We start from the raw sequence: 72,089 nt of genomic DNA, 5'->3' as shown, positions 1-72,089 counted from the left end.
CCGCCCCCACCCGGGGGCGCCCGCCCGCCCGCACTCACCGCGCCGCGACGGCGGCGGCGGCGGCGGCGGCGGCCTGGGCCTCAGTGACCAGCGCACGCCGGCCCGGGGCGGGCTCGGCGGTGGGGCTTGGCGAGAGGCGAGCGCCGCAGAGGAGTGCTCCGATGCGGGGGCTGAGCCTCGAAGTCCCCAGTCGCCGCCGCCGCCTCCCCGGCCCGCGCTTCCAGTCGCCCTGCTTCGCCTGGCCCGCCTCTCCGCAGCCCGCGCTACCAGCCGACGCTGCGCAGCCAACGAGCCACCGACCTCACTTCCGCCTGGTGCGCGCCGCTGCGAGGGCGCGCTGGCACGTGACTCGAAGACTCCGCTCAGACTAGGGTAGTGGCGTGCGCGCTCCCGCCGGCGTCTGAGAGGCCCCCGGATGGAGTTTCTGGAGCCGGTTGGCGTGCGACCCAAGGCTGGTCTGTCTACCCTAGGGCACCGCGTGCGGGTGGGAGAGTAACCCGCGGCGGCGGCGGCGCCCACGCGGACGTCCGTGTCCACTTTTCGGAATAGGTACTCAGATGGAGTTTTTCCTCACCCTGTTTTTGCCCTTCTAATGCAGCGTGGAAGGCACATATTGGAATATAGAGTTTTACTAAGATTTTTTTATGAGAAATATGTCTTCGATTTTGTATTAAAACAGCTACCTTACTGCAGGAACCTTTGTGTAAATGAAGACGCAAAGGTGCGGTGGGGGTGTGTGACCCGGTCCTGGCTGTGATGCTCGATGGTGACAACTGAGGGCAAAGCTCAGCACCCCCCCCCCCCCCCCAGCCAGGGCTAGTGTAGTGGCGGGCAGTCGAAGTGTTATCCCACCAAGTGGCACAGGGGTCCGGACTGGAATATCGCTGGGACACTCGCATGCCCCAGAGCACCAGGTAGAGGCTGCCAGCACCGACACTGCGCTCACTCTGCCAATCACTATTTCCAAAGCTCCGCATTCATTAGGTCATGTAATATCCGTAATAAATCATTTTGCAAACGAGGGAATTAAGACGCAAGCTGATAAGCATTCAAGAACACGCTATTAGGAAACCCACTCAGCATTCAAACCCCAGCATCTGGCTTCAGAGTGTTTTGTTTTGTTTTGTTTTAATTTATTTGACAAAGATCACAAGTAGGCAGAGAGGCCGGGTGGGGGGAAGGGAGGAGAGCAGGTTCCCCGCTGAACAGAGAGCCTGATGGAGGGCTCCATCCCACAACCCTGGGACCATGAGCTGAGCTGAAGGCAGAAGCTTAACCCACTGAGGCACCCAGGCGCCCCCAGAGTGCATGTTCTTAAAGGGAAGTCCTCGGATTTGGTTTTCCCAGAACAACCTTGTGTGACATTAGTAGGACCCACAGATTCCCTGCTTGAGCTGAGTCAGTCTGCCTTGAAAAGAGGTGGAGGAATCCTGTGATGCAGGCTGGGATGGGTCCTTCAGAAGGGCCTGGAGAAAGCAAGGCCTATACTCAGCAGAAAGAGCCCAGGCAGTTTACCTATGGAGAGACATTCAGTACATACAGCTTCTAAAGACTCTTTACCTGGCACATCTGCAAGAATTCAGTGTATGTTAAAGAGGTTGCAAAGGACAAGATTTCTGGCAAGGTGTAAATGCGGACTTTTTTTCTTTTTCTTTTTCTTTTTCTTTTTTTTTTTTTCAAGATTTATTTATTGGCGGGTGGGGGGGTGGGGGGGGGTGGGGGGGGGGAGTAGGGGCAGAGGGAGAGGAAGAAACATCCTCAAGTAGAGTCCCTGCTGAACTGAGCTGGATCCCAGAAAGCCTAGGTCATGGCCTTAGCCCAAATCAAGAGTTGGCTGCTTAACTGACTGAGCCACCCAGGTGCTTCTGAACATTTTATTTTTTAGTAATCTCTACACCCAACTTGGGGCTGAACTTACAAGTCCAAGATTAAGAGTAGCATGCTTCACTAACTGAGCCCGTCAGGAGCCCTAAATCTTGACAGTTTTAAATAAAATGATGTTACTCTTTAAAAATACCCATTAAGGGGTGCCTGGGTGGCTCAGTGGGTTAAAACCTCTGCCTTTAGCTCAGGTCATAATCCCAGGGTCCTGGGATCGAGCCCCACATCGGGCTCTCTACTCAGTGGGGAGCCTGCTTCCTCATCTCTCTCTGCCTGCCTCTCTGCTTACTTGTGATCTCTGTCTGTCAAATAAATAAATAAAATCTTAAAATAAAATAAAATACCCAGAATATAAACACTATAGCTCTTCAATCCCCACCTTTTTCCATTTTAAAAATACATGAGTAAATTATGTAACAAAAAATTTAATTGTTCCATTTTCTCCTTGACTGTTTCTATTTCACTGCCCCCACAGAATTTTACCCTAATATACTTGTGTGTTGAGTGTCTTTTTTTTTTTAAATCACTTTTATCTGTCAGGATAGCTAGGAAATGTTCTAGTAATAACAAACCCAAAATCTTGGTCTCTTGACACTACAAAATTTTATTTCCCACATATCCATCAGGTCAAAAACAGATGGAATTGTCTGAAAAACTACACAAACAAAATAATTCAGCAAACTGGAAAAATGTACATATATATATACATATATATGAAAAATATATATATATAGCTATCATGCATCTAGTTAACAACCAGTTGGAAAATACAATGAAATTATGCAAAAGATCAATATTATACAAGAAATATATAAATATAACAATGTAATAACTAGAAATAAACTTTTATAAGAATTTAACAAGATCTATGTGAATAAAATTTTAAATAATCCCTGAATGGCACAAAACACTTAAACATCATGTTCTTGGATGAGTAGATTTAACATCAAAAAGATGTCAATGCTTCCTAAATTAATTTATAAATTTAAATAAAATTCCTATGAAACACCAACAATTTATTTTTAACTATATGAACTGATTCTCATTTACATATGGGAAAATATCAGAAAGAATCGAAAGAATTGGCCAGGAAAACTTTGAAAACAAAGAGTTATAGGGTGGTGGCTGGCTACTAGATAAGAAAACATATTTGAAAGCCTCAGTGGGGTGCTTGGGTGGCTCAGTTGGTTAAGCATCTGCCACCATTCAGCTGAGGTCCTGATCCCTGGACTCTGAAATAGAGCCCTGAGTCCTCTCTGCTCAGTGGGGAGTCTGCTTCTCCTTCTCCCTCTACCCTTTGATCCCTGCTCTTGCTCTGGCTCTCTCTCTCTCTCAAATAAATAAAATCTTAAAAAAAAAAAAAAAAGCCTCAATAAGGAGCACTTGGGTGGCTCAGTCAGTTAAACATCTGCTTTTGGCTCAGGTTGTGATCCCAGGGTCCTGGGATTGAGCCCTGCATCAGGCTCCCCACTCAGCGGGGAGTCTGCATCTTCCCCTTCCCTTCCCTCTACCCTGCTCATATGCTCTCTCTCTCTCAAATAAATAAATAAATACTTAAAAAAAAAAAGCCTCAATAAATAAAGCAGTGTGTCTCTGATACATGAATAGACAGACCAATGAAAACAGAAAATTCAGAAATACACCCAAATAATTTTGGGAAATCACCAAGGAAAAGATGGATAATTCAATAAATGGCATTAGGACAAAAATATAGCCATCTGAAAAAATATAAAGTTGGTTCCATACCTTACATCATACCAGAGTGAAATCCAAATGAAAAAAAGATACGAATGTATAACAGTGGAATCATAAAAGGACAAGAAGAAAACATGGGGAAAATCCTTTTTAATTTTGGGGTAAAGAAGGTCTTTTTAAAAAATATTTATTTATTTATTTAAGAGAAAGCAAGAACTAGCAAGTTTGAGCAGGGGAGAGGGGCAGAGGGAGAAGCCGACTCCCTGCTGAGCAGAGAGCTTGATGTGGGTTCAATTCCAGGACACCAGGATCATGATCTGAATGGAAGGCAGACACTTAACCAACTAAGTCACCCAGGTGACCTAAAGAAGGCCTTTCTAACTCCTGCTAAAATCCAGAAGCCATGACAATGAAAAACGTTAGTTTGGCAAAAATCACCATGAACATATGCAAAAGACAGATATTAACAAGGAATAAATAGTTCCAACACATGTGATAGACAAAAGGCTAATAGAATAAAGGAATTTTAGAAGTTAGTATAAAGTACTACAAGCCAATAAAGAACAATGAGGAAAGGGGCCCCTGGGTGTCTCAGTCAGTTAAGCGGCTGCCTTCAGCTCAGCTCATGATCCCAGCATCCTCGGATGGAGCCCTGCCTCAGTCTCCTTGCTCAGCCAAGAGCCTGCTTCTCCCTCTCCCTCTGCCACTCCCTTGCTTGTGTGCTCTTTCTCTCTGTCAAATTAATTAAGAAAATCTTCGGGAAAAAAAAAAAAAACAGGAGAGTTCACAGAAAAAAAAGTAAATGGCTCTTAATCATATAAAAAATTCAATCTTACTCATTAAGAGAAAAATGCAAGTTAAAACTCTTTGATATAGCATTTCCCTCCTATTTGATTGGCAAACATCAAAGAAATTGATAATACACTCTGCTGATGTAGTGTGGAGAAGCAGGCACATTGCTGTACTGGAGAAGGGACTATTTGATGATGCATCATGACAAGTATACACAAAACATTTGACCCAACAATTCCACCTCTGGGAATGTGTCTAGAGAGATGTTCTCTGGCATTTATATGAAGTAGGTGCAAGCTTACTTATTGCAACATTTGTGAGTAGCAAAATATTGGAAACAACACTGGTTGGGCTGGCAGAAAGAAAGGGCTACTTAAGATGCCGAAAGTCCCCGCCACAAAACCTGAGCTCAGACAGGAGAACAAAGACCCAAGCAGGAATCTGAAAACCCTCCCGCCCCAGGATCCTGTGGACCAATGGGACCCTGACAAACGGGCCAGCAGGAGAAATATCCAAATAAGGGAAACTTGCCAAAAGACCCCTGAACTCCCCTGGAGGCCCCTTAAAACCCCCCTTCTCCCTGCCTTGGGCACGACTTCTGCCACTTTGCTTTCCAGGGTCCTGGAACCTTGCCCGAGGGTGCCCACCTCCTCCTGGTGCAACTTTCCTGGCTCCCCTTCTCCTGAGCCCTGAAACTTCACTGGAGAGTGTTTTTAATAAATCTTGCCTTGCACCCACTTTGCCTGGTGTTGTGTTTATCTCGCCGGAAAAATTTTCCAACCCTAGTGTCCATCAATAGGGGACTGTTTACTGACCGGATTCGTACAGTAAATTATTCTCTAACTGGATAAACAAATAAGCAACCTTTCTGTATACTGAAATGGGAATACCATCAAGGGCAACTGGTAAGTGAACAAAGGATAGAACTGTTCTTATAGGCTAAATTGTGTTCCCCCACCTTTAATTCATATGTGGAAGCCCTAACTCCCAGTACCTCAGAATCTGTATTTGCAGATAGGGCCTTTAAAGGAATACTTAGGTTAAAATGAGGTCAGTGGGGTGGGCCCTAATCCAATCTGATTTATGTCTTTATAAGAAGAAGAGGGGATTAGGACACAAACAACACAGATTACTGGAAAGCCATGTGAGGACACAATGAGAAGGTGATCATCCACAAGCCATGGAGAAAGACATCTGCAGGAGAATCTCACCCTGCTGGCATCATGATCTTGGACTTCCAGCCTCCAAAACTGGGAGAACATAAATTTTTGTTGTCCAAGCTGTTTTGTCTGAGGTATTTGTTATGGCAGTGCTAGTCGACCAATACAACTGTATTAAAGTACATTGTATAAAAAGGGTAAATGAAAAGATATATTAGTATTTGCTTGTGTATAAATACAGATATAATTTCTGGGGTGCCTGGGTGGTACAGTTGGTTAAGCATCAGACTCTTGGTTTTGGTTCAGGGCATGATCTCAGTGTCCTGGGATTGAGTCCCCATCAGGCTCCAAGTGTGGTGTAAGACTCTCTCTCCCTCTCTCTCTGCCCTTCCTGCTTGTGCGCTCTCTCAAAAATAAGTAAATAAAATCTTGAAAAAAGTACATAATTAACTTCTAAAATCTAAGAAACTAATAGTTCTGATTACCTGTAATGAGGCCAGGGACAGAGTGGGTCCTGAACAAATGTAGGAGGGGTGAGAAGAATAATTTTCAAGGTTTCTTTTTCTTTTGAAATACATGAATGTATTACATATTCTAAAATTAAATTATAAAAAATAAAAATCCAATATATATAGGGATTTATTATCCCTATATATATTAGGAATGTAAATGGTATAATATTTTGGGAAAGGGTCTGGTTGTTTCTTTTTTATTTTTTTAAAGATTTTATTTATTTATTTGAGAGAGAGACAGTGAGAGAGAGCATGAGCGAGGAGAAGGTCAGAGAGCGAAGCAGACTCCCCATGGAGCTGGGAGCCCGATGTGGGACTCAATCCCGGGACTCCGGGACCATGACCTGAGCCAAAGGCAGCCGTCCAACCAACTGAGCCACCCAGGCGTCCCATGTTTCTTAAAAAATTAAACACACACCTATCCTGTCATCTAATAAATTGCTGGTATCTGCCAAAGAGAGATGAAAACATACATCCATGCAAAAGAATTGTACACAAATGTTTATAGCAGTTTTATTGATAATAGCCAAAACTTGAAAAAGAGTGCAGACATCTATCTTCAGAATAGCTGAACAAGTTCAGTAGGGTGCCTGGGGTCTGTTTACAATGACCTGCACTGGCTCCTGAAAACCAAAGGATACATTTTCAGGAATTTGGAGAGACATTTGGTAAGCACAGTCATTATTAACAGTTATAGAGATTTAATATTAAAAACAAAAGAAATAAATATTCAAAAACGTATCCTTTCCTAATTCTTGTATTTTATTTTTGCCTTTGCCCTGAGGCTCTTTGCCACTATTAGACCAGCCTGGTGGAAATGTTTTATAACACTAGGGGTGGGGGTAGGGCGAGAGGGAGAAGCAGACTCCTTGCTGAGCAGGGAGCCCAACACAGGGCTCATCCCAGGACCCTGGGACCATGACCTGAGCTGAAGGCAGACACTTAAACCACTGAGCAACCCAAGCACCCCTAATTTCTATTTCTTATACACCTGATATATATCCTTGTAAACTACGTTTGGCTGGCATTTCTGTATACTATGGGATTTTTGCATCAAAGAATCACTGACTTAAAGAGTATGAACTAAAACTTCTTGATAGTGTCAAATTTAACTCTGGAGGGGTTACAGACCAATCTACATTTGCACAAATACTGTATACCACTGACTGCCTCATCAACTCCTTATATTGAGCATTTCATTGAAAATCTTTTAAAATGTGATCACTAAAAAAAGATTTCATTTAATTTGCATTTGTTAGATTACAGGTAAAGTTCATCTAAAAATGTTTGTTGCAGGGCGCCTGAGTGGCTCAGTTGGTTAAACAACCAACTCTTGATTTCTACTCAGGTCATGATCTCAGGGTCATGAAATCAAGCTCAATGTCTGCATCTGTGTCAGGCTCTGCCCCAGAGAGACATGGAACCTGCTTAAGATTCTCTCTCCTGGGGTGCCTGGGTGGCTCAGTGGGTTAAAGCCTCTGCCTTTGGCTCAGGTCACAGTCCCAGGGTCCTGGGATCGAGCCCCACTCGGGCTCTCCGCTCAGCGGGGAGCCTGCTTCCTCCTCTCTCTCTGCCTACTTGTCATCTTTTTCAAATGAATAAATAAATAAATAAAATCTTAAAAAAAAAAAAAAAGATTCTCCCTCCCTCTGCCCCTCCCTAGCATTCTCATTTTCTCTCTCTAAAAAAAAAAAAAAAAAAAAAAAATGCTTGTTACATTTGCTCTTTCCTTATGTGAATGATTTACTCATATATTTTTTTGCCTGTTTTTATACTGGAGTCTTAGCGTTTTTCTTGTCAATCTATTCGAATTCCTTTTATATGAAAATTGAAGGGTTATTAGGAAAACAGCACTGTTTTCTGTTCACTATCTAGCTGGAGGCAAAGTTATTCTTAATAACAAAACAAAATTTTTGGTTTGGTTGTGGTTTAGCACATAGGATTGAACATAGATAGGGATCTACTTCCCTTCCCTTCCAGACCCTATTTAGGTAAAAGAAAAAGTATTTTTGTTATTACTTATTTTTTTTAAGTAGGCTCCATGTCCAGCATAGAGTCCAGCCAGTGTGGGACCCCAACTCATGATCAAAACCTGAGCTGAGATCAAGAGTCAGATGTTCAACGGACTGAGCCACCCAGACACCACCCCCCAAACACCCAAGTTTTTTTAAAAGAATGAATCCTGAATAGTCCTGGAAAACAAGGTAAGGGGATTATTAGTTAACAAGACATTTAGAGACAGTTGAGCATGACAGAAAGGAGTTGGGGTTGGAGCCTTCTGACTCAAGATGGCAGACCAAGAACACATTTTGACTTTCTATTCTCTCCTTAGACTTCTATGAAACAATAGGTGTTTAAAAATAATAAGAGACGCAGCGATGACTAAGTAGTAGAAGTTGTGGCGGGTGGGGGAGCAGAGGGACTCACTTTTATGTGGACAATTAAAGAGGCAGAGAAGGTGTGAGGTGAAGGAGGGGAAGGGTGTTTAGAAATAGGCCTGTAGGGGCGCCTGGGTGGCTCAGTGGATTAAGCCGCTGCCTTCGGCTCAGGTCATGATCTCAGGGTCCTGGGATCGGGTCCCGCATCGAGCTCTTTGCTCAGCAGGGAGCTTGCTTCTCTCTCTCTCTCTCTGGCTGCCTCTCTGTCTACTTGTGATTTCTCTCTGTCAAATAAATAAATCTTAAAAAAAAAAAAAAGAAAAGAAATAGGCCTGTAAACAAGGACAGTGACAGCAAGGCTGAATGTGCCACATCTGTGCCCCATCTCTCTTCTTCATTCTTGTGTTCATGGACAGTTTCATATTTATAGTGGGTGAAAACACAACTGTTCTCCTCAAAAGAAATGGGCTCAACTATATGAAGAAAGTTAACACTTTTCAGTAGGTGTTGAGGGAAAAATAAAGTCAAATTTAAACATGCAAAAAATCTTTATTTTGTACCCAATAAAGTTTCAGAATTTCCTTCTAGGAAGAGCTAAGGTGCAGCAAGCAGAGTAGAAGAGCTTCCTAGTCCTGGACTAGATTTGGTTTTGACTTAGGATTCTTATTCCAGATCATAGGGTATGGCATGGAGAGGCATGACATAGTATTTCATATCCTATTAATTTTTTTAAAGTTTATTTATTTTAAATGATTTTTATTTTTTATTATGTTATGTTAGTCACCATACAGTTTTAAATGATTTTAAAAAGATTTATTTATTTATTTGAGAGAGTGAGAGCATGAGCAGGGGGGAGTGGGGAGGGGCAGAAGTGGGGGGAAAGAGAGAAGTACGAGGGAGAAGCAGACTCTCTGCCGACTCTGGGATCACAGCCTGAGCTGGATACAGAAGCTTAACCAACCAGCCTGAGCTGGAGGCAGAAGCTTAACCACCCAGGCACCCCTATTTATTTATTTTAGTAATTTCTACACTCAGTATGGGGCTTGAACCCACAGCCATGAGATCACAAGTCACATGCTCTACTGATTGAGCCAGCCAGGTACCCGATGTCTTATTTAGATTTTCTTTTTCAAGAATACTGGTGGAATTTTGATCGGAATGGCATTAAAAGTATAGATTGCTCTAGGCAGTAGAGACATTTTAACAATGTTTATTCTTCCGATCCAAGAGCATGGAATGGTCTTCCATCTTTTTGTGTCTTCTTCGATTTCCTTCATGAGTGCTCTGTAGTTCCTCAAGTACAGATCCTTTACATCTTTGGTTAGGTTTATTCCCAGGTATCTTATGGTTCTTGGTGCTATAGTAAATGGAATAGATTCTCTAATTTTCCTTTCTGTATTTTCATTGTTAGTGTAAAAGAAATCCACTGATTTCTGTACATTGACTTTGTATCCTGCCACGTTGCTGAATTGCTGTATGAGTTCTAGTAGTTTGGGGGTGGAGTCTTTTGGGTTTTCCATATAAAGAATCATGTCATCTGCAACGAGAGAGAGTTTGACTTCTTCATTGCCAATTTGGATACCTTTTATTTCTCTTTGTTGTCTGATTGCTGTTGCTAGGACTTCTAATACTATGTTGAACAAGAGTGGTGAAAGTGGGCATCCTTGTCTTGTTCCTGATCTCAACGGGAAGGCTGCAAGCTTTCTGCATCAATTGAGAAGACCATGTGGTTCTTCTCTCTTCTCATACCACAAAAACCTTACACTTCCTTTTTTCAGTTTCAGTACTTATAATTGGGGAAAAAGGGGAGCAAGGCTAATTAGCATAAAATTTTATTTGATTGAGTTGAGGACCACAAATTCTATGGAGCCATGGAGCCAGGGACTGATGAATGCAGAGTGCCAGTGTAGCTCTTTGAAACCCCATTTCAGTACTAGACCAGAGGCTACATACTCAGTATTGGCAGATAATGGGGCTGGAAATTAGATGTTCTTAGCTGCAGTTGGCCTTCTTCTTCCTGTACTTTTATTATCAGCAGACTTGGACAGCAAGCCAATTTACTGGTGACTGCTCCTTGTGAGAGTGTCCTGAAACCTTTCTCTGATCCACTGGTGATTTGTGAGCATGTCAGAACACTCCAAAGAAGAATTTCATTTACCTCTATTTAAGGAATCCGAGGAGTCCAGGATGATTAGGATCTGAGTGTTGCTGTTCTTCATATCACCAGGACTGGCACACTATGATTTTTCAATTGATATTTATTGAATTGTGTTTTTAACTATGCACAAGGTATGGTGCTGGTGAGTTCTTATGTGCTTTGCCACATAAGGTGAAATAGTGTATTAATAGCCTAAGAGAACTGTTTTTTTTTTTTTAATATAATTTTTTATTTTTTATAAACATATATTTTTATCCCCAGGGGTACAGGTCTGTGAATCACCAGGTTTACACACTTCACAGCACTCACCAAAACACATACCCTCCCCAATGTCCATAATACCACCCCCTTCTCCCAAACCCCCTCCCCCCAGCAACCCTCAGTTTGTTTTGTGAGATTAAGAGTCACTTATGGTTTGTCGCCTAAGAGAACTGTTTTGACCTGAATTCACATTAAAGAGATTGGAGAATTTAAAAAAAAAGAAAAGAAAAGAAAGCCAATATTGCTAAACCAGAAAACTTACTAGGAGATATTTCCTGCTCCACGTCCTGGATCACCTACATAAGCCAAACTAGATTCAAGTATTACTTTTTTCTGGGGCACCTGGGTGACTCAACTAGTTAAGTGGCCAACTCTTGATCTCAGCTCAGGTCTTGATCTCAAAGTTGTGAGTTTAAGCCTTGTGTTGTGCTACATGGTGGGCATGACGCCTACTTAAAAAAATTATATATACACACACACACATACATATATATATTTACACACATGTATTACTTTTTTCTTCTTGTCTAAATTATTTTATTTTATGTATTTTTTAAGAAAAAATTATTTATTTATTTTTTTATTTTACAGAGAGAGAGAGAGATAGATCACAAGTAGGCAGAGAGGGAGGCAGAGAGAGAGGGGGAAGCAGGCTCCCTGTGAGCAAAGAGCCCAATGCGGGGCTCAATCCCAGGACCCTGAGATCATGAGTGGGAGGCAGGGGCTTAACCCACTGAGCCATCCAGGTGCCCTTATCTAAATGATTTTTAAATTAAGTGTTAAGTGATTAATTGAGGAAAATATGGAAAATACAGCAAAGAATGAGGAAGAAATAAGTCATCCATAGACCCATCACTTAAAGACAATGTGTGTATTTTGAACACTCCAAATCCAAACCTTGCAAGATACCAAACTAACACAGAAGATAGGGTTAGCTTTATTGCTTTACTGAGAGAGGTTCAGGAACTTCAGTGATGTCACTCAGTTTGCTCAAGCTCATCCTCATCAAGTGGGAACCAGGAAAAATTCTAGATGATTCCAAACTCTGTTGTTGACTAAGTCATGCTATTTTGCAAAAGATTAGATTGGAAGGCATCACAGTATTCCCCATCCTGAATTTCTCCTCAGAGAGGAGCTGGGTTAAGACAGGAGCTCTTGCCATCAGAGTTTGGAGTTTTAAAGACCATTAACTGTAGGCCTTCCCAAAGGGGTGTGTGTGTGTGTGCGCGTGCGCGCGCACGTGTGTTTAAAGAGCGAGAGAGAGAAAGTTTACAGGTAGATGTTAAAAATGAGAAAGCAGTCCCAAAATGGAGTCACTTTTGCTAAATTCTACACTAGCAAAAAAAGATTTAATACCTAATCTAATTGTAGTTTCAACCTCCCAGGAATAACATGGAATTGTCTGGTAAGCATAAATGAGATAATCCTCTTGATAGACCCATTTTGATCTCTTTGAGGAAGGTAACCTTGCTTGAAACAATGCATTCTTTGCTGACAATTTTCTTTTCCTATCCTTCTTCCACCTTTAAAAACCTTTCCTTTTCTATAGCTCATTGGAGCTCCTTTCTATTTGCTAGATGTGATGCTGCCCGATTCATGAATCGTTAAATAAAATCAATTTGATCTTTAAATTTACTCAATTGAATGTTTGCTATTTATCACAGAAAAACAAATCTTAAGTGTATAGCTCAATAAATGTTTACAAAATTCACCTTTGAGGAGGAGGGTGGTGGGAAGTTCCCTCAGGCTACTTCCCAGGAAGGGTCCCTACCTTGAGCCCAGAGGCACCACAGGGGCTTAAAGCCATCTTAAAAGTTTAGCAGTAAAGATCACTAACATTTCTCTATTTCCCACCATTATCTTTATTTTAAAAATAAACTTTTTATTTTATTTTGGAATAATTTTATTTTATTTTATTTTATTTTTTTTATTATTTTTAAGCTAGTCACAAATCCCAGATAAGGTCAATGAACAACAACAACAAAAAAACCCCAAACCCAAACCAAAACAAAAACCCCCAAAAACAAACCCAAAAACCCCCCAAAACCACAAAACGAAAATAAAAAAAACAAACCCCAAACAACAACAAAATAAAAAACAAGGACATGTTGAAAAACTCATTATATCTATGCAAAAACCCAACCACTTGTTCTTTTGAAGCATAATAGCATATACATTTTCTAAGTGTTTAACTTTGTATTAGTCCTTATAATAAGTATTTTGATGTAATGTCTGAATAGATTGACTCATGTACTGCTTTCTACTTGATTTCTATGATATTTATTGACACTTGATGTTTACTTACATACATTTCTAAATATTTACATCTTTCAAGTAACTTACCTGTATGTACTCTCTGGTTTTATTTTATTTTTTAAAAGATATGTATTTATTCAAGACAGGGAGCAGGAGAGAAAGAAGCAGGCTTCTCGATGAGTAGGGAGCCCAGTGCAGGGCTCCATCCCAGGACCCTGGATCAGGACTTGAGTGGAAGGCAGATGTTTAACTGACTGAGCCACCCAGATGCTCCTGGAATAATTTTAAATTTGCAGAAAAGTTAGTATACTCTTCACTCAGTTTCAGATAAAGTTCACATCTTACATAATCACGCAATTATCAAAACTAAAAATTACAAGTAATTGTTATTATTCAAAATCAAGCATTTGGAATTTACCAGTTTTTTCCAGGATTCCACCCTGGATCCCCCATTGCATCTGACAGTTTCTCAGTCTTTCCTTGTTTTTCATGACCTTTAAAGTTTTTGAGGAGTACTGGTGAGGTAGTTTGTTGAACATGCATGAATTAGGAGTTGTCTGATGTTTTTGTCATGGTTAGATTGGGACTGTAGTTTTTTTGGGAGGAAGGCCAAAGGAAAAGTGACCTTTTCATCACACCATGTCAAAGGTAAATATTATCGACATGACTTACCATGGCTGATGTCAATTTTTATCACATGGTTGAGTAGTGTTTCTCAGGTTTCTCCACTGTAAAGTTATTTTCTTCCCTCTCTTTGAGAGGAAGCAATTATGCAGATTCAGAGATGTGTGGGTGGAGGTTTATACTCCCTCTGGAGTTATTATTATTATTATTAGAATTCTTCTATTAAAAATAAACTTCTCTGGGACGCCTGGGTGGCTCAGTTGGTTAAGCGGCTGCCTTCGGCTCAGGTCATGATCCCAGCGGCCTGGGATCGAGTCCCATATCGGGCTCCTTGCTCGGCAGGGAGTCTGCTTGTCCCTCTGCCTCTGCCTGCCTCTCTGTCTGCCTGTGCTTGCTCGCTCTCTCTCCCTCTATCACTGGCAAATAAATAAATAAATAATCTTTAAAAAACAAACAAACAAACAAAAAACTTCTCTCTTCATTAATTTAACCATTTACTTTCAAAAGAATGGACTCCGGGGGCGCCTGAGTGGCTCAGTGGGTTAAAGCCTCTGCCTTCGGCTCAGGTCATGATCCCAGGTCCTGGGATCAAGCCCCACATTGGGCTCTCTGCTCAGCCGGAGGCCTGCTTCCTCCTCTCTCTCTGCCTGCCTCTCTGCCTATTTGTGATCTGTGTCTGTCAAATAAACAAATAAAATCTAAAAAAAAAAAAAAAAAAAAAAAAAAGGACTCTGTTATATTTGTTTTATACTCTGTTATAACCTAATACTACATAATTTATTTTGGTTCTCAAGTTGTTCCAGATTTGACCATGGGGAGCTTTTTCAGGTTTATTCCTGTGTCCTTTGACATGCCTCCATGATTTTATTTTTTGAGCATTTCTTACTTCTACATCAAGCTCCACTCAGGTTGTGCTTTCGCTGCTATAGTTCTAGAGCCACTCATTTCTCTAAGCAGACCTGGCTACTTTTATTGGAGGATGGCAATTGGACAAAGACCAGGGTGCAAACAACTTTTTCAGTTGAAAATTAAACCTCCACTTAAGCAAAGTTGAGGATGCCTCAGGTCCCTCCCCTCCCTCCTAGGACTACCCATGCTCCGCCACTGCCTCCGCGACTATTCCGGGCGCGCGGCCGGACGCATGCGCGCGGGGAGGTGTGACGTTGCACAGCGGCCCGGACGTAGGCGTGAGGCAGTCGGACCCCAGGAACCCCAGTGGCGTCCTTGCGGTCCTGCTCCGCGGCGGCTGGAGAGTTCGCAGGTAAATGTGTTCATCCGGTCCAGGCGACTCCAGGGCCCCTTCTTTTCCCCACCGTCCAGAGTTGGTTCCTTTGGAGCCTTTCCCTAGAGTCGCCCAGCCTGTCACCACTCGGAGACGATCCCTTTTCTACCCGCGGTCCCGCCCGTCTTCGGCGTCGGTCCCTTAGAGCCTTGGTGAGAAAGTCGTCCCTCTCCGCGCGTCCTCCCCTTCCCGGGTGTAGGTCCCTGCAGAACTTCTCATACAGCCGCCCAGCCCCGCATCCCTCGGAGAGAACCCCACCTTACACCCAGCGGCCCGCCCCTCCCCGGCGTAGATCCCAGTCTCCTCTAGCGGCGTTCCCTCGGCGCGCGTCTGAGGCGACCCCCCAGACTCCCCGGACCCACCTTCAAAGCTTCACTTCCTGGTGTTGGCCCCACCAGAGTCTCCTCTGGAGCGGTGCCGCTCCGCGTGCCCTCTTCTTCCCCCGTGTCGACTCCTCCAGAACCTTCGTTAGAGCCGCCCATCCCGTCCCCCTCGGAGCGGACCCCCTCGGCTTCGGCCAGGCTAGAGCTGCGCAGCTCCAAGCCGCTCGGGAGGCACTGTTCTCGGCCCTTGGTGCCGTCGTGCCCTCCCCTGTAGAGCCGCCCAGACCCGCACCCCTCCAAGAGCACCCCCTCCTCCCGGTGAGCGTCGCTCCTCTTCCGAGCCCCTGTGGCGCCTCCTCCAGCGCCACCGACTCGGCGCCCCTCTGAGGAGATCCCCGACCCACGCCCCTTCTCCCCTCTCTGGTGTCGGCCTCTCCAGAGCTTCCCCTTGAGCTGCCTAGTCCTGCCCGAGCTCTCCTGCTGCTGTCCCCGTTCCCTCAGGTGCTCCCCGCGGGCCCGCCACCTTTCCGCCGGCACGGGTCTCCCAGAGCCTAGTTTCTGCCTTGCCCGCACCGAGATTGCACTCTCCTTAGGAACAGAGCAGCATTGAAGCTGAGGACTCGCGGGTGCGACTGCCCCCCACTTCCTTTCACTTATTTCTGGCTTTGTAGTGGTTGGTGGTTAGTCTTAGGACTTTGGTTGCACATTACCTTTTTTCACGTTTGATCTTTTCACTCAGCTAGATCGGGAACTCCGGAGCGCAGGGTTTTTATTTTGTGTGGGCAGAGAGTTTTTTGTTTTTATCTCAAATGTAAAGTATTTACATAGAAGAGGCTTCGTAAAAATGAAGGAATAGTAAGTTCCTGTTTTTCAGGCCGTGTGGAGGGTATGCGGTATAATGGCCATACTGTCAAGAAATCTAGAGGAACGCGGTTAATTCCCAACGCCATTGACTCCTGGCCCCCGAGAATCTTTTTTTTTTTTTTTAAACCTCTTCTGACTAGGACAGGGTGGAGTCACTGACAGAGGCTGGAGTATTTATAACGAAAGGGGGGAAGTTCTGGGTCTCTTGGTCTTTGCGGAAGCTATAGCCAGTGCAGGAAATGAGTTGTCTGAAGTCACAAGGGGAATTAGGGCCGTAGCTGACGAGGACTGTCAGCTGCTTATTGTGGCCGTCATTATTTGTCGAACAGATCAATGACCAAAATATATGTGATTGTCTTAAGGGCCAGCCTATACGTGGCAATGAGAATGCCTGGGGTTTATTTTTCGCATTAGTGATTTTTATACTTGACTCCCCTGCCCCTCCCCAACATACTGATCTCTGAGGGCAGGAATTCAAAATGCTTCAGGATGGTCCTGGCAGACAACTTAGTGTTCAGTATATGCTTACTAAAGGAAGCTGCAGGAAAGAACTCAGAACCTGACAGAGGTTCTTCACTAGCATATTTTTAATTGTGTTGGCATATTCTGTAGGTAAAATTCCTAATAATCTCAAGGACTGAATTTATGAAACTTGTACATCATTCTATAGAATGAAGAACAGATAACACTCTGTGTGATAGTCATATTACTTCTCTGGAAGATAGACTGTTCTTTTCCGATTGCCTCTAGAAACTTTTCTGAGCTTCCCAGCTTGCCACTCTACATAAATATTTGGGTTCTTTCTCCTTAACTCTGCCTTTTTTTTTCTTTCCAGATGTCTAAAGAAATTAAAAATTATTAATGTCTGTAACTATGAAAAACTTCAGAGAATAAAATAAACATATTACAAAATGAGGGTTAGTTGTGTTTCATTGGTTGTATGTTTGCTTCTGAATTTGATGGTGAGGATAGAAAGTTGAACTTTCTTGCCTGTCCAGCGTGTCTCTCCTTTGATGAGTGCTATATTAGGCTTGTTACTGAGAAGTGGTTGCTACATGGTAATGGTCAGTGCTATATATGAACTAAATGATGATGTATCATCCAGTTTTTGTTCCCTGTATTTAGAGGCACTTGGGAATTCTTGTTGCATTTATAATATCGTTCTTTTTTTTTTTTAAGATTTTATTTAAACATTTATACATTGTGAGAGTGCATGCGTGTGTGTGTGTGTGTGTGCACACACACACACACACACACAGTGAGGAAGGCAGAGGAAGATTACCTTCACGCAGACTTTGTGCTAAGTGCAGAGCCTAAGGCAGGGCTCAGTCTCACACCCCATGAAATCATGACCTTAGCCAAAACCAAGTTATCCAGGCACCCCTAAAGATTTTATTTTTAAGTAATCTCTACACTCAATGTGGGGCACAAACTCACAACCCTGAGATCAAGAGTGGCATGTTCTACTGATGAAGCCAGCCAGGTGCCCCTGCATTATCATTTTTGAAGAACAGAGTTTTCCTTCTTTTGATAAGGTAGTCACTTTTACAGTTAAAGTACAGAGAGGACTAGCTAGAGGAACAAGTGTATTGTGAGTGAGTCAGTTGTAGACAGCCTTGAATTGCACTTCTTAGAACAAGATAGTATTGTAATTATAGCTGTTCTCTCTTTTGGAGTGCCTCATATGGGGCTCTTTGGGCATATTATCTCAGTTAACTGTCACACTAACCTCATGAGATAACTAGTAATGTCCTGTCATATAGGTAAGAAAGTGAGGCTTGGGAGGTTTGCTTTTGTGCTCATAGTCCTAGCAGTTAGTAAGAGGTAGAGCTCAGAACTGCCAGATTCCAAAGGGAATATTCTTCCTACCTGTTAAAATTGATGTCTTTTGGATTCAGTGTTTTGTTTTGTTTTTAAAGGTTTTATTTTAGAGAGTGCGTGTGCACTCATGAAGTGGGGTGTAGAGGGATAGGGAGAAGGAATCTGAAGCAGACTCCATGCTGAATGCACATCTGCACATGGGTCTTGATCTCATGATCCTGAGATCAGGACTTCAGCTGGAACCAAGAGGTGGGATGCTTAACCAACTGAGCCACCCAGGTACCCTTGGATTCAGTGTTTTTAAAAACATTTTAAAATGATTTGAGTTCACATTTAAACTAATTTGAATTGCTGAATATGATTTATATTTAAAAACTTCCATGTGAATAATGTGGGTATTTTGCAGGTAGTTAGTTTGCTGGTGTTTTATTGTCTAGAGACCAACCTCAGGACTTTTATCTGATGAGTTTTAGTTTATGCAATAGATCTTGCTCCAGGATAGAAATAGTGGAATGCTGAAATAAGTTGTGAAGTAATGTGGAATTCAGCAAGGTAAGGCAAAGAAATATTCCTGTTCCTTAAGGGATGGATTTGGTTATGTGTTCTGCAAGGTTTTTTGTTTTTTGCTTTTATTTCTAGTGTACATGTATTCAAATTTTAACCTTCAAGGGCATCTTTATTAAGTCTTCTAAGCCATTTGAGAAGCAGTGTAATGTGCTACTATCTTCTGGAATGTTCTGGACAAATTTTAGTCATGTGGCTAGTGAGGAAGTAAAGTGATAATAATGATAATTGCTGTGTGAGCAGCTCCCATTTCTTGAGTTTTAGTAATGTCAGGCACTATGCCAAACACATGTTCTTTCACCCAGTTTTCCAAATGTCAAGTAGTTGTTGGTATTCTCATTGTATAGATCAAGAAACTAAGGCTTGAAAAAGTTAGGTAACTTGCCCAAGGTTATTTATTTACTTATTTCCCAACCCCCAAGTTTATTTATAAATGAGTGAGTCAGGATTTGAACACGGGTCATCTGCTTTTGTCCCTGCTGTTGGTGTTTTTGTCTTTGTGATTTAGGCCCTGTTTTCCCCTTAACTCACTTTAGTTGCATTTCAGGAGGGAGATTTAGTTGTTTGTGCTCCTTGTAATCCATCATTAGTGTTGAAAATAGCAAAGCAGTCACCTGCATGTGTGATCTTGACATTACTGGTATTTCTTTTGTCTTGGATCCTCATTTTAATATTACTGTTGTGTCTTCTGTGAAAATAATTCTCTTGTGAATTCCAGTGTTTAGTAACAAGAAATATGGACTTTACATATCTATGTAATATTTCTGTTTAACGCAGAGGGAAAATGAGACTATAGATGTTTAAAGTCTGCCCCCCCACCCTCTCCCACCAGCACTGTTTCCAGGTACTCTCAAGGCAGGACAGGCTAGCAGGATCTGGGGTCAGGAATTGGGCTAGGCTGATGAGTAAGGTACTTCTTTTAGGCATATGAGTGCTCTGTAGGGCTGAGGGCAAGTAGGCTGAGTGATAGATAATGTCCCTTCTCCCTCTGCTCTGTGGTCAGGATTCAGGAGCCTGGCAGGGTGCAGACTCTAGATAGAAAGATGCAGCTGTGGTCCAGCTTAGGTGACATGGGCCATTTAAGGTGTAGTTGATGGCAGCTGCTTATTTAAGTACTTGTAGCCTTTGGTGTATCTTATTTATAAGCCCTTGGTGTATCTTATATGGAGGATCTGTATTGTGTTACATGTTGCTTATGGGTTGGGAGCCAGAGGCAAGGGTTCTCTTGTTTTAGAGGCTGAGACTAAGGCTGATGAGGCAATATGCTTCATGTGGTGGTCATGATACCAAAGTGATGCCTGACAGAAGAGGCTAGTAGGCACAGTCAAAGGACACACATCTCTTTAATGGGGATAAAGAACTTGTTCTCCTGCATTCAGATGAGTGCCCACCTTGCAGTCTCGCTAGATGGCAAAATGCCCTGGCTTCAGTCCCCCAAGAAGATGTGCTGCAGTAGATGGTATTGCCTAATTAGAGTGAAGATCTCACAAGGGGTTTTAGGAGGCTTTTATTATCATGGGGCTTTAATCTTTTCTTGGTGTCTTTTGACTTTTCTGGAGACTGACTTGTAAGTGCCTGCTCAGCAAGTGCAAGTAACCAAACTCAAGTGTATTCCTGAGGGTGTGAGTCCAAGGTTCGTTTCCTGAACATCCTTCTTTCCAGTAGCCTGTTTTAGGCTGTTTCAAAGCCTGTTCCTCTGATATTCCCTACTGCATAAATTTTGTACAGTTGAGTCCTTAACTCAGAAGTCCAGACTTCCTGTTAAAAAAGAAATTGTAGTGTTCTAGTAAACATGACAAAGATCTCTATTACCGTAATAACCATTTGAATTATCTAGTGAGGAGAAGGTATACAAATCAAAGTATTTAAACAAATTTTAACCCCCCCCCACCCCATCCCTTGTTGAAGGAAATCCGAACTCACATTGGAAATTGTGTTTTCTCTGACACATTTCATAGCAGTGTATTTGATTTTTACTCATCTATACTAAGGATGCCTTTCATTCTCAGTTGGTTCTAATGAATTATAATTATTGTTCTCAATTTGGCATTATCAGAAGCCCTTCCTTCAGCTGGTTTGCTTCTTTATACTTTCTAAAGGCATTCCTGAAAGTATCTTTGTTTTTTGGTAGTAGGCACATCTTGAGGTTTCCTGTCCCTAAGTTGTAACCAGCTCATTTTCAGGGAGCATTGATTCCTTTTAGAGGAGACCAGTATCAGAGATAAAAATCTGGATGCAGGGGTACATGTGAGATTGTCCCACAGAATGACTAAAGATAGGATGATACCAGAGAAAAAGCTACTTGAGTCCACAGAAGAATTACCCCTTTTCAAGAAGTCATGAGTTTCTGGCGCCTGGGGGGATTAATAGGTTAAGTTAAGTGTCCAACTTTTGATCTCAGCTCAGGTCCAATATCCAGGTCATGCATTCAAGCCCTGTGTTGTGCTCCAAGACACCACATGGAATTTACTTAAAAAGAACAAAAATCCCCCAAACCCACATGATTTTCTATTGCTAATTCCAGTTTGTTTCTTTCAGCCTTGTAATACTCTAATTTTCTCTTACTCTAATGGTTTTGAATTATTTTTTATAGGCACATTAAAGATAATGATGTCCTCTTGATGTAGAAGCTTTTTTTCTTTTTAAGATTTTATTTATTTATTTGACAGAGATCACAAGTAGGCAGAGAGGCAGGCAGAGAGAGAGAGAGAGAGAGAGAGAGGAGGAAGCAGGCTCCCCGCTGAGCAGAGAGCCCGATGTGGGGATCAATCCCAGGACCCTGGGATCATGACCCGAGCCAAAGGCAGAGGCTTTAACCCACTGAGCCATCCAGGTGCCCTTTATTTATTTATTTTTTTTAACTTTTTAAAATTTAAATTCAATCCAGTTAGCATATAGCGTATTATTGGTTTCAGGGGTAGAATTTAGTGATTCATCAGTTGCATATAAGAGCCAGTGCTCTTCACATCAAATGCCCTCCTTAATGCCCATCACCCAGTTACCTCCTCCCACCTACCTCCCTTCCAGCAACCCTCAGTTTGTTTCCCGGAGTTCTGTGTCTCTTGTGCTTTGGTCCCTCTCTATTTTTCTTTTCTTGTACCTTCCCTTGTCCTATATTCATTTGTTTTGTTTCTTAAATTTCACATATGAATGAAATTAAATGGTATTTGTGTTTCTCTGACTTATTTTGCTTAGCATAATACCCAATGACGTTCCATGCATGTTGTTGCAAATGGCAAGATTTCATTCTTTTTGATGGTTGAGTAATATTCTATTATAGATAGCTACACACATACCTAGACACACACATACACACACACACGAGGTCTTCTTTATCCATTTATCTGTCATTGGACATGTCAACTCTTTCTACAGTTTGGCTGACGTGGACATTACTCCTATAAACATTGGGGTGCAGATGCCCTTCTGGATCATTACATTTGCATCTTTGGGGTTAATATCTAGTAGTCCAGTTGCTGTTTTTTTTTTTTTTTTTTTAAGATTTTATTTATTTGACAGAGAGAGATCACAAGTAGGCAGAGAGGCAAGCAGAGGGGGTGGGGGAGGAAGCAGGCTCCTTGCCTAGCAGAGAGCCCGATTCGGGACCCGATCCCAGGACCCTGAGATAATGACCTGAGCTGAAGGCAGAGGCCAGTTGCTGGGTTTTAAGGTAACTCTATATTTAACTTCTTGAGGAACCTCCATACTATTTTCCAGAGTGGCTGCACCAACTTGAATTTCCATCAACAGTGTAAGAGGGTTCCCCTTTCTCCACATCCTCACCAACATCTGTTGTTTCCTGACTTGTTCATTTTAGCCATTCTGACTTGTGTGAGGTGGTATCTCATAAAGGTTTTGATTTTTATTTTCCCTGATGCCAAGTGATGTTGAGCATTTTTTCATGTGTGTGTTAGCCATTTGTGTATGTCTTCTTTGGAGAAGTGTCTGTTTATGTCTTCTGCCCATTTCTTTACTGGATTTGTTGTTTTTTGGGTGTTGAGTTTGTTAAGTTCATAGATTTTTGGGTACTAGCCCTTTATCTGATATGTCATTTGCAAATATCTTTTCCTAGTCATTGGGTTGCCTTTTAGTTCTGTTGGTGTTTCCTTTTCTGCACAAAAGCTTTTTATCCTGAAGAAGTTGCAGTATTCATTTTTTTTTTTTTTTAAAGATTTTATTTCTTTAGAGAGAGTGTATGTGTGCTTGCTCTCATACTCAAGTGTGAGCAGGGAGGGGTAAAGGAGGAGGAAGAGGGAGAAAGAATCTGAAGCCTACTCTGCACTCAGTGTGGAGCCGGATGTTGGGCTTGATCCCTGGATCATGACTTAAGCTGAAGCCAAGGGTCAGATGCTTAACCAACAGAGCCACCCAGGCAGCCCCCGATAGTTCATTTTTGCTTTTGTTTCCCCTCTGTTTGTAGACGTGTCTAGCAAGAGGTCAAAGAGGTGTTCTCTTTAGGATTTTGATGGATTCCTGTCCCACATCTTCCATCCATTTCGAGTTTATCTTTGTGTGTGGTGAAAGAAAGTGGTTCATTCTTCTGTGTGTGGCTGTCCAATTTTCCCAACACCATTTTTTGAAGAGACTCTCTTTTTTCCATTGGCTATTTCCTGCTTTGTCAAAGATTAGTTGACCATAGAATTAAGGGTACATTTCTGGGTTTTCTGTTCTTTTCCATAGATCTGTGTGTCTGATTTTGTGCCAGTACTGTACTGTTTTGATAATTACAGCTTTGTAATACAGCTTGAAGTCCAGAATTGTGATGCTTCCAGCTTTGGTTTTCTTTTTCAGGATTGCTTTAGGTATTTGGGGTCTTTTGTTCTTCCATACAAATTTTAGGATTGTTTCTTCCAGCTCTGTAAAAAATGCTGATGCTTTTTGATAGGGATTACATTGAAAGTGTAGATTGCTTTGGACAGTATAGACGTTTTAATGATGTTTGTTCTTCTACTCCATGCTTGTGGAGTGTTTTTCCATTTCTTTTTGTCTTCCTCAATTTCTTTCATAAGTGTTCTATAGTTTTCAGAGTGGTTAGTTTTATTCCTAGATATCTTATGGGTTTTGGTACATTTGTAAATTGGTACAATTGTACAATTGTCAATGGGATTGATTCCTTAATTTTTCTTTCTTCTGCTTCATTAGTGTATAGAAGTGCAACTGACTTCTGTGTGTTGATTTTATATCTTGAGACTTTGCTGAGTTTCTGTATCAGTTCTAACAATTTTTGGGTAGAGTCTTTTGGGTTTTCTAGAGTTGTGAAGAGTGAAAGTTTGACTGCTTCTTTGCTGATTTGTATGCCTCTTACTTCTTTTTGTTTGATTGCTGAGGCTAGGACTTCCAGTATTATGTCGAACAATGATGGTGAGAGTGGACATCCCTGTTGTGTTCTTGACCTTAGGGGAAAAACTTTTAGTTCTTCCCCAATGAGGATGAAACTCACAGTGGGTTTTTCATGTATGGCTTTTATGTTAGGTGTGTTCCCTCTATCCTTACGTGATGCAGGGTTTTTATTAAGAAGGGATGCTATATTTTGTCAGATGCTTTTTGTGCATCAATTGAGAGGATCATATGGTTCTTGTCCTTTCTTTTATTGATGCGGTGATTATTTATTGGTGATGAACCACCCCTGCAGCCCAGGAGTAAATCCATCCTACTTGGTCATGGTGAATAATCCTCTTAATATTCTGTTGGATCTTATTGGATGGTATCTTAGTGAGAATTTTGGCATCCATGCTTGTCAGGGATATTGATCTGTATTTCTCCTTTTTAGTGGGGTCTTTGTCTGATTTTGGGATCAAGGTAATGGCCTCATAGAATGAGTTTGGAAGTTCCTTCTATTTCTGTTTTTTGGAATAGTTTCAGGAGAATAGGTATTAATTTGTCTTTAAATGTTTGGTTGATTTCCTCTGGGAAACCATTTGGCCCTGGACTTTTTTTGTTCGGAGATTATTTACTGATTCAATGTCTTTGCTGGTTATAGGTCTATGCAGTTTTTCTATTTCTTCCTGCTTCAGTTTTGGTAATTTATACGTCTCTAGGAATGCATCTATTTCTTCCAGATTGCCCAATTTGTTGACATGTAATTGCTCATAATTATCTCTTAATTGTTTGTATTTCTGTGGTGTTGGTTGAGATTTCTCCTCTTTCATTCACGATTTTATTAATTTGGGTTCTTTCTCTTTTCTTTTTGGTAAGTCTGGGTAGGGGTTTATCAATCTTACTAATTCTCTCAAAGAACCAACTCCTAGTTTCATTGTTCTGTTCTTTTTTTTTTTCTAAATTAATTTCTATATCATTGATTTCTGCTCTAATCTTTATTTTCTCCTGCAGAATTTAGGCTTTATTTGCTATTATTTATCCAGTTGCTTTAGGTGGAAGGTTAGGTTGTATATTTGAGACTTTTCTTGCTTCTTGAGGAAGGCCTGTATTGCTATGTGCTTTTCTCTTAAGACTACCTTTGCTGCATCCCAAAGGTTTTGGACTGTTGTGTTTTCATTTTCATTTGCTTCCATATATTTTTAAAATTCTTCTTTAATTTCCCATTTGCCTCATTCATTCTTTAGTAGGATGTTCTTTAAACTCCATATATATTTTTTTCTTTTTAAATTTTTTCTCAAATGGCCTGGTATTGATTTCTGTTTCTTCATGTTTACATACCCAGGTACCTGAAAGTAAAACCCAACCTCCCAGGAAGTAAGTACTAAGAGAATAGAGGTATAATATCTGGCAACTCAGATGCTGACCTATACAATTTGTAGATAATAGGAAATCTCTAGGTCCTTAAGGTTTTAGCATGAACTCTCTTTTAAACTCCTATCTTCATGGTCGGTAGTGTTACTAAATTTGCAGGTATGTAAAGTTGTTGGTCTCAGGTTCTTAAAAGACCTTTGAGTAAATGTAACTGTTCTTATCCCAGGACTGACATTTTGACTATTTTTACATAACCACCAACAGATCAAGTACCAGTAAAGTTGTATGATAGCATTTCAGCCAGATTTTATTGTATTGTATTGTGACTTGGTAGCTACCAATACCTCCTAATAATTTTTTGTTCTATACCCAGGTATTTTCCTTTTCACATGAAATACAGATTAAGAATTCATGTTATGATGATGGTAGGACACTTTAGTATAATTATTCAGGATTTGGCGTGAATGAATACTGATTTATGCTCTGGGGTAATAACACCACTACAGAAATGTTGTCTACAGCATTGCATCACCCATCTTTAATTAAGTTTAATCTGTTGCTTTTATTGCAGGGTAAGCTACATGAAAACAGGGACTTTAGCTTGGTCACTGCTGTGTCCTTAGTGCCTACTACAAGGTTGGGCACACATTAGCATTCAGTATTTGTTGGATGAAAATATGATGGTGTCTGTTTTGAAATAAATGATTATTTTAGGCTGCAAGGTTTTTTTCCCTTCTTTTCTTGCTGTAGGTTTAGAAAACCATTCAACCTGGTTTAAATAATAAACTGTCATTTTGCTTAACAGCCTTGGATTAGGGAGGGTTTCCTGGTCAGTGATAGGTGCTGTTAGCTCTCTAGTCAGCGGCACTTGGCTTAGTCCCTTTTAGTCAGCAGTGAGCAGCATGTATGTGCACTCAGAAAAAGGGGAGAGACTGCCTTTCTGTTTCTAGTTTACCTGAGTGTGTGGGAGAAAAATGGGGAAAGATGAAAAACTTACTTCCTTTCATGGAGAGGACAGACAGCATGAGTTGGCAGAAATCACAAGGATATTAAGAACATTTAATATATGAGATTTGGGAGATGCTGGAGTATAGGATGAACCAAGCTTGTGTAGCTTATTTTGTAAAGGTTTGGAGAATGGTGAGAATTTAGTCAGACATGGGAAAAATTAAAGGTGGGGGGACTGATTTGTTCTTATCAGGTGCACACTTAGGCTTTTATTCTGTTTTGTTAACCTTCCAGCCCTTAAAGAGAATACCTAAAAATGCTAAAGTAGAAAACAAAAATGGTCCAAATAAATTCTCCAAGTAAGATCTATTTTTTTTTTAAAAGATTTTGTTTGTCTATTTGAAAGAGACACAGCACAAGCAGATTCCCCACTGAGTGGGGAGCCTGACTTGGGGCTTGATTCGAGGACCCCAAAATCATGACCTGAGCTGAAGTCAGATGCTTAACTGACTGAGCCACCCAGGTATCCCTATTTTTTTTAATTCCAAAAAATTTTTTTTAAGTTATCTCTATGACCAAAATGGAACTCAAACTCACAACCCTGAGATCAAGTATCGCATGTTTTACCAACTGAGCCCACAAGGAGCCCCTAAAATCTGTTGATGAAAGAAAAAGGATATAATACATGGAAATTGTTAAAAAATTAAGTATTAATAGAAAGGTGTAATAGGACTGAATAGTCACTTTTTCTTATTTTTTTCAAAAAATTTATTTATTTTAGAGAGCACTTGTGTGTGCAAAGGGAAGGTGGGTAGTGAGAGTTAAAAGCAGACTCCTCACTGCATATGGAGTCTGATGTGGGGCTCCATGTCACAACCGTGAGCTCACTCATTGAGCCGAAACCAAGAGTCGGATGCACAACCAACTGTGCAACCCAGGTGCTCCTAGTCACCTTCCTTTCTGATACATACACAGCATTGCCTCATTTCTTCTCCGCAGAGATACACGTGGTTAAGAGTTTCTGTGATTCCTTCCCCAAAACAATTGTGCAGATATCAGCACACATTGTTCTACCTCCTTTTTCATATCTGCATAATGATCTGTTATTTGTAGAGGTACCCTTTGAGCCATTTTCTGAAGTGGATCGCTTTGGATGGGGCTAGTATTTTGCAGTATAAGCAACATTGCCGTATATACATTGCCAATATACAGATTTGTTGGTAGACCTCTGCACATCTGTCAGTGAAGCATAATCCTAGTAATCGTGAAATTTCTGGGTCACAGTTTATGAACATTTAAAATTTTGATGGATGTCAAATCTTCCTCCCAGAGGTTTGCACCAGTTTTCACTCCTGCCATTTTGCTTACTCCTTTCTGGGTATCATAGTTTTCTTCATTTGTGTCTATCTGATAGGTAATATTGTGACTTGTGTTTTGAATTTTGTCTTTAGAATTAAGAGAGAAATTGAATATCTTACAAATTTTTTGCTCATTAAGGTTCCTTTTCTTGTAAACTGCTGGGTGATGGTCATTTCTGTTATGTGTGAGCTATGGATGTGAAGAAAATTAGCTCTTTGCTGCCATATAGTTGTAAATGTTTTTTCTTAATCTTTTGTCTTTTTGACTTGTTTTTCCACTCAGATTTTTATTTTTATGGAGTTAAATTTATCACACTCTTTCTTGACTTCTTGAATACTGTTCTGACCAGCCACTTGGCTTGTTGACACTAGTGCACATCTGACTGGGCTGTGTGAATTCAACTGGTCACACCAGGAATAAAGCTGAAGCAGTGGACCCCAGAGCCCCAGGACACTGGGCATGTTTGGAGAAGTCACAAATCCTTGACAGAGCTAAATCTTAGTGTTCCTGGGGTGCCTTATGTCTGTTGAGTGGTGTTAGATTTAGTAAGGTGGGCAGAGTATTGAGCCCAAAGCCTAGAGTGGGAGGTGTGGGGAGGGGTTTTATTGTCCCTATTGAGGAGGTATTAGGTAAGTGCCAGATGGCCAGTGAAATAAAATGGCTTTGGTGCCTTCCTCAACTGACACAGAAGGAGGTTAGGATGGACAGTTAAACCAGATGGCTGTGATTTTTGTGATAAAACAAGAAATATGTGAACTTTTAAAACCTTTGGTATTTCCCGAGATAGAAGTGCTGAGTATCTTGTTATTCATAGTAAGCCCTTTTCAACCATATCTAAGCTTATGCTAATGAAGCAACTCTGGCTGGGCCCCTAGATAACTTTAGGATGGGGCCAAATTCCAGGGAACTCAACCTTGTGATTAGAAGGTTAGAACTTTCAGCCCCATCCCTGGACCTGCAGGGATGGGGAGAAGCTGGGGATTAAGTACAGTCACCAGTGGTCAGTAATGTAATCAATCAGCCTACTTAATGCAACCTCCTTAAAACCCCTAAAGCCAGGGTTCTAAGAGCTTCTGAGTTAATAATCACATAGAGGTGCTGGGAGAGGGCCGTGTGCCTAGAGAAGGCATGGAAGGCTTACCCATATGATGCTCTTTGCATCTCTTCCGGTCTGGCTTTTCCTGTGTTGTATCCTTTATAAGAAACAGGAAATGGTAAATAAAACACGTTCTTGAGTTCTGTGAATCATTCTGGCAAAATTACCAAATTTGAGGAGAGGTTGTGGGAACCCCCAATTTGTAGGTCAGAAATACTGGAGACTTAGAATTTGTTTCTAAAGTGGGAGCACTCTTGGGGAACTGAACCCTTAACTGATGCTAATTCTAGGTCAGAACTGAGTTGAATCAGTAGACGTCTAGTTGTTGTTCTGAGATTCAGAGAATTGGTTTTTAATGTAGAAAGACCCCACATGTTTGGTGTCAGAAGTGTTGTGAGTGAAAAACAGCTTAAATGGGCCATTCTCTTTTCTAGGTATAACTTTGAAATTGGCTGTTTCTTTTATAGGTGGAAAAATGGCATTTGTGAAGAGTGGATGGTTGCTGCGACAGAGTAAGTACAGAAGATGAGCCTGTTGGACTGGGTTTAGTGTTGTCTTAGGGTACATGTTTATTTCTTTTGCTGAAAAAGATCACATTTAAAAACAAACGTCAAAGTCTTATTAATTTTTAGAGCTCTGTGAACTGTGTTTTTGCTCACACAAAGTTCTTTCTTTGTTATAACCTTGATAGGAACCAGGGAATCATGGTAGTCCCTGCTGGTTTCTCTTTTTCTCACTAGGGTGCTCTATTTCTTATGGCTGACCTGAGTCCCTCCTGGAATCTAACCAAGCTGAACCCTGTCTCTGTGGGAAATACTTGTCTTATTTGGGGATTGAACAGTGACTAAGATTCTGAAATACTAGAGACTTTAATTATAGAGATGAAGATTTGATTTGAGAGATAAATAAAATTTTATTTCTTTTAGATAAACTAAAACTAGTTTATCCAGAACTAGTCTTCTGGATCTCCAAAAGAACTCTGCAGAAGAGAATCAGTTTTTTGTTTATTTTCTTTTAAAGACTTTAATTATTTGTTTGAGAAGGAGAGAGAGAGTGTATGAGCATGAGAGAGAGAATGAATGAGTGAGGGGATGTGGCGGGGGTGGAGGGGTGGGGAAGGGCAGAGGGAGAGGGAGAAATACTCCCTGCTGAGCAGGGAGCCCAATGCAGGACTGGGATCATGACCTGGGCCAAAGGCAGACACTTAACCTACTAAGCCACCCAGGTACCCAGGTTCATGGAATGTTCTAAAGTGAGAAGAACCAACTCTGTTCTTTGGAGAAAAAGTAAACAGATTATTCTGCTGTCCTTCTAAAAAGAGTATAGTTAAGGGAAAAGTGACTACTATATCACTTATGACTTTACCAAAAAACTGAGCTATAGTTTATACTGTTTATTGTTCAGATACAAATTTCTGTTATACCTTCAGAACTTGGCTAAAATTGAGACTAGCACTGAAGAATGGACTGCATACCTTAGAAGGTTTATAAAAACTATTATTTATGAGGGTTGTTTGTGATCCTGTTACATAGATTTTACATATGTTATGTACTTATCACAGCAGCTCTGTGAGGTGAGTGACATTATCCTGGTTTCTAGTTGAAGAAATTGAGTTTTAGTGATGTTAGATAACTTAACACTGTGGGTGGCAAACCTGTATTGAGATTCAGGACTGTGTCATTTCAACATTGATACACTTTCTACCAGGAGACAAGCCTTCAGCTTATTTGTCCTGTCACTAGTTCTACATTCCTAGACCTGGAGCTGAACCAGGTGTCCTTTCAAGGTCTGTGACAGTTCTATATTCTAAGAATAGATAGAGCAGTGTTGGCTTGAAAAAGAAAGTCCTGGCATATTGGAGTCTAGCCCCAGTCTTAATATAAGTTTCTTTGTTTTGGGTTCTGTGATTCCATTCTTCCCTAAATTGTTAGGGGATGTGGAGAGTCTTGCTTGTGGAGACCTTGAGGATGTACCTTCCTTTCCTGGCCCTTTGGATATCCTCTGCTTTTCTTTTTAGGCTTTGCTGTGTCCTTGTTTGAGGACAAGCTTTCCTTTCTCCACCATGACTCAATGTAAATGTTCTGGCAACATAAATGAACAGTGACCATTTTGACTATTTTTTGTCCCTTCTCCCATCACTGCCTATGTGTGACATACACAAAATAGATATATTAAAAAAAAATTGTACAGACTTTTCTAGTTTCTTGGTCCATTGGCAGTCTTGAATGTATATTCAGAAAACTTACTCCATTTCCCCATCTTCGAATTTGTGGGTTGATTTTCCTTTGCAAAAACCAGAACTGTCGATCATAATAAAATAAGATGAGGTGAGATTTATTATACTCACTGGGTATAAACACAGATGGTTACAGGTATGCATAGTGGTCTAGAGGATTCCTTTTGTTGCCATTGCCACACAGACCTTTAGGACTCTGGAGGACAGCCTAAATTGGAAATCTGCAGTCAGGGCTTAGGTGGCAGGTGAGATACTTGCGTAGAACTCCCTAAACTGGTGATCCCGTCTATATGTTTGGGCAGCTCTGTTTGATAGTTTCTGTATAGCTCAAGGGGCTGCCAATCAAATGGATGCTGATGTCACTTATTTATCAGTTTGGGACAGTGCTGTGGATGCCCCTTTTTGCAAGGAGGCTGCCTGATAGATAAAAGAAATTTGGAAGGGTGATATGGTACATATTTTGTTATTACCAGTAATGGCTAGGAGAGCAAAAGGAGAGGTACATGGAATGGGGTTTGTGCACAATGGCCAAGAAGGGTGGGATCTAACAGGAACAAAGGATGTAATAGGTAGTGTCTGGGTGTGAGAAAGGAGTAGGGGTTACTGACTTGGCCTTTTTGTTTTCCTTTTTGTCTGACAGGGGAATTTCATTTTCATAAAGTCAAGTGCCTAGTCCAAGAATACAAATGATTGGATGAATTCCTTAAACTGATAGGATGTGTGAGGTAGCAGGACAGATGCGTTCAGGATGGGAGTCAGTGTCCTGGCTGTGGGTACACCCAGTGTCTGAACCTGCTTCTGTGTCTGTCTGAGGCAGGGAGACCCTCCCACGCCATGGGCTTTAAGGGAAAATGAAGGGTAAAGAAGAATATATGTGAAAGCTCTTTGAGAAAAAAACAAACATTTTTTCAAAAGAGGAAGGCTTTACTCTTCTCTATATACTTTATATACTTTGTACATAGAGACTTCACAGTCCATTGTTCTCTGATCATTAGCAAAGTTATATACTACTGGGAAAGTTTTGATACGCTACATGGAAAATTAAATATTAGATGTTTCATTAACTTAAAATGAAGGACTTTTTGTTTTTAAAAAATTTTTTGAGTATAATTGACATAGTCTTACATTAGTTTTAGGTGTACAACTCTATTATGCTATGCTCACCACAAACATAGTTACCATCTATTTCCATATATCACTATTACAATATCATTGATTGTATTCTTTGTGCAGTGCCTTTTATTCCCATGACTTATTCATTTCATAACTGGAAGCCTCTATCTCTCACTATCCTTCCTCTGTTTTGCCCATCACTCATTCCCCTCCCATTTGGCAAACATCAGTTTGTTCTCTGTGTTTATGTGTCTTTTTCTTTTTTTTAATGTTTGTTTATTCATTTTATTTTTTTAGATTCCACATTGAGTGGAATCATGTGGTTTTGTCTTTCTCAGTGTGGTTTATTTCACTTCTCAGTGTGATTTATTTCACTTAGTGCAATACCTTCTAAGTCCATCCATGTCATCACAAATGGCACAGTCTCATCCCTTTTTTTACTACTGTGTAATATTTCATTGTCTGTAAATGTCACATCTTTCTTATCCATTTATCTGTCAGTGGACACTTAGCAACTTAGGTTTCTTCCTTATCCTGGCTGTTGTAAAAAATGCTGCAATAACATGGTGACTATATGTTTTCGAATTAGTGTTTTTGTTTTCTTTGGATAAATAGTAGTGGAATTATTAGACCATATGGTATTTCCTTTTTTTTTTTTTTTTAAACATCTTAATTTAATTTTATTTTTTTCAGTGTTCCAAGATTCATTGTTTATGTACCATACCCAGTGCTCCATGCAATACGTGCCCTTCTTAATACCCACCACCAGGTTCATCCCTCCAGTCCCCTTCTCTCCAAAACCCTCAGTTTGTTTTTCAGAGTCCTCAGTCTCTCATAGTCCATATGGTATTTCTACTTTTAATATTTTGGGGTACATCCATACTGTTTTCCATAGTAGCTCTGCCAGTTTACATTTCCACCAACATATGAGGGTTCTTTTTTCTCTATATCCTCACCAACACTTGTTATCAAAATCAAGGTTTTATCAAACTTTAAAAAAAAATGGGGACTATTAAGTTGGCAGCATTCTTAGTATCTTTAGTGTAAGCTGCATGTAGCCTGGTATAGCATAGGTGTTTATGCCATTGGAGTCTGCTTTCATCTCCATTTTGTTGGAGCAACTTTGGGCAGCTGTATGCATGCATACTTAGGGGGCCAGAGGAACGTTTCCTTTGTTTCCTTTGTTTTAGTTTTCTGTGAACTAGAGAATGAAGTCCTTGCTTTTTTGGCTCAAAACCAATGGGTTTCCATTTTTTTCAGGTACTATTTTGAAGCGTTGGAAGAAGAATTGGTTTGACCTGTGGTCAGATGGTCACCTGATCTATTATGATGATCAAACTCGGCATAGTGTTGAGGATAAGATCCATATGCCAGTAGACTGCATCAATATCCGCATCGGGCATGAGTGTTGGGGTAAGTGAGTCTGTTGTGGCCCACTTCTGTCCTCTACCCTTGACCATTTATGGTGGGAGTTGAATCATCTTCCTTTCTCATTTTGCTTTCATTGGCAGACCAAAGAAGGGTTTCATCTTTCATCAAAGAAGGGAGGTAACCACAGTGGGCATCCATATACTTGGATCATGAATCATATGGTTGGGGCAGATTAATTTTCTCAACTGAATCAGACCCAGCAGTCCACATTCCTTGCTCTGTTATGGAGAAAGTGATGGAGAACAACCAGACTGCTGGGATCCCCAAGAAAGATGGAACCACCCTAGGTAGTACAGGTTTTGTTACTCAGAAACTGGCATCTTATTGATGACACCACCAGTCAGTTACTTAATCCATGATGCCTTGGCTTCCTGGAATTATTCTTTATATTCATTTTAAAGTAATACATTTTTAATAAGTATAGACTTTTCTATTTCTAATTAAGGGCATATATAGACTTCCCTGTTTATTAGCTCTGTTTCTGTTTTGGAATAGTGTCTGTTTTAGTAAACATTGATGCTTGAAGCATCCTGATCTATATAATAGTTTTTGAAAAAAAGAGTTAATAAATGGCCTATCTGCTAGTAATAACCATTGTTGTAACATCTTGCCCCTGCATGTTAGTTCTTGAAACACAAGTATCTATGGGCTAGCTGTTGAAATACCTACCCTACGCTAGGCTCAAATATCATAGACCTTATTTCTTGATACACAGAGCTACTTGAAAAGTATGATTTTCACTTTTAAAGCAGTGATCCAGTTTAGTATTTCCTGTGAATAAAAGCAAAAAGTATTTTGTTATCTGATGCTCAGTAATGCTTTTCATTGGGGCTTATTCTTCTAATGTCTGGGCCGTTCTGTACATTTCAGTATATGGATTGCCCTCTAGAAGAGGCCTGCTTGTTCTTCCTTCAGGAAGTTTATTTATTTATTTTTATTTACTTATTTGTTTAAAGATTTTATGTATTTGAGAGAGAGAGGAAAGGAGAGAGCACATGGGTGAGGGGAGAGGGAAAGGGAGGGAGAAGCAGACTCCTTGCTGAGCAGGGAGGTTGATGTGGGGCTCCAGGACCCTATGAACATGACCCAGGCTGAAGGCAGATGCTTAACCAACTGAGCTACGCAGGCGCCCCTCCTGTAGAAAGTTTAATTGGAACAGAGTTGTGATTCATGTGCTTGGTTCTGTAGAGCAGGGCAAAGATGTTTTATTATTGGAATGTTCTGAAGTACTGGTCTTTTGCTTATCTGAGTTGTTAGGTAGAATAAATCCTTTAAAACAAACTATATAAATACTGCCTTATTCTACTTATTTTTCAGATATTCAGCCTCCAGATGGGAAGCCAAAAGACTGTATGCTGCAGATTGTTTGCCGAGATGGGAAAACTATCAGTCTTTGTGCAGAAAGCACAGATGATTGTTTGTAAGTTTTGAGTTTTTATGTGTTTAATTTAAAAACTGTTGTGTTTTAATTTCCAGTCAAGGAAATTTCCAGAAGGGAGAAGTATGAGAATGTTTTCCTTCAGGCAGCAGAATAAGTGACTCAGAGGATATGTGAAACAAATGTAACAGGGCATTATTCCATACCTAACAACCCTTGTCCTAGTTTCTGCTCTCTAGAGCTGTGCAGGCGAGATCCCATTATACTGGGAATGACAGAGTATTAGTATATAGCCACTTTGCATTCTTTTTCATTACTAGATGTACATTGGGTAATGGATGTAGTTGAATGGGTTCTTAAATCTTGTTCTTTTTATGTAAGTATCTTTTAAAAAAGCACTGACATCTCTGTTACTCAGTCTTTTCCTTCCTTTGGTGGTTCTTGCTCCATCTGCCATCTTTGAAGAAGGGATATCAAGCCATAAGGAAGAAAACCCAGCTTTATCAGTTCTCAGCCTGTTAACATTGGCAGTGAAGTTGAATCAGAATCTTGAAAACACTGGCTAAATATAACTTGGAGGTGAGGAAGTGCCCTAGGTGGCTCCTTCGGTTAAACATCCAACTCTTGATTTTGGCTCAGGTCATGATCTCAGGGTCATGAGATTGAGCCCTGTGTTGGGCTCCATGTTGGGTGTGAAGCCTGCTTAAGATTCTCACTCTCCCCCTCTCTGACCAAGCACAAGTGCATGCAAGCTAACTCTTTCTTAAAAAAACAAAAAACAAAAAAAAACTGGGGGGAAATTTTTTTTTTGGCTACTCTGTGCCACCCTTATGAGTTAACTCTGGACGTTGTAAGAATTCACTAACCGAATATTGTAATGTTCATTTATATTAAAATCTTTATATTTAGGTGACTATTTACATACAATCCAGGCCAGTTTGTCAGAGTGCCTGCTCCACATTTCACATATATGTTCATTTTCAATATAAACATTTATTCCATGCTAAACTCACAGAGTTTATTTTAAATACCACATATATCTGCTTTTTTACACTCTTCTGATTTATATCAAGCAGTAAATCTTAAACGATACTTTCTGGAAGAGATACAGCTTTCCTTTAGACTGATGGAGAAATGACCACACTTAAATCCAGTTTGCTACCTTTTAATAAACTGGATTTATATTATTACTACTTAACAATTTAAACATGTATATTGCACACTTACCCGGCAGTAGGCACTGTGCTAATTACTTTATATATGTTATTTAATCCTCACTATATCTTATAAGGTAGGTGCTATTCTTGTCATAAGAAACTTAGGCTTAGTGAGGTTAAGTAACTTCCTGTATCAGTTTTTTTTTTTTTTCTTTTTTAAAAAGATTTGTTTATTTGTCAGAGAGAGAAGGAGAGAGAAAGAGCACAAGTAGGAGAAGTGGCAGAGGGTGAGGGAGAGGCAGTCTTCCTGCTGAGCAGGGAGCCTGATGCAGGGCTTGATCCCCTGACCCTGAGATTATGACTTGAGCCAAAGGCAGATGCTTAACCAACTGAGCCACCCAGGTACCCCCCATATCACTTTTTTAATGCTCCTGTAGTAAATTACCCTGACAGTGGCTCAAACAATACAAATTTATGATTGCATTTCGGAAGGTCAGGAGTCCAACACTGGGTCTTAAGTGTCGGCAGGCTCTAGGAGAGAATCTGTTTGCTTGTCTTTTAAGCTTCTGGAGATTTCCTCGTTTCTTGGCTTCTGGGCCATGCCTTCTCTTGTGGTCATCTTTTTGGTTCTCTGCAGGTAGGGAAGGGTTTATGCTTTTAAGAACTTAATGAATAGTTTGTGCCAACGTGGATAATCCAGGGTAATCTCCTCATTTCAAGGTCCTTAACCTTAATTACAGCTGTAGAGTCCCTTTTGCCCTGTGAGGTAACATTCGCAGCTTTTCAGGATTAGGATGTATACATCATTCTGCCTACCATACTTGCCAAGATTTTAGAGGCTAGTAGACTAGACTCAGGATTTGAAACTTTGTCTCCAGAGACCTGTGTTCTTAACTGCTCTGTTCTGCTGTACATTGAGGCATTGAGGTGTCACATGGGATTTTTTTTTTTTTTAATGTAGTGGCAAAAATATCTGGAATTATCAGTAATTGGACCAATGATGTTTATGATCTCAGTAAATGTGAACTGGTTAAATTCCCCTTAAAAAGAATAAGATTCGTGATTGGGTAAAAAATATAAAGTCTAACTATATAGTCTGTTAACAAGAATTTGAAATAAAATGACTCAGGAAGGTAAAAAAGTAAATAGAAGATTGTTTCAGGAGAGTGGCTGCCACAAACTGGGTGCCTTAAAACAATAGAGGTATTCTCTCACAGTTCTGGAAGCTAGGAGTCTGAGCTTGGCGTGTCAGCAGAGCCATGCTCCCTCTGAGACTCCTGAGAAGAATTCTTCCTTACCACTTCCTAGTTTAGGTCGTGGCTGGTGATCCTTGGCATTCTTTGGATTGCCATTGGATCAGTCCAATCTCTGCCTCTGTTGTAACAAGGCATTCTCCCTGTGTGTCTGTGTCCAGATGTTCTCTTATAAGGACACTAACTGTAGTAGAGTAAGTATCCATCTACGTTAATTCAGTATGACCTCATCTTGAGTCCATCTGTAAAGACTGACCTTCCTTCCTTCCTTTTTCTTTTTTCAGATTCATTTATTTATGATTTATTTATTTGACAGAAAGTGCGTGTGCACACGTGCCTGGGAAGAGGAGAGGGAGAGGTTTTTTTTTTTTTTTTTTTTTTAGGGACAAATGAACATTTATTTGGTATTAAAGAATTGCAGTTGAGGGAGCACAGATCCAGGTAAATCCCCAAGCAGTGTTCCCACTTAGAGAGTGTTCATAGAGTTAAAGCAAAAGGTTTTTTTTTATTTCAATTTAGTTAACATATATTGTATTCTTAGTTTCAGGAAGAGAATTTAGTGATTGATCACTTACATATAACATCCAGTGCTCATTACATCAAGTGCCCTGCTTAATGCCCATCATGCAACCCCCACCCCCTCTAACAACCTTCCAGTAACCCTCAGTTTGTTTCCTCGAGTTAAGAGTTTCTTATGATTCCTTCCTTCTCTGTGTTCATATTTATTTGTCCTTCCCTTCCCCTGCATTCCTCTCAAACTCCACACATGAGTGAAGTCATATGGTATTTACCTTTCTCTGACTGACCTGTTTTGCCTTGCATAATACACTCTAGCTGGGGGAGAGAGTGTCTTAAGCAGACTCCGTGCTGAGCATGGAGCCCTATGTGGAATTTGATCTCATGATCCTGAGACTAACAGCTGAATACTCAACTAACTACACAATCCAGGCACCCCAAGACCTTATTTCTAAACAAGTCAAAAGTACTAGAGATTAGGACTTCAGCTTATTTTTTGGCAGGGGACAGAATTCAACCTATAACTGAGACCTTTGAGTAAAAATGGTAAAATGAAGGGGAAACGTTTTAGCGGTAACAGACAAAGAAGTTCAGCTTCAAGCACCAACTATAAAGAGTGATGGCCAAAGAAAGAAATTTTTGTTGAAAGAAAGATTTTGTTGAGATGTTTCATTGTTTTTACCTCCAGCTACCAGAAGTAGTAGCAGGAGGAGTTAATTTAAGTCTTGCAAAGTTTCAGTAATACTCTGCAGTCTGGAAGGATGTTGATTAAAAGAGTAAGCTTTTTGGGAAAGCTAAGGAAAAACCCTTGAGGATATGATATCCCTGGTACCCCAGTGGAGAGTGGAAAGCTTACTTATCATTCCAGGGCTTACTTATCATTCCAGCCCTGGAAGATTTCAAAGCTCACAGTAGTAGGATAATTCTTTGGCTGATGAAGTGAGCCCTGGCATGAGACATTCAAAAGAATATGCTCAGAAGAGTGTAGAGGCCAGATTTTTCAGAAAGGACTTACTCGGTGTCACAAGAAATTTTCTTCTCTCCCACCATTGTTTGCTCTGATTACAGAAAATCAGTTGAGGGTAATACCTATTTATCACACTGTTACTGGGGTGGAGTGAGGTGGGGTTACCAATAGACAAAGTAGGAGGGTGTCAAGAAGAAATAACACATACTATATGAGAGCAAATAGAAGTTTTAGGTATCAGTTCCCATGTTAAACATGAGTAAGGTGCAAAAAAGTGGTGTGGCAAATATACTGTAAAGGAAAAATAAAAAGGAAAATGTAAGCCTCAGAAAAAGCTCCTCATCTATAGGAAAATAAAACCCACAAAACAATTGAATTTTCCAAGAATACTTTCCTGGCTACCATATTTAAAATTATAAACCCCCCTTACATCATACACATATACACATATACTTACAACCTAACTAGCTATTTGTTTATCCTGTTTGTCTCTTTTTATTAGAATATAAACTGCCTGAGAGAGGGAATTTATGTTTCTTCTGTGCCTTTTTGCATCTGAGTAGCCAAGAAGGTCTGTCATGGGGCATATCTCCCATTCATTTTATAATCTTAAGGGGTGCAAATCTCCCTTCCCTGGGGTACAAGCCCAACTAAAAAATGAATCATTGGCATGAAGGAAAGACTTGGGAATACTCTCAGGGAAAGTTGGGTGAAAAGATTAAACAATTTAGAGAAAAGATCAGAATTATGTTAGAAAGACTTAAAGAGTTTATCAGGAAGATTATTGATGTCTGGAAAGTACAGAACCCAAGAAGGTAGTTAGAAATTCAGTGCAAGAAAAACTTGCTGAAATAGTAGAACTGAATTAGACCATAAGAGACTCTCCTACCTGACAGTATTAAATCCATATACAGTATCTGAAGAATCCAATAGGATACCCTTTAGCAAAATGAATGGCAATAGTAAGCCGCTTATAAATCTCTTGAGGGAATTTTGCAACTTAACTGCATTTATTAGAAAACCAGAATGTTTGAAAATAGCTTAGCTTGAAAATAACTTCGCAAAGCTTTTAACTCAAAGAGGTAGTAAAATGACTATCCTTCTACTATAGAAATGTTTACATAAGGGTGCAAAGGTAATAAGCATGTTAACAGTAGCATAGTTTTCATGTGTGACGAATCCACAACTAACATATTCAGCAGTGACAGGCTGGAAGCTTTCCCACCAAGATCAGGAATAAGACAAGGATTACTCCACTCTTACTATTTCTGTTCTACTACACTTTGGTTTTAACCAAATTAGTTAGGCAAGGAAGGAAAATAAAAGGCATCTAAATTGGAAAGGAAGAACTAAAATTATCTCTGTTATGGATGATTTGATCTTCTATATAGAAAACCCTAAAGAGGGATGCCTGTGTGACTCAGTCAGTTAAGCATCTGCTTTCGGCTCAGGTCATGATCCCAGGGTCCTGAGATTGAGTCCCACATCAGGTTCCTTGTTCAGCGGGGAGCCTGCTTCTCCCTCTACCTGCTGTTCCCTCTGCTTGTGCTCATGCTTTCTCTCTCTCTGGCAAATAAATAAAATCTTAAAGACTCCACCAAAAAATTGTTAGACCTAATAATTGAGTTCAGTAAAATTCTAGGATATAAACCCATCATACAAACATCAGTTGCACTTCTTTATACTATCTGAAACTATCTGAAAGGAACTATCTGAAAAAGAAAATCTTATTTGTAATAGCACTAAAAATAATAAAATGCTTAAGAATGAACTAAACGAAGGAGATGAAAGATCTGTATGCTGAAAATTACAAGACATTGATGAAAGAAATTGAAGATGACACAGACAAATGGAAAGATATCCTGTGTTCATGGATTGGAAGAATTAATATCTTAGAATGTTCTTATTACCCAAAACCATCTGTAAATTCATTGTAGTTACTATCAGTTTCATTGACATTTTTCAAGTACAAATAACAATCCTAAAATTCAAGGGGAACCACAAAAGACTTTGAATAGCCAAAGAAGGAACAAATCTGGACACATCATAATTCCTTATTTCAGACTTTATTACAGAACTATAGTAATCAAAACAATGTGGTATTGGCATAAACATAGACACATAGACCAATGGAATAGAGCCCAGAAATAAACGCATATATATATAGTCAATAACATATGTTTTTTAAAGTTTATTTATTATTTATTTAAGTAATTTCTACACTTAGTGAGTGTGTGGCTCAAACTCATGACTCTGAGATCAAGAGTCCTGTGTTCTTCTGACTGAGCCAGTCAGCTGTATGGTCAATAATTTTTGATGGGGGAACAAAGAATGCTCAATGGGGAAAGGACAGTTTTTCTTCAGTAAATGGTGCTGGGAGGACCGGATAATCCTATGTAAAAGAATGAAATGGGAATGCTGTCATAGACCACTCACACAGGTTAATTCAAAATGGATTAAAAACTTAAATATAAGACCTTAAACTGTTAAATTACTAGAAGAAAAAAGGGAAAAAGATCCTTGTCTTTTTTTTTTTTAATCCTTGTAAGTTAACATATCAGTTTCAGGCATACAATACAGTGATCCAGCAATTCTGTACATTACAGGGTGTTCATTGTGATAAGTTGTACTCTTAGTCCTCTTCACCAATATAACCTGTCCCTGCCACTCACCTCCTCTCTAGCAGCCATCCATTTATTCTCCATAGTTGAGACTCTGCTTTTTGGTTTGTGTTTGTCTTTCTGTCTCTCTTTTTTCCTTTATTCATTTCTTTTGTTTCTCAAATTCCATAAATGAGTGAAATCATATGGTATTTGTCTTTCTCTGACTGCCTTATTTCGATTAGCATAATACTCTCTAGCTCCATTCATATTGTTGTAAATGGCAAGATCCCATTCTTCTTTATGGCTAAATATTATTCCATTGTATGTGTACATGTGTATATATGCGTGTGTATATACATATGAGTCTGTATACACACATACATGTATATATGCATACACATACACACATGTGTACATATATGCATACATACACACACACACACACCACTTCTTTATCCATTAATCTATTGATGGACACTTGTGCTGCTGTTTGACCACTGTAAATAATGCTGCAGTAAACATAGGGGTGCATGTATCTCTTCAAATTAGTGTTTTCATATTCTTTGGGTAAGTATTCAGTAGTACAATTGCTGGATCATAGGGTAGTTCCATTTTTAGTTTTTTGAGGAACTTCCATACTGTTTACTGAGATCATTTGCATTTCCACCTACAGTGCAAGGAAGGTTCCTTTTACTCCACATCTTTGTTAACACTTGTTTGATGTGTTGTTGATTTTAGTTATTCTGACAGGTGTGAGGTGATATCTCATTTCTCATTGTAGTTTTGATTTGCATTTCTGTGATGAAGAGTGATGTTGAACATCTTTTCATGTGTCTGTTGGCCATCTGGATTTCTCCTTGGAGAAATGTTTGTTCGTGTCTTCTTCCCTATTTTAATTGGATTATTTGCTTTTTGGGTGTTGAGTTTTATTAAGTTCTTTATATATTTTGGATACTAACCTTTAACAGATATGCCATTTGCAAATATCTTCTCCCATTCAGTAGGTTGCCTTTTAGTTTTGTTGGTTGTTTCCTTTGTTGTGGGGAAGCTTTTTACTTTGATGTAGTCCCAATTGTTTATTTTTACTTTTGTTTCCCCTGCCTCAGGAGATATATCAAGAAAGAAGTTGCTGTGGCTGATGTCAGAGAAATTACTGCTTGTGTTCTAGGATTTTTTGGTTTTAGGTCTCATGTTTAGGTCCTTAATCCATTTTGAGTTTATTTTTGTTTATGGTGTAAGAAAATGGTAGTTTTGGGGAAAAAACTCTTTAACATTAGTCTTGGCAGTGATTTTTTGTTGTTTGTTTTTAGATAGAACACCAAAAGCACAAACAGCAAAGGCAAAAGTAAACACATGGGACCACATCAAATTCTAAAGCTTCTGCACAGCAAAGAAACAATCAGAAAAATGAAAAGGCATCCTATGGAATGGGAGGAAAAAATATATTTTTAGTATTTTATATATCAGTGACAGAGTATGGGTGGTAGGGAAGTTCAGAGGGAGAGGGAGAACCAGACTCCCCGCTGAGCAGGGAGCCTGACGGGGCTCAGCCCTAGGACCCTGAGATCATTATGTGAGCTGACTGAGCCACCCAGTCAGTGGCTGGGTGACTGAGCCACCTAGTCAGGAGAAAATATTTGTAAACCTTCTACATCATAAGGGCTTAGTATCCAAAATATATAAGGAGATTGTATAGCTTCATAGCAGAAAAACCCTACAGTTTTATTTTAAAATGGGCAAAGGACTTGAATAGATATTTTTCCAAATATATACAAATGGCCAAAAGGAAAAGATGCTCAGCATCACTAATCACCAGGGATGCAGATCAAAATCATAATGAGATTACCTCACACCTCCTAGAATGGCTATTAACAAAAGGACAAAAGATAAGCATTGGTGAAGATGTAGAGATAAGGGAATCTGGTGTATTGTTGGCAGGAATGTAAATTGGTACAAGCCACTATGGATATGTTATGGTGATTCCTCAAAAAACTAAATGTAGAACCACCATTTAATCTAGCAGTCCATCTTTGGATATGTCTTGAAGGAAACAAAATCATTATCTTGAAGAGATATTTGCACCCACATGTTCAATGCAGCATTATTCACAGTATCCAAAACATGAAACAACCTAAGCAGTTGTTGATGGGTGAAAGGACAAAGAAAATGTGACACACACACACACAGACACAGAATTCAGTCATGAAAAAAAAGGAAATCCTCACCCCCCCTTTTTTTGTTTTAAATATTTTATTTATTTATTTGACAGAGAGAGATGATAAGTAGGCAGAGAGGCAGGTAGAGAGAGGAAGGGAAGCAGGCTCCCTGCTGAGCAGAGAGCCTGATGCGGGCCTCGATTCCAGGACCCTGAGATCATGACCTGAGCTGAAGGCAGAAGCTTTAACCCACTGAGCCACCCAGGCACCTTGAAATCCTCCCTTTTGCAACATCTTGGGTGGACCTTGAGGGCATTTTGCTAAGTGAAGTAAGTCAAACAGAGAAATATTTTATGTTCTCACTTACTGGTAGAATCTTAAAAAGTCAGATTCCTAGAAATAGATAGTGGAATGAATGGTCAGGGGATATTAGATGTTGGTTGAAGGGTACAAACTTTCAACTATGTGATGAATAAGTTTTGGGCATCTAATTATATAGTATGGTGATTATAAAAAATACTTTATTATATACTTGAACAAGTTATAAAGTAGATTTAAAATGTTATCACCAGAAAAAATAGAAAAGCAACTATGTGAGGGAGTGAAGGTGTTAATCTTAACTGTGGTAATCATTTATATATATATATATATATATATGTATATATATATATATATATATAATTTTGTGGTAATCATTTTGATATATATATATATACACACACAAATATATATATATTCAGATCATCACATTATTTATATACCTTTTATATACCTTAAACTTACATGACATGTGCCAGTTTCTCAAGCAGGCATTATTTTCAATCACAGAAAACCTGACAATCTAAATCTCACATCATGGAACATTATGTAGCCATTAAAAAACAAATGTACATCTGTGTGTGACATGAATTGATAAAGCAAATTGCAGTATAGTAAGCATGGTGCATTTTTATATTTACTAAAGAGTAAAGCAAAAACTGTGTAGTAATAGGACATGCTTTAAATATATAGTATATGTACCATAGATAAATATTTTTTGCATATTATGTATTTCTTGTGCATGTTTGAAATGCTTTGATTGAGTGGGGTCTTGGGGTAAGGACTGAAGACCTATTCTTGAAACAAGCTTTTCCAGAAATTTTTATGCCTTGAAATAGATGTTGGATTGCTTTGAATAAAACATCCATTTTTCTTTTCTTCAGGGCCTGGAAATTTACACTCCAGGATTCCAGAACAAATACAGTAAGTTGCTAATGGCAGTCACCAGTAACATTTTCACCTAGTTTGCTGTAACAAATGGGAGGGTAGGGGGTTAGGAAAGGGGAATGGAGATGGGTGTCTTGGCCATCCAGCAATGGCTGAGTAGACATAGCTGGGTGGGGCACCTTTCACTGATAATGAGAGCAAGCTAGATTTTGTCAAACCTTTTAAGCAGGAAGGGCCCCTCTTAATATAGGCAGCACTGGTTCCAGTGTTACCTTCCAGAAACGTCTGTATCTCAGAAAATTTTGCAACACTTTGAGTTCTGTAATTTACAGGTATGGCTCAAAAGGACAACAGAGTCCCTTCTAGGCATAACATCTCAGCCTTGTAAAACAAGCATTTTTGGGACTTGGACTTAATTCCAGTTCTGCTTCTGAGGTTGCTGAAACAGTTAAACCCCATTTATAGGTATTCATAATGCCATGCTTGTTTCTGTCAGAGAATCAAGGCAACAACTTTGCACTCAACATCTGTCCTCAGCACTTTTATTCTTTAGACAGGATTTTATTTTTTCTTTTATCTCTTTAGGAAGAAAAGAAGAAGGTAGATGAAACTTTTATTTTTTATTTTTTTATTTTTATTTATTTATTTATTTATTTTTTAAAAGATTTTATTTATTTATTTGACAGAGAGAAATCACAAGTAGATGGAGAGGCAGGCAGAGAGAGAGGAAGGGAAGCAGGCTCCCTGCTGAGCAGAGAGCCCGATGCGGGACTCGATCCCAGGACCCTGAGATCATGACCTGAGCCGAAGGCAGCGGCTTAACCCACTGAGCCACCCAGGCGCCCCTAGATGAAACTTTTAAAAGATAATTTGTACAGGTGGGAAAAGAAAGTAAAAAAGACTGAATATCCAAATGACTTTGTTTCCTATTCCTGTTAGTCTAAGACATTTCTTCCTCTTAAGGCTACTGTGCAACTTCAGTTAACTTTTCTTTCATAAAAATCTTCTTTTTGGCTGAAATTAGTATTAATGATCCATATAGTTGGGAGTAAGATCCTAGATGATTCTTTGTATGGAGTTTTTTTTAAATGAGAGCGTTGATTTTTCTCTTCCCTTGGGAAGTAATTTAACGGAGGATTTTTTTTTTAATGCAAAATCCAGGCTGTGTGTAGAACAACATCTGACTGCTACATTTCAGACTGTAGGATTTTTATTTAACAAAAGGGTTGTTGAGAGTGGTACAACATTTTTGAAAAGGTCTGGGTGATGTGAATCTCTCTGGTCTCTTTGGGGTGAGGGCTCTGTTCTTGTCACCTGCAGATTGGTGAAGAGGACCTCCTCCTCCCAAATTCGAAGGACACTTAGAGTGCAGGGTTGAAAGGGAATGGTAGGGAGATACTCCTGTTTACTACTTCTCACAGAACTGTTTTATTTGCTGTTCTGATTTTTAAGAATTTGCTAAGTAAAAAGGATATATACATAGAATCCCAAGAGCCTGCAGTTGCTTTGTGACAGCTCTCTTTCATTCTCTCTCTCCTCTCATAGGGTTATGTTGGTTCAGATGTCCTGTATGATGAAACAGCTGTGGCTTCTTCCCCACCTCCTTACACAGCCTATGCCGCACCAACCCTGGAGGTAGGGAGTGAATCGTGGCATTTCAGAATCCAAGTGAAGGGAAGTTGGGGGTCTCTGTGCTACTCTCCTTTTTAAGAAATAAAAAGAACCTTGAGCCACTATTAGAGAAATTAGAAATGTACTCAGCCCTTTTCTTCTTTAAACTTTTTTTAAAAAAAAACAGATTATTGTGACGCCTGGGTGGCTCAGTGGGTTAAGCCGCTGCCTTTGGCTCAGGTTATGATCCCACATCGGGCTCCTTGCTCAGCAGGGAACCTGTTTCTCTCGCTGCCTCTGCCTGCGTCTCTGCCTGCTTGTGTGTACTCTCTTGCTCTCTCTCTCTGGCAAATAAATAAAATCTTTAAAAAAAAACAAAAAAACAACGAAACAAGCCAGATTATTGTTTTCTTTCATAAAATTTACAATCTTTATATTCACATTTTGTTTTAAAGATAGACTTGAAAATGATTCATGTTAATGACAGTTTGGTAATATGATATTGATGATTTATGATTTATACTTAATGAATTAATAAATGAGAATTCAAATACTTGAATTCTTTTTTTTTTTTTTTTTTTTTTTTTTTTTTTTTTTATTTTTTTTTTTAAAGATTTTATTTATTTATTTGACAGAGAGAAATCACAAGTAGTCGGAGAGGCAGGCAGAGAGAGAGAGAGAGAGGGAAGCAGGCTCCCTGCTGAGCAGAGAGCCCGATGCGGGACTCGATCCCAGGACCCTGAGACCATGACCTGAGCCGAAGGCAGCGGCTTAACCCACTGAGCCACCCAGGCGCCCTTGAATTCTTTTTATAATCAGGAAAAAAAGCTTCTTTTATTTTGAAAAAACAAAACCTTAAAAAAAAAAAAAATCACATAACAAATACTTGGGAGTATCTCCTAGATAGAAGTGCCAAGTATTCATTGCTACATATAGAAGTCTCTGTTTGTGGGAGGTACTTCTGTTTTGTTTTGTTTAACTTTTAATTTTGAATAATTATAGATTTATAGGAAGTTGCAAAAATAATATGTAGAGATCTCATGAATTCTTCACCCAGGTCCCCTCTAGTTGTTACATGTTAGATAAAATCAAAACCAGGAATTTAAAATTGGCACAGTGTTTATTATGCCTGGTTTTGTGTCATTTTATTGTATATATAGATTTGTGTAATCAGATCCTCAATCATCATATGATGCTGTTCACAAAATCTTCCTTCTACACTCTTACATAGTCACATCTTCCTTCCTCTTTCCTAACTCCTGTTAGCCACTGATTGGTTCTCTGCTTATATAATTTTGTCGTTTCTGCAGTGTTACATAAATTGAGTCATTCAGCACGTGATCTTTTTTTTTTTTTTTTTTTTTTTTGTATTTTTCACTTAGTACAGTGCCCCTGAGAGCCATCCAGATTGTTGCACGTGTACCCTGTTAACTATTGAGGGGCATTGTGCTCACTTTGGCAGCACATATACTAAAAATGTATTGAGGGGCATTTATCTGTTGGGGTTGTTTCAGAGTTCTGTTACCAATAACCCCCCGTGAAGACTCATCATTTACAGGTTTTTGTACAAACATAACGTTTTATTTCTCTGGAAAAAAGTGCTCCAAAGGGGAATTGCTTGATCTGTTGTATGGTAAATATATGGTTAGTTTTTTAGAAAGCTAGCAAACTACTTTCCAGAATGATTCTACCATTTAACTGACAAGTAATCCAGTTTCTCTGCATCCTTCCCAGCGTAAGTGTTGTCATTGTTTTTTTTTTTTAATTTTAGCCATTCTAATAGGTGTATAGTGATATTTCATTCTGATCTTAATTTGTGTTTCCCTAATAGTTGGTAATGTTGCCATTTTTTATGTTCTTATTTGGCATCATATATTCTGTTCAGTAAAATGTCACCTCATGTCTTTAACTTGCTCAATAGCATGTAGACATCTTAACAGTACCTTTCACAATTTTAATTTTCATGCAGTCCCAATTTCTCAATTTTTATGGTTCATGGTTTTGTTGTCATGTTTGACATTTTACCAGACCAGGTTTTCTAAGGTTTTCTCATATACTATTTTCTGAAAGTTTTATAGTCCCAGGATTTCCACTTAAGTGTTTTCCATTGTGAGTTGATTTTTTAGGTTAAGTTAAGGTTAGGTTAAGTTAAGGTTCATTTTTTTAATATGGATGTCTGATTATTGCACTATAATTTGTTGAAAAGACTTGTAGTCCTTCCTGGAATTGCTTTTGTATCTCTGTTAAAAATCAGAGATTTGTGTTTGTCTGTTTCTCAGTTCTTTGCTCAGTCCCATTGATCTAAGTGTTTTTCTTCCTCTAACACCACACAGACTTGATTACTGTAGATGTATAAAAAGTCTTGAGATTGGATAGACTGATCCTCCACTTTATTCTTCCTTTTCAGAATTCCCTTAACTGTTCTGGTTACATTCCTTTCCATATGAAGTGACTAAATCTATAGCAAAGTCTTGATAGGTTTTGATGGAAATTGTTTTGAACTTAGGTATCCAGTTTATTGGGGGAGAATTGACATCTTTATTATGTTGAGTTTTTCAATCAATGAATGCATAAAATCTCCAGTGAAACAGTCTGAGCCAGAAGATTTCTTTTTTGGGATATTTTTAATTACAAATTCTAATTTCTTAATAGTTGTGGGAATAAATACTTAATAGTGTTTTCTATTTCATATTTCATATTTGTACTTTTTGAGGAATTGGTCCTTTTCCTTAAATTGTCTAACTTATATGTGCAACTCTGTTGTTTATATTTTCTTGGTGGATTAAGTCTATTATAATGTAATGTCTCTTTTTGTTTCTGGTAATTTTGTCTGATGTCTGTTCTATCTGATATTGATATAGCCACATTTGTTACTTTTTACTGTTTGTATAGTATCTCTTCCCATCTTTTTTCTTTCAAGTTACAGATATCATTGTATTTGAAGTGAGTTTCTCATAGGCAGCGTATAATTAGGTCATTTCTACCTGTATATCTGACAAACCTCTACCTTTTAATTAGCATATTTAGACCATTTACATTTAATGTAATTTTTGATATGTTAGGGTTAAATATGTCATTTTATTTTCTGTTTTCATTTGGTTATTTTTAAAAAATTTCTCTATGTTCTTTTTCTTAAGCTTTTTGTGAGTTATTTGAACATGTTTTAAAACTGCATTTTTTAAAAAGATTTATTTATTTTAGAGAGGGGAAGAAAGTGTGTGAGTGGGGGAGGGGCAGAGGGAGAGAAGAAGTCCAAAGCAGATGCTACAGAGAGCAAAGCTGAGCAAAGCTGGGGCTTGATTGCATGACCCTGACATCATGACCTGCGCCCAAACCAAGAGTTGGATGCTTACTTAACCAACTGAGCCACCCATATGCCTCAAAAATTGCATTTTGATTTATCTGTAATGTTTCTTGATTGTCTCTCTTTGTATTTTTTTTAGTGGTTTCTCTAGTTATTGTGTTATTCATAAATATATATTTTTCAAAGTTAAGTGTTCACATTTCCTTTATATATGAGGACCACATTAGATGGTATTAGAAATTTTGCTTCAGCTGTCAGACTTGTTAGAAATGTCAAGATGTGAAGATATACTTCTGTTCTGACTATATTTTATCTCTTGATATTTCAAGATTCCATTTTTTAATTGTTTACTTTTTGTTTAGTGAACTTCCTTTTGCCATTCCTTAGGACAGATTAGCTGGCAACAAATTCTTAGTTTTCCTTCATCTGAGAATGTCTTGATTTCTTCTCATTTCTGAAGGATATTTTCACTAGTATAGAATTCTGAGTTGTTATGTCTTTGAACATTTGACAGGTGTGTGGTGTTTCCTTTGGCCTTCATGGTTTCTGAGGACACATCTGCTGTCATTTAAATTTTTTGTTTCCCCCATGTATGTAGTGCATTGTTTATTTCTAGCTTCTTTCTTTGTCCTTAGATTTTTAAAAAAGGATTTTATTTATTTGAGAGAGAGTGAGAGAGAGAGCATGAGAGAGGGGGATCAGAGGGAGAAGCAGACTCCCTACTGAGCAGGTACCTGGATGTGGGACTCGATCCAGGGACTCCAGGATAATGACCTGGGCCGAAGGCAGTTGCTTAACCTACTGAGCCACCCAGGCACCTATCTTTGTCCTTAGTTTTGAGAAGTTTGATTATAATGTGTTTTGGTATGGATTTTGGGGGGGGGGGGTTATTTTGTTTGGTTCAGTTTATTGAATATATAGGTTTATGGTTCTTGCTAAATTTGGGAAAATTTAGGCCATCATTTCTGGAATATTTTTTTAGTCCCATCCCCTCTCTCTTTTGAAACTGTTGACATGGATGTTAGATCCCATATGTCTCAGATTCTTTCATTTTCTTTTCATCAATCTATTTTCTCTCCAGTTTATACTCCTGCTTACTGATTGTTTTTCTCTGTCATCTCTATTGTGTTGTTAAGCTTATTCATTGTATTTTTTAAGATAATTTTTTCTAAAATTTTTATTTTTTAAATCTTGAAAATACATGAATATGTGTATAAATCTTTGTGTTGTTTTTCCTGAGATTTTCTGTTTCTGTGGAGACTTTTTTTTTTTTAAAGATTTTATTTATTTATTTGACAGAGACACAGTGAGAGAGGGAACACAGGCAGGGGGGAAGGGCAGAGGGAGAAGCAGGCTCCTGGATGTTCAGGGAGCCTGATGTGGGGTTTGATCACAGGACCCTGGGATCATGACCTGAGCCAAAGGCAACCAGCCACTTAACAGCTGAGCCATGCAGGCGCCCCTGTGGAGACTTTTAAAAAATGTTTTTCAGGGACGCCTGGGTGGCTCAGTTGGTTAAGCAGCTGCCTTCAGCTCAGGTCATGATCCCAGCGTCCTGGGATTGAGTCCCACATTGGGCTCCTTGCTTGGCAGGGAGCCTGCTTCTCCCTCTGACCCTGCCTGCCACTCTGTCTGCCTGTGCTTGCTCTCATTCTCTCTCTCTCTGACAAATAAATAAAATAAATAAAATCTTAAAAAAAAAAATGTTTTTCAGACATGTTCATAATTGCTTCTTGAAATATTTTTATGATAGCTGCTTTAAAAATCTTTCTGGAGGGGCACCTGGGTAGCTCGGTCACCACCTTGTCAGGAGGGTTGGGAATTTAGGCCCTCCTCCAGGTCTCTGCTGACACCAGCCTATGTGGGAATTGGAAAGGTCCTCTCTACTGCTTCCCACTAGCTTCCACTGTGATGAGTACTTGCTTGGTCTCATCCCGTGGGTCTGGGAGGGGCATCTGGTTTGTGCTGGACAGAGGTGGGAGTTCTGGCTCTCCATCTGGCAGGGATGAAATTCTTAGCTCCCTACTTGGCCTTCTCTCACACAACTTGGGGTGGGGCATGCGGAAGGTGGTACCTAATTACAGCCTGCCAAACATGGAGGTTTACTCTCTATACTTGGCCTTGCTGGTGGGAGTTGGGGTGGAGGCGTAGTTACTTCTGTAGTGTTGGACTGGAGTAGAGCAGTTACTGACTAAAAATGGTCTCTCTTGCCAGATTGCCCCTTTCCTCCCAAGGTGTTTTTGGGTAGAGAGAGCAAGCTTTTTGGGGGGCCTTTTTGTTTGTATTTATTGGTTCCTTTCTTTCCTTTAGCTAGTTGAGGGTATAGGAGGCAAACAGGAAACCCAGGGAGCTCACCATCTGGCCTCCTTATGGTTCTGAGGTCCCTAGCCAGTCTGCCATCTTTCAGAGTCCCCTTATGTTTGTTTTAGATATTATGTTCAGGGTTTTCAGTTGTACTTAGGAAGAATAGGGAAAATCTATATCTTTGCTGTCTTCTAGAAGCTTAACTCCCATGTCCTGCTTTTATAAGATGACAGGTTTAAACTATGCAGCTGTTTGTTTGACAGCAGCATCCTGTTCTCCCTTGTGCCATATAATACTTATCACATGACAACAGTAATGATAGTTATCTGTAAGCATAGCTGTCTTCTCCTGCTGCTCTGCTGACCCCCCAACCTGTGAGCTCGTAAAGAAGGCTGGGCCTTTTGTCTCCAAATTTCCCAGAATATACTAGTCATTCACTTAATCAGTGAAGGTGGGTCTGTTGCCTATTTCTCACAATGCTTATTCATAGATCTGTGCTGCTGGAAGACTGCCAGTCACCTGCTGAGGTTTCAGACGTTAGGGTTTTCCCACCCACAAAATTCCTAGTCCTTCATTTTCTTCCTGGAATTGCTATGGGGGCTTCTGCTGCTAGGATGGCTTCCTTACCTCTCTTAGCCTTCACAGAATTGAAGTGAGTTAGGGCTTTACTTGGGATTAGGTTTTGGCTTAAGGGAATGTTGGACTGGTTTTATTTTTCTATCTAGACTACTCAGATTTTCTCTGTATTAGCTATATGGCTTTTTTTTTTCTTTTTTAGGAGGTTATTAACTATTAACTTTTTATTTTATTTATTTTTTTCCTTCTTTTTTTAAAATTTAAAATTTAAAATTTTTATTTTATTTTTTATAAACATATAATGTATTTTTATCCCCAGGGGTACAGGTCTGTGAATCACCAAGTTTATACACTTCACAGCACTCACCATAGCACATACACCCTCCCCAGTGTCCATAACCCCACCCCCCTTCTCCCCACCCCCTTCCCCCAGCAACCCTCAGTTTTTTTTGTGAGATTAAGAGTCACTTATGGTTTGTCTCCCTCCCAATCCCATCTTGTTTCATTTATTCTTCTTCTACCCCCTTAACCCCTATGTTGCATCATCACTTCCTCATATCAGGGAGATCATATGATAGTTGTCTTTCTCTGCTTGACTTATTTCGCTAAGCATGATACCCTCTAGTTCCATCTATGCTGTCGCAAATGGCAAGATTTCATTTCTTTTGATGGCTGCATAGTATTCCATTGTGTATATATACCACTTCTTCTTTATCCATTCATCTGTTGATGGACATCTAGGTTCTTTCCATAGTTTGGCTATGGTAGACATTGCTGCTATAAACATTTGGGTGCACGTGCCCCTTTGGATCACTACATTTGTATCTTTAGGGTAAATACCCAGTAGTGCAATTGCTGGGTCGTAGGGTAGTTCTATTTTCAACATTTTGAGGAACCTCCATGCTGTTTTCCAGAATGGTCGCACCATCTTGCATTCCCACCAGCAGTGTAGGAGGGTTCCCCTTTCTCTGCATCCTTGCCAGCATCTCTCATTTCCTGACTTGTTGATTTTAGCCATTCTGACTGGTGTGAGGTGATATCTCATTGTGGTTTTGATTTGTATTTCCCTGATGCCGAGTGATGTGGAGCACTTTTTCTTGTGTCTGTTGGCCATCTGGATGTCTTCTTTGCAGAAATGTCTGTTCATGTCTTCTGCACATTTCTTGATTGGATTATTTGTTCTTTGGGTATTGAATTTGCTAAGTTCTTTATAGATTTTGGACACTAGCCCTTTATGTGATAAGAGAGCCCAGAAATAGACCCTCAACTCTATGGTCAACTAATCTTCGACAAAGCAGGAAAGAATGTCCAATGGAAAAAAGACAGCCTCTTCAATAAATGGTGTTGGGAAAATTGGATGGCCACATGCTGAAAAATGAAATTGGACCATTTCCTTATACCACACATGAAAATAGACTCAAAATGGATAAACGACCTCAATGTGAGAAAGGAATCCATCAAAATCCTTGAGGAGAACACAGGCAGCAACCTTTTTGACCTAAGCAGCAACATCTTCCTAGGAACATCGCCAAAGGCAAGGGAAGCAAGGGCAAAAATGAACTATTGGGATTTCATCAAGATCAAAATCTTTTGCACAGCAAAGGAAACAGTCAACAAAACCAAAAGACAACTGACAGAATGGGAGAAGATATTTGCAAACGACATACGGCTGTTTTGCTTTATCATTTGTATGTTCACTGGAGTAGCACTTTTAAAGATTGCGGGGGTGGGGACAGAAGCAGAGGGAGAGAGAATCTCAAGCAAACTCTGCACCAAGAATGGAGCCCAATGTAGGGCTCTATCTCATGACCCTGAGGTCATGTCCTGATGTAAGAGTTGGGTGCCTAACTAACTGAGCCATCCAGGCACCCCCCAAGTAGCACTTTTAATTTCCTTCAAAAACTTTTCCTCTTCATTCACAACTTGACTAACTGTGCGGTACAAGAGGCTCAGTTTTTGGGCTGTCTTGGTTTTCTACATGCCTTCCTCGCTAAGCTTAATCATTCCTAGGTTCTGATTTAGAGAGAGAGACATGCGACTGACTCTTCTTTCACTTGACCACTTAGAGACCATGGTAGGTTTTTTAATTTATTTTTTTAAGATTTTACTATTTATTTATTTGACAGAGAGAACGAATAATCAGGGGAGCAGCAGAGGAAGAGGGAGAAATAGGCTTCCTGCTTAGCAGGGAGCCTGATGCAGGGTTTTGGTCCCAGGACCCTGGGATCATGAACTGCATCAAAGACGGTTGCTTAACTGAGCCAACCCAGTGTAGGGTTATTAATTGGCCTTATTTCAATATTGTTTTGTCTCAGGAAATAGGAAGGCCTGAGAGGGAAAGAGAGCTAGTAGTTGTTGGAGCAGTCAGAACGTATAAGACTTATTAATTAAGTTTGCCCATTTTATGGGTGTGGCTTGTGGCACCCCAAAATGATAGTAACATCAAATATCTATGATGACAGGTTACTGTAACAAACATAATAATAATGAAAAAGTTTGAAATTTTGTGAGAATTTACAAAATGTGACACACAGGAGCTCCAGTGGCGCAATCGGTTAGTGGCGGTACTTAATACAAAATGTGACACAGAGAAATGAAGTGAGCAAATTCTGTTGGAAAAATGGTGCTGGTAGACTTTCTCAATGTAGGGTTGCCACAAATCTGTCAATGTGTAAAAACACAGTATCTGCAAAGTGCAGTAAAGCAAAGCACAATAAAATGAGGTATGACTGTATATCTTTTTGAGTCAGGGTTTTCATTTTCTTCTAAATGAATATTTCTTCTAAATAAATACCCCAAAGTGGAATTGTTGGGTCGTATGATAGTTCAATTTTTAATTATTTTTAATAATTTGAGGAACCTACATACTGTTGGCGATAGTGGCTGCACTAATTTACATTTCTGCCAGCAGTGCACAGGGTTTCCTTTTTTCCATATTCTCACCACACTTGTTATTTGTTTTTTGTTTGTTTTGTTTTTTGATACTAGATCTAACAAATGTAAGGTGATTCCTCATTGTGGTTTTGATTTGCATTTCCCTTATGATGAGTGATGTTAGACATTCTTACATATGTCTATTGGCCATCTGTCTGTGGAAAATGTCCATTGAGATACTCTGCCCATTTTTTAATTAGTTTTACTTTTGTTATTGAATTGTATAAATTTCTTTTTTGCATGTTTTGTGTATTAATCCCTTATCAGATACGTGGTTTGCAAATATTTTCTTCCATTTAGTAGGTTGCCTTTTCATTTTCTTGACCATTTCCTTTACTGTGAAGAAAGTTTTTATTTTTTAATTATGTATTTATTTATTTTGGGGGACACGGAGAGGGAGAGAGAGAATCTTAAGCAGGCTCCACACCCTGTGCAGAGCCTGACAAAGGGCTTGATCTCATGACCCTGAGAATCATGACCTGAGCCAAAATCAAGAGTCGGACATTTAACTGACTAAGCCACCCAAGCGCCCCCAGAAACTTTTTAGTTTATTACAGTTCCAGTTGTTTATTTTTGTTTTGGTGTCAAATCCAAAATATTGCTAAGAACTATGTCAGGTGGCTTACTATGTTTTTCTACTAGAGATTTTTGGTTTCAGGTCTTATGTTCAAGTCTTTTAATCCGCTTGAGTTGATTTTGTGTATGATATAAGATAGTGGTTTAGTTTCAGTCTGTACATGTGGCTGTCCAGTTTTTCAAACACCATTTATTGAAGAGACTGTCCTTTCCCCATAGCGTATTCATGTTTCATTTGTCATAAATTAATTGACCATATATGTGTGGGTTTGTTTCTGGCCTCTCTTTTCTGTTCCATTGATTTCTGTGTTTTTATGCCAATATCATACTGTTTTAGTTACTGTAGCCTTGTCCTATAGTTTGAAATTGGGGCATGTGATGCCTCCTGCTTTGTTGTTTTTTCCCTTAGGATTGCTTTGGCTGTTGGGGTCTTTTGTGGTTCCATACAAACTGTAGAATTTTCATTCTGTTTCTGGGGGTAAAATACCATTGGAATTCTGATAGGGATTGCATTGAACCTGTAGATTGTTCTGGATAGTATGGCTATTTTAACTATTCTTACAGTCCATGAGCACAGAATATTTTTCATTTATTTGTATTTCCTTCAGGTTTTTTTTTTTTTTCCCTTCCCTTCAGTGTCTTATGAATCCGTGTATAGGTCTTTCTCTTGGGTTAAATTTATTCCTAGGTTTTTTGTTTTTGATGTATTTGTAAATGGGATAGTTTTCTTAATTTGTCATTCTGATAGTTATTAGTGTGTGGGAACACAAAAGATTAGTATATGTTGATTTTGTATCCTATAACTTTACTGAATTCCTTTTTTTAGTTCTAACAGTTTTTTTGGTAATTTTCCTTAGAGTTTTCTAGGTATAATATCATATCATCTGCAAATAGTGACAGTTTTACTATTCCTTCTTAGTTACTATTACTATTACTTCTCAATTTATTTGCCTTTCATTTCTTTTTCTGGCCAGGACTTTGATTATCATGTTGAGTAAAAGTAGTAAGAGTGGTTAACTTATTGTCAAGTTCCTTAGAGGAAAGCTTTTAACTTTTCACTGTTGAATATGATGTCAGCTGTGGGCTTGTCATATATGGCCTTTCTTAAGTTGAGGTACATTCCCTCTCCACTTTGCTGAGAATTTTTATTATAAATTGATGCTGAATTTCAAAAGTATGATGGGCCTGTTTCTTTTCAACAGACATATGGCTATGGTCCATACAGTGGTGCATACCCTCCAGGAACTCAAGTTGCCTATGCTACAAACGGGCAGGCTTATGCTGTACCCTACCAGTACCCATATGCAGGTAACTCATGCCTACCTTTTACTTCTTATATCTCTGTTTAATGGGTAGATGAGTCCTGAAGGATTTCTGTTTCTCAGTTTAAGGATAAGTGAGCTATGTTTCTGGTATAGATCTGCTACTGTGTTTAAAAAAAATTATGTGTTTTTATACTACCTCAGAAAGTTAGAATACGCTTTTTAAAAACTTCACTATTGGATCTAGTTTTGTTCCCAAGGAGAGAATTTGTAGTTACTGGTATTCACTTGTATTAAAGAGCAACCAAACTAAGAGGCCAGTTTTAAGTGATAACTTCTCTTATTTTTCTCTTCTGGTTACATCCTTCAAAAATTAACACTAGTAGGTAATATTCCCTTTTGCAGGTGAAATAAAGGCCTGGAAGGTACTTATATTTATTCTGGGCTTTTGATGCACGTTTTCCATTTTTCACCTTTCACTGAGAAAGATTGTAGATATGAGTAACTAACCTGTGTAGGTAGTATCAAGTCCTGTGTGTAGTTTTGACAGTGGGAGGTCTAAGGTAGAGGTGTTGGAGAATACTGGCCGTGAGGCTGGAGCCTGCAGTCAGGGCGAGGGGGCAGAGAGCCATGTGACTGTTGTAATGAAGAGCAAGTGTCACCTAGATGCTGGGATAGCAAGGGAAGTCTGGAAGGGGTAAGTTGCAGTAGACATGTCATGTCAGATCAACATATAAGACAATGAGCTGGTAAATAGCCTAGAACAAGAGCCCAGAGCTCAGAAAGATACAGGAAATCTGAGGGTGTTGTGAGCAAACCTAGTTCCATGTCTTAACACAGAAGCAGTGGAAGGAGACTCTGTTATCAGAAAGGTAAGTAAGTGGTTACTGATGCTAATGCCACAGAGTTGCCCAGGAGTCACCAGCCCCATGTCAAAGTGTCCTTTTACTTGTTGGTGGTTACTTTGGTTTCTCATATTTTAGCGCCTAATATGAGAGTTTCTCTGGTCATCTCTTTCTGAAGTCTGATGCAGTTCACTCAGCTAGCATCAAGTATGAGGGATTCTTCTTGCTTGACTTTTTCATGTCAAATTGAAAACGAATAAAATGCTGATGCTAAAAAATGAAGTATTTGTTGGTCCTATGATCTTAGCACAACTGTTTTTTGAATTACCTTCCCCATATAAAATGAATTTTTCATCTTTGCAGTCTTATATTACTTTTTGCATTTTTTTCTCATTTTAAAATTCTATATATTTTGTCTAGAGTGCTGCATAATCTCCATAAGTATTTTAATGACAGCATATTATCATATTGGGTGATTCATTATTTGAATCTTCTAGTATTGGCTGTTTACTTTCTTTTTTTTCCTGTTTACAATTATAGATACTACTTTCAACATCTGGTGATTTTCTTTTTCATTCCTGTTAAATCTGTTTTAGAATATATTTATATTTATATTTAGAATGTATTTATATTTAGAATATATTAAGTTCATATGTCAGAGGGCATGGGCATTTATATTTCTTTTGATACCATATTTATAAAAGTTCTTAAACATGCAAAAGTAGGGATAGTACTTTAATGAACTGTCATTTGTCCATTACCAGCTTCAGTTACCACATCATGCCTAACTTTGTTTCACCTCTATCTCTGGATTGTTTTGAGGGAAATTTGGACTTTACATCATTTCATCTGACAGTATGACAATAAATCTTGATACCAGTTACCCAGTTGATTCTCAGAACAGTTTGCAAGTTTCCAATACCACTAGGAGTTTATGAAACACTGGTTTCTCAGTTGTCCTGAAAGAGTTCCTATAGTTGTTAGCTCTGAAAGTTTTGATAACCTTCTTAGGTCTAAAGTGAACTGTCAAGTTGCTTTAATTTACTTTTCTCTGATAATTGGTGAAGATAAACATGGTATAATTGTTTATAAATTTAATTTCTTTGCCCATTTACCTTGGAGTTGGTGGTGGGTTTTTAAGCCCTAGCCCTAACCAAGTCATGAAAGCCAACCTCTTTCTTACTCAGTTGCAGACTTCCAGACTGGGGTAATCTCAGCTGTTTCTTACTGTTCAGAAGAGCTAAAGTTTTGTGGAAGTACTTGAGAAGGGGATTTATATAAATCAGTTCTATCTTTGCTATTCACTTGCTTCATAGGAAAACAAAGAGCACTCTCATGTGGACATCCTTAAGATACTTGCTGCAAAGGGCAGAGTTAAGTAGGTTGTTATTCAGCATTAGCATTGTGACCAGCTCGCAGGTGTGCTTGCTCTGGAGGGGACGAGTTGGTTTTCTGGTCATCCCACAGTAGCATTGTGCTGATAAGAAGACAAGAGCTCCTCAGCTCTTCTAGATACCTCAGTCCTTTGCCATCTTCATGACATACTGCCTTCCGTTGTTCATAGGCATCATCCTCATCATGCATAGAGCAGGCTAAAGGCCTTCTCTGCCCCCTCCCCCAACCCCACCCCCGTTTTTTTTTTTAAGATTTTACTTTTAATTTCCACACCCAACATGGGACTCGAAGTTAAGACCCCAAGACCAAGAGTCACATGCTCTCCTGACTGAGCCAGTCAGGTACCCCAAGATATTCTCTGTAATATGATTGGAGCTAGTGGTCAGTCAGCCAATTTAAAAAGTGCAAAGGGTGCTGTGTACATACTGTAAGTGTTCTGTTGTAATTTACCCACATTAGTGGACAGTTGTTCAGCTGTCTTTTGATATAGGCTCTAGGTCTTTGCTTTGAGTTGGCTCCTTTGGGGTTTTCTGTCTTAACAAAGATTGTACTCATGACACGTTATCGTACTGTAGTTTCCCTTGGCAAGTACAAACGACAAGTTAAGATTTTGTGATTCTTCTATAATTTACTTGCTTTGATAGTAATTTGTAAATGTTACCTGCCTTTATTTAGTCTTCCCTAAAGTATCTACTTTAGTTATGTGGGGAAACAATATCTGCCTGTTTCACATTCACATTTTGACCATTTATGTAAATCTTAGTTAAGTTAGGTAATTACAATAACTACAACTTAGAAATGTCCCCACTGACTTGGATTAGGAGTTCCCTCCTTGGAGCAGAGGTGAGCAGAAGCTGCAGGAGAGGGCTCTCCTGGTCATGTGATACAGGTGTCTCTTGGTATGACCTACTGAGGGGAATGCAGATTTAGATGGTCGAAGGGATCTTTTAATTTAAGTCAGCTTCCTAGTTTCTACTATCCTACATTTCATAGTTACAGTTCCCTAATTGGAAACTTTTAACTATAAGACTGTGAAAGGAAATATTATGGCTCACCAGTTTTGAGATTTAAACATTATGTAAAAGACTGTTGACTTCCAGTGCTGTTACCTATACTTGATCAGCCCTAGGTTTATAATGGTCTCATTGTACCCCTGTGTCTTTGGGTTTTTTCTCTCCTATCTTTCTCCATCTCTTTGAGGCATTAGTGGTTATGAGTGCACACTTATAGCTCAAGTGCCTGGGTTTGTGAGCCTTTACTGCCTTTAAGCCCTGTGTGCCTCACTTTTGCCCATCGGTAAAATGAGGATAATAATAAACTCAATTCACAAGGTTGTTGTGAGGATTAAGTGAGTTAGTACATGTAAATACTTGTAGTACTGTAAATGCTTAGAGTGATAAGCCTTTATTCTGCTGTTGGTTTTCATCTCCATGTATACATTACTGTTGGATTAGTGTCTAGCTCCCCTAGGGCTGAATTGTTAAGGAAACAGTGGGTCAGGGAGAAAAATTAATGTTATTTATATTTGAGTAATTTTAAAGCTAATTAGCTGTTGTGAAGTACAGAAGATGTTCTCTTTGTTCAGTGATACATTTCCAGTTGTAAATTTTAATCACGCAAATTAAATACTAAATGTATTTAAAGTTTGCTTTTTAAAAGTTTTCCCTCTAATGTAAGTATTTTCCCCCGTAAGGACATGATTAAAAATGAAGAATGAATTATATTAGCAGATTTAAGGTTTAATTTAAAAATGGCTTACATGAATATCAAGAAACTCATTAGCTTTCAAATAGGTTTTACATTTTTAACTTTAGGTACAGATTCTTGGCTCTCACCTTGTCTGTAGGCTCTGTGTATCTCCCATGCTGTTCCCCCATCTACCTGTCATACTAATGAGCATGATGTGGAAGGCAGAAGTGGACATTGGAACCTAGAACTTACAGCTTCATTAGGATCCTGCTGTTTGAAGTGGTTGGGGCTTTGGACCTTGGAAAGTTGAGCGTCTTAATTTCCTTTTAGTGTAGTCTTAGAAACTGTCATCTGAGCCTTTGGTGAAGGAGAGCTGGGGAGTACCCACTCAGCCACCCTACACACCTCCAGAGGAAGACAGCACCATAAGGGAGGGATGCATATGCAGGGAGATGTGGCATTTACCATTTTCAGGACATGCTGTCTTTTTGAAGGAATCTTGGACTTAAACTGCTCCTCACAATGTCTACTTTTTTACTTCCTTTTTAGGACTTTATGGACAACAGCCTACCAACCAAGTCATCATTCGGGAGCGGTATCGAGATAGCGACAGTGATCTGGCACTGGGCATGCTGGCTGGAGCTGCCACGGGCATGGCCTTAGGGTCTCTGTTCTGGGTCTTCTAGAATCCTTCAGATCTGGATGTGCCTAGCTTCTGATGCCCTATGTTCAATACTATAATTTGCAGGGTGTTTCTGTTGGTGATAAATGTTTTTAATAATAGTTAGAATAGTTCTTTTGAAACTGGTGACATCATAGTTATAACTAATCCATCTACTGTAGAGAAGACTTCTGACTTCTGTTTAGCTAAAACATGGACTCTGGGTTACTGGCTCATTCAAGAAATTTCTTGTAGAACTCTCAGAATACTTTATTTGAACATACTTGTTTTGGGCATTTTCTTTTCAGTTAGGTGTAATGCTTAAGGGACAATTTACTTTAGTGTTATGTTACTAGTCTGATGGTGTATGAGTGAGTTATGTGGCAAGGAGAACTGCAGCTTCTTTCTGTTTAACATCAAACTTTCAAGCCTCACAACAGAACTGGCTGCATGTAACTTCAGGAATTGTGGACTGCTCAGTTCTCAGGAACTTCGCTGAGGCAGTGGGGTTGGTATTCCCATGATGTGGGTACAGTTACTGCTCAGGATGATGGGGAAAGGGCAGCCCTCCCTCTCCCCTTCCCCCCTTTAAAATGATTCTTCATTTTATTCTTTGTTTTCTTGGTAGTAATACTTGGAAAATGTCCCACATTAGGAATTGACTTGAGCCTTAAAGTTTTAGGGCTTTATCCTTGAAAACTTGAAGAAGGCAAAATAGTTATAAGTATGTGGAGGTAGGTTTGTTATTCAGAGACATTGTGTTTTTAGTGTCTGTTTTGAGTATTTTTATTGCCACCTCAGCCTACTTATAGCTTATATTTCTACCTGTTAAGAAAGTGCTATTAAAAGAATGGTGAGGAAAGTGGAATGAGAGCCATAGTTACAGTGTTACTGTGTCAGGCCTCCAGAGATTGCACTGTGCAGAGGATGCTCTTTTCTGTCCTTCTAAAGGCTGTTAAAGAGCAGGTGTCCTGTTTTGTGCAGGACTGGGGCATTGTGGCTGTCCCCCAAGCACTGGGGTGCGTGGAGCCCTTGTGGTGGCATAGTGAGGGCTCTTGGGACCTTGGCTGTGGGGAAGACTCAGGTTATAGATGGCAAATGAGGCCTAAGGACTTGAATGACTTGGTGTCAAGATATTCTTCAACCTGACCAGGTTGCCAGCTTTGTTTTTATTCCTGACTCAGAGAATCTTAAACATTTAATTTTGAGTCCCAGCTATGTGTAAAGCTCACAAAACCCCAAATCCTACATTTCTGTTATTTATGTAAATTTTTAAAGTGCCTAATTAGTGCAGTTTTCTGTCCTGCATGCTTTAAAAAATGTACTTCTACCAAGGCAGTTTAGCACAGTAATAGTCCCTGTCCTTGCACTCCATGTAGCCATGCTTCCACAGAATATGCTCCTAGTAACACAAAATATTTTTATTTTCTATGGCCAGTTATATACATAGCTCATTTGTTTTATTGGTCAACTGATTCTATCTCTGAGCAGACTTAAATAGATTTCCATTTGAAACCATCTGCCAAGTGACCTTTCCTGGACAGTTGTGGTGAACCTACTGCCACTGTAGAGTCTGTATATAGCTGAAAGGAGGTACACTTGACTGTCACCTGTGGATATTTGGGATGGTGGAAAATTGCCAGATGTGTGACAACACTGGTTTTGATGGTTAAAAATGTTGCTTTTATGATTTTACATCCTATATAGTAAGAATGGCTTTGTTGAGATTGTAGTCATTACTAGAGCTGGATGCTTTACTAATAAAATATTAAACAGTTTTTAATGTTGCATTGGGGTATTAATTTTGAACATGGAGTTAGTCTGTGTTACATGGAAACACAGACTACTGAGTTATATCACTGAAATGCCCAGGAAGCAGAGTCCCCCCACTGACAGAAAGGGAGGTGTGAATTGACACTTGGGCACATGTTGTGTAGACATAGTTGAGCCTGGAAATTCACTGTTGCTGGTGACTTGATGTTGACATGAAGTGCATAGTAGTTATAAAGATAGGCTGAGAAACTTCATTTCTCTGGTCCAGCTTCTGAAGAGCTTTATTTTATGATCATTTCAATTTAGGTAATCCTAAATCAATGAGTTAGATGAGGTAGAAGGAACTTGTTCAGGTGTTAGTAAGCATTTCACTTTCATTATGTACTTCTATATAATGGACCTGAAAGAAGTTGGCCACTGACATTGCACATTTGCCAGTCTGATTTTTCTTTTAATTCCTGGAGTGTACTTCAGGTCTTGGTAAAGAGAAGGGAGAGACCAGTGGCTGTGTTTCAGATGATTATCCTGAAACAGGCCAGTCCAGGCCCCAAGAGCTGGATCATAAGGAGATGTTCTATGGTTGAGATGAATGGCCCAAGTTTATTTTCTACCTCAGTTATGATCCTGTTTCATTTTTCTTTCTCCTTCCTAAGTTTATATAGACACAGGCATGGAATGCAGTTCCATTATTCCCCCCAGAACTGATCTATTTTCTGACTGCTTCCCTGTCTTTTGTAGTCCCTTGAGTCACAGAACCTGCTTTTCCCTATATATGCAAATTGTATGTTTATAAGTGAAAATGTTAGTTCATTAAATGATTAACTATAAAGCATGTTTCATTGTGATTTCTTTTTTTAAAAAAAATGATTTAAACTAAAAAAAAATTATTTAAACTAAAAAATAAAACCCAGCTTACCCCATTTCTCCCACCACCCTCCCCCGACTTCTGGCAACCACCAGTCCTTTTTTTTTTTTTTACGTTATTTTACAGTAACACATTGTTAGCTATTTCTACTGCATCATGGGCAATAAGAAAGGCACTTACTGAGAATTCCCTAAGTGCTGGGGAATGTGTTACCACATCAGAAAACAATGAGTCATTAAATTCTTACAGTGACTTTGTAAGGCAGGTATCATCCAGGATAGACTGGATTCATCCTGGCTGATTTCATCTAGCATAGCCTGATTGAAACTGGGGCTCAGTTAAATACTTTCCTCAGGAGCACACAGGTAGTAAGTGAAATGGGTTTGTATCTGATACTAAGGCACATTCTTTTTCTCTCTACCATGTGCATATAAATTAGGTATAATTTCCACATGAACATATAGATGGCATGAAGAAGTAGAAAACTAATGGTATCATAATCGTCAACCAGATCTACTTGGCAGTATGGGTTCAGTAAGTTCTCCAATATTTTGAGTGCATGATTTTGTGGTGTTTGTTGTTTTTAAAAAATTATATTTTCGGGGCGCCTGGGTGGCTCAGTAGGTTAAAACCTCTGCCTTCGGCTTGGGCCATGATCTCAGGGTCCTGGGATCGAGACCCGCATCGGGCTCTCTGCTCAGTGGGGAGCCTGCTTCCTCCTCTCTCTCTCTCTCTGCCTGCCTGCGTACCTGTGATCTCTGTCAAATAAATAAAAATCTTTTTTTAAAAAAATGAAATGTACATTTTCTTTAGATCCTGAATTACCTTGGTTTCCTATGGGCTAGTTTTTCTGTTAAGCTAGTGCAGAATTTGATTAAATGGTGATATGTGATTGCATGTTACAGTTTAAGATGAGGAGTCTCATACCAGGAGCCCTGGATCTCTTGGTTTCATCTCTTTAGAAAAGAATCATCTAGAATTTTGCCTAGAGACAATTTCTGGACGTGGAGTAGAGTAGACACTCCATACACAGACTGTAGCCCTTCCCCCTTTTCTTTTTTTTTTCTTTTTTTATTTTTTTTAAAGATTTTATTTATTTATTTGACAGAGAGAAATCTCAAGTAGGCAGAGAGAGAGAGAGGAGGAAGCAGGCTCCCTGCTGAGCAGAGAGCCTGATGCGGGACTCGATCCCAGGACCCCGAGATCATGACCTGAGCCGAAGGCAGCGGCTTAACCCACTGAGCCACCCAGGCGCCCCCTTCCCCTTTTTCAACCTGACTTTGTCCCCATCTACTGCCAGGCTGAACCCTGCTGCCTCCAGCTCCTTTAATAGGCTATACGTATGCATAGCTCCAGAATTTTAAAAAAAATGAGATTCATTAAGGGGTTTTCCACCTGCCCAATTCCTCCCCCGTCTTTGCTTAACTACTACCACTACTGGTTTATCCTTCATGAGATCCTACATGCATATATAAGCTAATACAAATACATTTTTCTCTCCTTTTTACACAAAGGGTGGTGTATATACCCATGGTACTTAGACTTTTTAGACTCAGAATCCTTTTACGTTGTTAAATTTGTGGAGGCCTCCAAAGGGCTTTTTATTTTTTATTTTATTTATTTTTTTAAAAATAATTTATTTATTTGAGAGCATGAATGAGAGAGCAGGAGCAGAGGAGGCAGAAGCAGACTTCTCATTTGGCAGGGAGCCTGATGGGGGTGAGAGGGTCTGATCCCAGGACCCCAGGATCATGACCTGAGCCAAAGGCAGACACTTAACTGAGCCACCCAGGTGCCCCCCAAAGAGCTTTTTTATTTTTTAAAAAACATTTTGTTATTTGAAAGAGAGCAAGTGGTGGGGAGGGGCAAAGGGAAGGAGAGAGAGAAGCAGACTCCCTGCTGAGCAGGAAGGCTGAGGGAGGCTTGATTCCAGGACCTGGAGATCAGAACCTGAGATGAAGGCAGACAATGTTTAACCAACTGAGCCACCCAGGCACCCCACCCCCTCAAAAGAATTTTATAAATGTGATTTATATTTATTAAAATTTACCATATTATAAAATAAAATCCAGAAACTTAAAAAAGGTAAACCTATTGTGAGATATTAAACCTAGAATTTATAAAAAATATTTTTCAAAACAAAAATCAGTGAGGCAAATCGTTTTTACATTTGGGAAAGTTTCTTTAGCATGTCTTTAATGAAAATACTGGATTCTCTTATCTGCTTGCATTCAGTCTGTTGTAATTTTTTTTTTCTTTTTAGTTGAGGAATAGAAGGAAATCTGGACATGGACATGTGGTTGGAAAGGGAGGACCTAGCAGACACCCTGAAAGGATCTGGGACACTCTCAGGGGTCCTTGGATCATACCTTGAAAATTGCTGATGTATGCTGTTCTATACTCATTTTTCTTTTTTTTCTTTTCACATAACAGTTCTGAGGTATTTCCATATAAGCAAATAAAGAACTTCCTTATTCATTTAATTTATCCTTTAATTTAGTCCAGTACCCATTTGCTTTTTGCTGTTGCTAACAATTACGCTATAATGAAGTTATTGTACTAAAGTTACTCATCCCAGTGTGGGGCTCTTGAAGGTGTTGTGTTCTTGCTAGCTATGTGGAACTAGTGGATGTCAAGCTTCCCTGGAGCATAACTTTCCAAAGCTCTTACCTTGGATCACACCAAGACCTAAAAGTAAGAGTCAGCCTCACTGTATGCAGAGACTGCTATGATGAGCCACTTCAGATCTCAGGAGCTGAGTTCCAAAAACTTCACTAAGTCCCAGTCCTGTGGTTTGGATAGGAAGGGGAGAGTTGTGCTGCCGGCTGTCATTCAGGAACCACACTGGCTTCCATCTGGTTGTCTTAGAGTCCTTCCATGGATGCTTCTAACATCCTGCTGGAAGAGAAAGATGGCAAAGATTTATCCATTCCTCAGATTGGCAGTGATGCTCAACATTTTCACGTTCCAGTGGTGAGCTCACATGGCCCTGGCTGCAGGGTATAGTCCAAGCTCAGGAAGAAGCTGCCCTGACTAGTTGCTGATGAACATACAGTAAATGGCAGATAATAATGGCCAACTATCCTAGACACTCAATGGAAATCAATTTCTACTAACCCTTATTTGCAAGATATTTATTGATTAGTATAATAGGCGGTTGCAAATTACATGTAAATTATTGGTTCACACAGCACAAATTGTCATTTGGTCACAGATTTTTTTTGTTCTTGTTCAATTATTTCTTTTCCTACTTACCAGTTGATGGGCAGGTTTGGACCTAGAGAAAGACAGCCACCCTTTCCAGTAACAAATGTCATCATTTCATCCATTTCTTAAACTCATTCATCCCATCAAGTATTTACTGGGCATTGTGGCAGATTTTTTTTTTTTTTAAGATTTTATTTATTTATTTGACAGAGATCACAAGTAGGCAGAGAGGCAGGCAGAGAGAGAGAGGAGGACGCAGGCTCCCTGCTGAGCAGAGAGTCCGATGCGGGGCTCGATCCCAGGACCCTGGGATCATGACCTGAACCGAAGGCAGAGGCTTTAACCCACTTAGCCATCCAGGTTCCCCCACTGTGGCAGATTATATCATTGCCCCTGCCCTCATTGTTCCTCCTCCTCCCTTCCCTGAGAGTTACACATTCTTGCCTGCTTCTGCATGATGTACTGTGTCTCCGCAGCCACTGGGAGGAACAGACCTCCCTTCCTTACCTGAGTTGTGGTATGTGGCATGCTTTGTCCCAGGAACAGTGAGGTTGCAGTGCCCAGGTGTTGAAGACAAGTGCATTTTCCTGGGGCTCAAGCCCAGAAAGGCTGGAAGGGTCCAGGGTGGACTGGAGTCTTGAGTTTTCACCAGTTTTCAGGGCATTCTTTCTATCCTTGATGCTCCTGGTCCCAGTTTCTCCAAGCACTACCTGCCAGGAACACTTCTGCTTTCCTCTCATCTCTGCCAGTAGTACCTCCCTTCCACCCTTTCTGTGCCTACTGACATTCTAGGGAGCCTTTCTTCCTCTTCCAGCTCAAAACAGCGAGGAAGGGAGTGGCACAGTGGGAAGCAGGCATTTGACCCTGGCTTTCCACAGCTCTCCGGCCATTCTGCCTGGTCAGTGGTAAATCAGGTCAGAGGCACCTCCCCTGAGCCCTAGTCATTCAGATGACATTTCTTGAGCAGGTCATCCCCTAATGGGCTGAACCTTGGGTGCTCCTGAGCAGTCTTGTAGGCAGGGCCCTGCCTAATTGTTGCGGTAACCTGTCAGAGGCCAATTCAGCATCTCATGGGCACAGGGAATGTGTGCCAGGTACAGTGAGAGGCTGAGGACTTGGGTCCTTGTGGGTATGGTGCCTATGGAGGCTGTTCATCCCAGTCCTCAGGAGCTGCGTCTTATGCCCAGGTGGGGATGGCAGGTACAAGGGCAGGCTATACCTGCTCAGCTGATGAGCCGGAGGGACCACGGGAAGGACTCTGGGGCCAGCACTAAGGGAACATAGATAGCATGGCCTCCTGAAGTGTAAGTATAATAATGACAGAACCATGACATGGATGGAACTAGAGGGTATTATGCTAAGCGAAATAAGTCAATCAGGGAAAGACAATTATCATATGATCTCTGATATGAGGAATTTGAGAGGCAGGGCGGGAGGGGGATTATGGGGGAAGGAAGGGAAAATGAAGGGAAAGGAAAAATGAAGCAAGATGGGACCAGAGAGGGAGACAAATCATAAGAGACTCTCAATCTCAGGAAACAAACTGAGGGTTGCTAGAGGCAGTGGGTTGGGAGGGGTGTGGGGTGAGGGGAGGGTGGAGGGTGGGATAGGGTGGCGGGGTTATGGACATTGGGGAGGATATGTGCTATGGTGGGTGCTATGAATTGTGTAAGACTGATGATTCACTGATGATTTGTACCCCTGAAACAAATAATACATATATGTATATGTGTATATGTTCATTAAAACAAAACAAATAAAAAATAATGACAGAACCAGCCCACAGACACACAGCAGTGGTCTAAATGTTTCTTCTTTTCCACTCTGTGTTTTTCCTAGACCAATGGTTCTCTGAGTATGGTCCCAGACCACCAGTAGCCTCCAGGAATCTATTAGAAATACAGACTCTGGCTCAGCCCAGACCTGAATCAGCAAGTCAGCCAGGTTGATTCCACTGCAAGTTCAATTCTTGAGAATGGCCTAAAATAGACTTCTTACTCTCACCCTATCCTCACCCTCTGTCCTCCTCCCTCTCTCTGTCCCTCCCTCCCTCCCTACTCCTCTCTCTGTTCCCTGTTCCACTTCCCTGCTGGGGAGCAGCTTCACTTTCTCCTAGGAGCAGCTGGTTCTGAGAATCACCACTGGGTGTCAGAGCAGCCCCAGGAATGTCTGCTGTAAACCCCTCCCAGACCTGCCTTTGTCTCCCAGGGCTCCCACACTTACCCAGAAGAGGACGTGCTGGGATGAGGGTGTGGGCCTGATTGCAGAGTCACAGAGTCCCTGCAGCCATGCTTCGGTTCCCTAGTCACTGGCCTGGGCTGAGGCAAAGGTTCAATGGTGCCCTGTCTTCTGTTTCCAGCATTTTGGGGCTGAGAAGCAGCCCCGATGAGGTCCTGAGAGGAGGAGGGGTTTGCTGAAGGTCACCCCGAGACTCTGTCAGGGCAGAGGGTGTTGCCGTGTCCTTCCTAACTGCCCAGTTAGGAGCACTTAGTGAGCACTGAGGTGGTGCATCTGCTAGAGTCTGTGGTGGGGACCAGGGTAGTGCCCAGTATCATGGAGGCTGTCATGAGGGGTGTGAAGTTCATACCCAACTCTCTCTCCTGCCAAAGTGTATCTCTTGTTCTGGCCCTCCCTCCATATGGCTTCTCTAAACTCCTAGCTTTGAATTCTACTGGGAGCCCTCGCCTGGGCCTCCCAGGCTACTGAGGACTCCCTATACATATCCAGTCCATATAGTTGATATAGTTGGCCTCCCTGCTCTGCCCCTCCTGCCATACTGGTATTGTGGTAGACCCTAGGCAGCCTGTCTCAGGCCCTGTTCCACCTTGTGGCTGCTTCTTCCACATGGAAGGGCAGTGTTCTTTTTTTTTTTTTTTAAAGATTTTATTTATTTATTTGACAGAGAGAGATCACAAGTAGGCAGAGAGGCAGGCAGAGAGAGAGAGAGAGAAAGAGAGAGAGAGAGAGAGGGGAGGAAGCAGGCTCCCTGCTGAGCAGAGAGCCCGATGCGGGACTCGATCCCAGGACCCTGAGGTCATGACCCGAGCCGAAGGCAGTGGCTTAACCCACTGAGCCATCCAGGCACCCCAGAAGGGCAGTGTTCTTCTCCTGAACACCCATCCCAGGCTTTGCCCACAATCCCTGCTGGGCTAGACCCACTCGAGCTCTCTCCTCCATTTCAGGCCAAAGTAACGACCCACACACTCAACACACACTGAGCTCTGCTCAGTGCTGGGCACTGGGGCTGGATATACAGACTAGTTTTCTTCCTTGTGGAGCAACCACCCCAATTTAGTGGATGCTGCAGAGTGGTGGAAGGAGCTATAATGGAGGATGGGGGGTTATGTTGGGTTTCCAGACTGGAGCAAAGCCATGCAGGGTAGTTCTGAGGACAGGGACTTGGAGAAATGTTGGGAGGTGCTGGCAGCTGTGTGGTGGGATGCCATGCCTTGGGATGATCAGAAATGTGTTGTCAAGCAAGCCTTGGCAGGACTTGCTGAGGTTTGGCTGACCAAGCTCCTAGGCTCCATCTGGTGGCTTCGGATGGGGCTGGGGCAGAGACACGGGAATGTGCTGTGTGAAGGGTGAAGTTTCTCCTGCATGTTTTGATGGGAACATCTGGAGGGCAGGACAAGTCCGGGCACAAGAGTGGTAATTAAGGTCTGGAGCTGGTGATCAGGGGCAGAGGCATTCTCAAGGACATGCCTACTGGGATATGAGGGAGGCAGACAGCATGGAGAGTTGGAGCAGAGAAGACTTCTTTGAAAAGGGTGTATCAGTGGTGTGGTCAGGGGAGGTGGCCATTAGGTTTGGGAGTTGGAGGTCATCAGTGCCTTGACATGGGTCTGTGGAAAGCAGAGAGGACTAGAGTGGATCTGGGGCACTTTCCCTTCCTCAGGTCTTTATGGCAGGGGCCTGCTGGCTGGTGGTGAAACTCCTCTTCCTCTCTAGGGACTAAGCCTCTAAGTACACTGGGTGACACAGGCTGAGCACCTCACAGAGTGGGCATGTGGACTCCAGACATGCAAAGACCCTTGCAAGGGGGCCTGTGGCCATATGGGGAGGGGAGGGGTCCACGTGGTCAGGAAGCTACACATGGACTTGCCTAGCTGGGAACAGAGACTTGGCGTGTGCCCTAGAGACAGCATCTGCTAGGATTGGCATTCAGCATCTGACATGGTTATCAGTATCACCAACTCCACTATTTAAACAGGTCTGGCCTGAGTCACCCCAGCTCTGTGAGTGGTGGTACCCCATGCCACAGGGTCTGCAAGGAAGCCCGGTCGCCAAGGCAGGAAGGTGAGTGCCTGTGCAGTGGGGACCAGGAAGGAAAACTATAGAGAGAAGAGCCCAGCTGTCTCCTCTTTTTCCTCTCAACATTGTCCCTGATCCTCAGCAGCCTCATCT

At 40.2% G+C, this 72,089-nt stretch overlaps 2 protein-coding genes across 4 annotated transcripts in view; one reads left to right on the top strand and one right to left on the bottom strand.

The window, feature by feature from the left end:
* Positions 1-340, bottom strand: part of FAM168B (family with sequence similarity 168 member B) — a 41,432-nt gene extending 41,092 nt beyond the window's left edge. The window contains exon 1 of one of the 2 annotated variants that reach the window (XM_082690359.1): positions 195-340. The gene's annotated coding sequence lies outside the window, so the exon portion shown is untranslated. Of the gene's footprint in view, positions 1-38 lie in introns of both variants that reach the window. The other variant, XM_082690361.1, reaches the window with a different exon arrangement.
* Positions 341-14,825: 14,485 nt separating this feature from the next.
* PLEKHB2 (pleckstrin homology domain containing B2) lies at positions 14,826-64,439 on the top strand. 2 transcript variants are annotated; one of them, XM_082690357.1, is made up of 8 exons: positions 14,826-14,978; positions 29,132-29,176; positions 33,274-33,426; positions 34,762-34,864; positions 44,677-44,716; positions 46,226-46,315; positions 57,188-57,293; positions 61,726-64,439. In XM_082690357.1, the coding sequence occupies exons 2-8, from the start codon at positions 29,140-29,142 to the stop codon at positions 61,860-61,862; spliced, it is 666 nt and encodes a 221-aa protein (XP_082546483.1). In that variant the 5' UTR covers positions 14,826-14,978; positions 29,132-29,139; the 3' UTR covers positions 61,863-64,439. The 2 variants fall into 2 exon arrangements, with proteins under 2 accessions (XP_082546483.1, XP_082546484.1); XM_082690358.1 differs by lacking the exon at positions 46,226-46,315 and having other exon boundaries at positions 14,855-14,978.
* Positions 64,440-72,089: the final 7,650 nt, after the last annotated feature.

This window comes from Mustela nivalis (assembly GCF_964662115.1).
Source record: "Mustela nivalis genome assembly, chromosome: 11".
NCBI classification, from domain to species: Eukaryota; Metazoa; Chordata; class Mammalia; order Carnivora; family Mustelidae; genus Mustela; species Mustela nivalis.
This window is presented reverse-complemented; position numbering and strand designations above follow the sequence as displayed.

Coding starts and splice junctions, on each gene's coding strand:
- PLEKHB2 (XM_082690357.1), top strand. CDS start 29,140: ATGGCATTTGTGAAGAGTGGATGGTTGCTGCGACAGA. Junction 34,865..44,676: donor GAAAGCACAGATGATTGTTT/GTAAGTTTTGAG, acceptor TCTTTTCTTCAG/GGCCTGGAAATTTACACTCC. Junction 46,316..57,187: donor ATGCCGCACCAACCCTGGAG/GTAGGGAGTGAA, acceptor TCTTTTCAACAG/ACATATGGCTATGGTCCATA.